The 72,089-nt window shown below is 32.0% G+C and overlaps 3 protein-coding genes across 5 annotated transcripts in view; 1 reads left to right on the top strand and 2 right to left on the bottom strand.

Annotated features, from left to right (window-relative positions):
* The first annotated feature begins 3,204 nt into the window (after positions 1 to 3,204).
* On the top strand, positions 3,205 to 40,304 carry LOC143079052 (glycerol kinase-like). Of its 2 annotated transcripts, none has more exons than XM_076254194.1 (18): positions 3,205 to 3,346; positions 11,173 to 11,246; positions 12,190 to 12,296; positions 14,281 to 14,358; positions 14,750 to 14,829; positions 17,887 to 18,024; positions 23,980 to 24,089; positions 24,580 to 24,682; positions 25,667 to 25,734; positions 26,319 to 26,361; positions 27,078 to 27,158; positions 31,876 to 31,954; positions 33,334 to 33,430; positions 34,887 to 34,971; positions 35,398 to 35,518; positions 35,902 to 36,033; positions 36,356 to 36,430; positions 40,066 to 40,304. In XM_076254194.1, the coding sequence occupies exons 1-18, from the start codon at positions 3,287 to 3,289 to the stop codon at positions 40,161 to 40,163; spliced, it is 1,629 nt and encodes a 542-aa protein (XP_076110309.1). In that variant the 5' UTR covers positions 3,205 to 3,286; the 3' UTR covers positions 40,164 to 40,304. The 2 variants fall into 2 exon arrangements, with proteins under 2 accessions (XP_076110309.1, XP_076110311.1); XM_076254196.1 differs by having other exon boundaries at positions 40,061 to 40,192.
* Positions 40,305 to 44,245: 3,941 nt separating this feature from the next.
* On the bottom strand, positions 44,246 to 56,580 carry LOC143079047 (uncharacterized). The gene is made up of 6 exons (XM_076254182.1): positions 56,362 to 56,580; positions 53,045 to 55,646; positions 51,823 to 52,015; positions 51,176 to 51,480; positions 50,421 to 50,651; positions 44,246 to 47,986 (listed from the first exon to the last, which is right to left on the bottom strand). The coding sequence occupies exons 1-6, from the start codon at positions 56,542 to 56,544 to the stop codon at positions 45,987 to 45,989; spliced, it is 5,514 nt and encodes a 1,837-aa protein (XP_076110297.1). The 5' UTR covers positions 56,545 to 56,580; the 3' UTR covers positions 44,246 to 45,986.
* Positions 56,581 to 62,606: 6,026 nt separating this feature from the next.
* LOC143079048 (uncharacterized) overlaps positions 62,607 to 72,089 on the bottom strand; it is a 10,253-nt gene continuing 770 nt past the window's right edge. For both annotated transcript variants that reach the window (XM_076254183.1, XM_076254184.1), the window contains exons 2-6: positions 69,704 to 72,013; positions 69,200 to 69,380; positions 68,403 to 68,716; positions 67,633 to 68,013; positions 62,607 to 67,016 (exon numbers count right to left, since the gene is read on the bottom strand). In XM_076254183.1, the coding sequence (XP_076110298.1) occupies positions 65,068 to 67,016; positions 67,633 to 68,013; positions 68,403 to 68,716; positions 69,200 to 69,380; positions 69,704 to 71,993 (5,115 nt within the window). In that variant the 5' untranslated portion in view covers positions 71,994 to 72,013 and the 3' untranslated portion in view covers positions 62,607 to 65,067. The remainder of the gene's footprint in view (positions 67,017 to 67,632; positions 68,014 to 68,402; positions 68,717 to 69,199; positions 69,381 to 69,703; positions 72,014 to 72,089) is intronic.

The following is a 72,089-nucleotide window of genomic DNA, read 5'->3' on the forward strand; positions in this document are numbered from 1 at the left end:
ATGTTAAACCGAGTTTTCTTCATACGTATCCGCCCCCCCCCCCCCCTTGATTTTGATTTCGATTAGAGGCCACTTTCATAAAACAACCTGAAAAATAGCAAAAGTCTAAATTTTTGGCTGAATTGGAACTCTGTAGACTCCCATACAATAAACTATTTCCTAGATTGATTAAAACCCACTGTACATGCAGTCTAAAGCAGTCGGCAATCCTTGGTCCTGCAGGTCAATAAATGAGACCAAAATCGTCAATATCCACTTTTTAAAATTATTTGGCACTTTGCTGAAAGTGGTAAATTGTGTTAAGATTTGGTTAAATCTTCAATTACTGAATTTAAAACTACTCTGATGTAACCAAAACTGTGGGTTTTTTTTGCCTTGTAAGCTTTGGTTTTAACAGCAAATATGTTCCAAGAAATGGAACAGCTTCATTAACATTTCAATTGCAATGTAACTAATACAAATCTTAAAAGATTTGAATTTAGACAACTCAGATTCTATTTTGAGTATAGTTTTAAAATATATATATGATTTGTTAATTTGTACTTTAATATATGCTATAAATTATTTTGTAATAAAATGTTTTTGTAAACTAATTATGGTGTTAGGCTCTTAAACTTCTTGATACCCCTGTCACATGCAATGACAGATACATAAAGATGTGGTGTGTAATGAAAAAGTGGAGACCAAGAGAATAGCAACTGTTACATTGCTAGTGGTTGGCGGGACTGCTTACTTTACAACAGTGTTCACTGCAGTGTTTTAGTCGTATCATAGTTTTAAAAAACTCTGCAAGTACAAGTACAATTTTACAGGAAGAAAACGAAATAAAAACTACGCAAGAAAAGGTGATATTTGGCTATTTCGGCTCTAATAAAAAAAAATCACCTTTAACCTAGTTAGTAAAACTTTGCAATCTGTTTGCCTAGGTCACGTTTTGTTTGCAATTGTGCATTTTTAAACAAATAATGAAAAAATGAGACATAACAAACCGTGCGTATAATTTCCATATTTCAAATTGCAACAAAATATCAAAATCTGATTATCATACAGGTACATGCAATACCCATTATGTCAGACCGTCCACATAAATAATGTCTTCTCAACTTTTTTTTTTATATGAACAAGATTTCAGATTTACATTTTGGGACTATGATGAGATGGTAAAGAACACCAACGGTATTAATTTAACAGCATCAGAACTCTCAATTTACTGCAGAAATTTATCCATAGAATAAACTGCAGTTACTGATAGCTAGTCAAATGCCAATAAGACTAAAACAAAACATGTATCTTAGAATAAAGTATCTATTAAAACACATCTTACTTCCAATGGATTAAGAGTAAAGACGTTATTAACAGTCTGACAAAAACATGGCCTTGTAAAAAGCCAAAGTATAAATGTCTTAGTTTAGGTTTAATTTATTTGAATTATTGATTTACATAAGAGATCACTAAATGTTATACTGACCAAAATGAAATCATCTACCGGATCATGAAAGACCCCCCCCCCCCCCCCCCCAATGAAATTTAGGAGTACCACACGTAAGTATTCTTGGTGTTATACATAAATGATTTACCACTTTTTAAATTAACTGTGGTTCTATATGAGGTGAACTAACTGATTATAACATTTAAAAAAAGTTATAATTACAAAAATGTGCAGCAAGAATTTCAATTTTTATGGTATACCGTTGTCTGTCCGTATATCTGTATGTCTGTCCGTCCGGCCATCTGTTCGTCCGTCCGTCGTCAACATGTCCGACAACAACTAAATACATTTTTACCAATTTGCATGAAACTTTGGGGAATTATTTATATCTAATGACATGAGCTCCCTTTCGACCTTTTTAAGTTTTGGATTTCACGTTTCCGAGTTACGGTGTTTTATTTATTAAAAATGTGGATTTTCCTAGTTTTCGGACAAGAACTCAAAAATGCTTGAGCAGTTTAAATGAAACATAGCTGACTTGTTTAAATCTATTAAATAATCCCCTTTTTGTTTCTCTATAAATTTCTAAAATGACATGATGAGTTATGGAACTTTGATAAAGCGACGGTTGTAGCATGCCCTTAGTGGACCAGCTCTTTATTCTTAATGATATGACGATGCTCTATCATTACAAATACTTCTAAAACTGGTTTGGTTATGTCTCGGCCACATAGTATAACAACTGTGGAAACTATTGAACATCAAACATTACGTTTAAGCAAACTGAATATTACTAAGTATAAGCAAGAAAAATCCTTGAAACATTTATTTCACAAAATTCATATTGTCTTTTGTTCACCCTATTTTCAGGGTCACTGCTAAATAAAAAAATAATAATTTAAAAATGCGTTATTAAAAGTTTTTGTTAAGTTTTATTTTTTTTAGTTCTAGTTATTTTTTTTTTATAGTAACAGCTAGAGTTAGAATATGACAAAATTAAAAAAAAAAAAACCCAAAAAAACAGGAACTTGTATTTACCCTATATACATACTCAGACTGACGTGAGTTTACAAAATTTTACATTTACTTTAAAATGGATAAAATAGTAGCTTATCAGTTGTTTGTAAAATTCTCTTAAAAAAAAGAAAGTGAATTATTTTTCAGTATTAATGAGGATTTGTGTAGTAAAACTACACAAATCCTTGATACTGGGTAAAATTATGCACTTGTGTGGCTTTATATATAGTTTTTATGTTCATAAAAAATTTAAAATGATAAAACACTCTCTGAAGAAAAGTTTTAAAAGGATGCGGTTTGATTGTCATGTTTTGGAATTTTTGTCAGATTTTCGAAATCCTCTGGTTTTATCCATTTGAATGCCTTAAAATAAATTGCCCATTGACCCTCATTTTTCTTTTTATAAATCTTTTACATGTATGATTATAAGCCATTTGTAAAAGTCTTATAAAATCTTATTTATTTTTTAATAGTTTTTGAGAACTTTAACTTGTCAATGATAAAGCTATGTAAAATCAAGAGAGAACAGTTTCCCCAAAAAATTTCAATGGCTAATATTCGAAAACAAGCACATGGACCTCTATATTTTTTTTTGCTTTTTTGCTTCCTTTATAAATGCCCTATCAATATATACTAATGTTATGGACAGTTATTTATTTTGAAACTGAGTAGCAAACTTCCTTCAGATGGACAATGTTATTTACAAGGGTCATTATTATGCGTTTTTTTTTCAGGTCTGCGTTCAGGTCTTTAGTGTTACCTTTCTTTTTTTTTGCGATTGCTCTAAGCGACATTTTGCATTGATAGAAGCGGTTTTGTTGTTTAGACAATTTTGGAACGATGCCGACAGAAAGTTATGTTGGTGCTGTTGATAATGGAACAAGTAGTTCCAGATTTCTGGTAATAACCTTATTTAACACCTCATCCAAAATCTATTGTTGCAAAGAATCCTTGTCATGTCTGTCCCTAGTCCAAATAATTATGACGTCTGGCAAGGCTATTTTAATTTTTTTTCTGGGACGCCTTCCTACTACGGAACTAATGTACGGAAGGTGTCCAGAAAAAAATTAAAATAGCCTTAACTACGAAAGGCGTCCCAGAAAAAAATTAAAAAAGCCTTGCCAGACGTCATAATTATTTGGAAATTTTGGATTAGTCTGTCCCTACTGACATGACTGACATAAATGGGAATACGGGTCCGTTCGCGCCCATTCACGTTCGCCCCCTTTCACCAGTTCACCTTGACACCCTACATGTTCGCACCCAAAGTCTGTTCGCACCCTACATGTTGGCGCCCTATTTGTTTGGTTTTATGTTTAATATGAGGCAGGCATTACCTGTAAATGGGGACGAAGTCTGTGTGAATTATTTTTTTGTAACTTAAATATTTGTTTAAAAAAAAAAGAAACGGAAATACCGTAACGTTTCCGATTTTGGTTCTGTTGTTAGGGATTTAGTTGTGACGTTATTTAAATTATGACGTCATATGCAATGTAAACAAAGAAACGCTATCTTCAGGTAACGTTTTTCATATCAAGGAATTATTAAAAATGAAATTGGTATTGTGCGTTCCTTCCTATTTTATACTAGACTGATAAATATATATTTTACTCAAAATTTCATACAAACAAGACCGGAAAAAGGAAGAACATGGTACATTTCTGCGCAGGTCCGGGATTTCAAAACACGACAAAAAAAATTTGAACGATTTTGAGTTCATTAGTACAATGAAAAATTCGGGAAATTTTCCCGTATTTTTTTTTATTGAATTTTCTACTGTAATAGGGGACTTCGTCCCCATAATATCTTTGTAATTAAGTTTTGGCAAGTGTATTCCTATAAGTATATATATGTGTTGTCATTGTCTCAAAATAAAGTGAGACAATGTTTTTTTTTTGTGTTGAGTAAATCTTTATCTGTCTATGATGTATTGTTAACATCAAATCATTGTCATTGTCTGTAACGTTGTTTTTTGTGTTGAATAAATCTTAATCATGTTTTGGTTTGTGTATTGCAATTTGCTATAACTTTATTTCATTGTTTCAAAATAAAGTGAGATTCAGACAACGTATTTTTGTTGTGTTGAATAAATTTTAATCATGTTTTAGTTAGGGGATTGCTATATTTTTTGGTTTCATTATTTCAGATCAAAGGGGACAAGCTGTTAAAAACCAATTATTTATCTTATGTGTTTTTCACTTAAAATCTTCAATGTTTTACTGATCTTTACTTATACCAAGCTAAATACATGCAGTATTTAAATCAAAGCTATTTAAAACAACAATCATGATTTTCTAATTTTCAACTTGAATTTGATTTAAAATTGGTTGCGAACGTGTAGGGTGCAAAAGTGTATTGGGCACGGACGGACCTGATACTCATAAACGGTGACCTAAACTAAAGCCTGAGTAAAGGCTATGCTTATCATTTGAGCTTTTCATGTTTTGTGAAGTGTTGTAGTGATCGGGAAAGTCGTGCGCCCTGCGCCTATAGCGCATATTGACAAGAAATGGCGCATAATGTGTAATGTTGGTGTTTCCCTATGATATTTTATTGTTGTTGTTACTTTTGTTTATGTCACAAGTATAATGTTACTTATATGACAAATAAAGAATTATATATGATAATAGAACCATGCGGTTTAACGTCTCGGGTGTTTTCCTATTGTAATAATAGAACCATGTGATCTAACTGATAACCCGAAAAACGTATTTAACCATCATTCATGATATATTTTTTTCATAAACAACTTTAAATTTGTGAAATTTGGCTAGTACAGACGAGATTTAACACTAATAATAATCTCATTTAGTTTAGCTTTCTATTATTTTGATTGAAGAACCCCAAAGACTTTTTAGGAATATAGTGTTTGTCTCCAAAAAAGACGCTTAACTGTCCTTGTTATTTTGTGGTCTTTGTCTCGTTTTGACATTTTTTAAACATGACTTCAGCGATTTGTTGTTTTGTTCTATGAATTAATGGTACTCTATACTGTTATTCTTGCCACACCGTGATGAAGTTATAATAATACAAGAAGTGCAGAGGAAATGCCTGAAATGTCCTCTGATACGGAACGTCTGGAATAAGTATGGTATCGACCAAGACCCAGGTTCTGCAAAAGGAAATCACGAATTCACCAACATTCCAACTGACTTCATTTTCAGAAAACGACATCTGTAACAAACATAAACTTTTAGCTACTTCTTTACAAGCAGAACCAAACACAATGAAAGTCCCAACTATGTACTGGCTTCCGAAGCTGCACAAAAAACCTTACAAATATAGATTTATTTCATCTTCCAGCCATTGTTCAACTACTAAATTGTCTGTTTTACTTACTAGTACACTTGGTACAATTAAAAACCTGATAATAAATTGTTCAAATAAGGCCTTTGAAAATAGTGGAATTAATTACTTTTGGAGTGTCAAAAACTCGTTGGAAGTACTTGATAAATTGCATGCATATATTGGTGATTTTGAATCTGTTCAAAGTTTTGATTTTTCTACCCTATATACCACTTTGCCTCATATTCTTATTAAGAAAAAATTCACATCCCTAATTAACTGGGCATTTAAAAAGTCGGAATGCGAGTACATATGTTCAAACTCTTTTAGATCATTTTTTAGTAGCAATAAACAAAAGAACTATGTCAATTGGACATGCTTTGATACTATTTATGCACTTGAATTTTTACTTGATAACATTTTTGTTCGTTTTGGAGATTCCGTATATCGTCAAGTTATTGGAATTCCAATGGGGACTAACTGTGCACCACTTATTGCGGACCTGTTTTTGTATTGTTATGAGTTACAATTTATGACTAAAATTAGCAAAGACCCATCAAAACAACATTTAATACAAAAATTTAACAATACTTTTAGATATTTGGATGATATATTGGCTCTAAATAATGACGACTTCAGTATGTATACTAAAGAAATTTATCCTGTAGAACTTACTTTAAATAAAGCTAATGATAACAATGACCACTGCCCTTTCCTCGATCTTGATATCTATATCATAAACGGGAAGCTTAATACAAAAATTTATGATAAAAGAGATGATTTTTCATTTCCTATTGTTAATTATCCATTTTTAGATGGTGACGTTCCCTTGTCACCATCTTATGGTGTTTATATATCTCAACTTGTACGATTCGCTCGTGTATGTAACAATGTATTAGATTTTAGCGAGAGAAATTTATGTATTACTGAAAAATTATTACACCAGGGTTTTCGATATCACAAACTGGTCAAAACATTTACTAAATTTTATCACCGGTATAAGGAAATAATTCGTAAATATAACTCAACATGCAGACATCTTATACGTTCAGGTATTTCACATCCAAAATTTTATGGAAATATTCTTTATAAAGCACAAAAATGTCAGTATTCTCCTCAGAAACTAACAAAACCTTTAAGTAGACTTATTAAAAGGGGATATAGTTACGATACTGTTGTCAGGTCATTAAAGATTGCATATTTTGGCTTTAACATTGATTCACTGATAGGGTCTTTGTATCGGAACTAAACACATTTATTTCTAAAAAAACAGTTGTTGGCATGACACGGGTTATGTTCTTCTCATATATTTTATGATAGTATGATACTAAACCCCTAACGGGAGGGATTGTACCTGATATTCATATGATGAAGACATAATCTTTCAATCAGTTTAATTGAGGTCTGGAGCTGGCATGTCAGTTAACTGCTAGTAGTCTGTTGTTATTTATGTATTATTGTCATTTTATTTATTTTCTTTTGTTTCATCTTTTGACATCAGACTCGGACTTCTCTTGAACTGAATTTTAATGTGCGTATTGTTATTCTTTTACTTTTCTACATTGGCTAGAGGTATAGGGGGAGGGTTGAGATCTCATAAACATGTTTAACCCCGCCGCAATTTTGCGCCTGTCCCAAGTCAGGAGCCTCTGGCCTTTGTTAGTCTTGTATGATTTTAAATTTTAGTTTCTTGTGTATAATTCGGAGTTTAGTATGACGTCCATTATCACTGTACTATTATGCATATTTTAGGGGCCAGCTGAAGGACACCTACGGGTGCGGGAATTCTCGCTACATTGAAGACCCATTGGTTGCCTTCGGCTGTTGTTTTCTCTATGGTCGGGTGGTTGTCGCTTTGACATATTCACCATTTCCTTTCTCAATTTTATTAATGTACAAAAAACAAAAAACATGAACATGAACACGGCAACAGTACCAGTTTAAACATTGTAAATACATTAAACGGTTAACTTAAATATTGTTCGGGTTGGAAGAAGTTATTGTATATTCATTGAAATTGAAATTACAAAATCACAGGAACAATACCCATGATTTTATTTAAAATCATAAAGGTACAAAATGTAAGTACAAACATCTCTTTGCCAAAATATACTGATACATTTTTTTTTACAGAAGTCAATTCAAATGGCCCACTCATTTGACAACATGGCCCATTATTTTTTAAAATGGCCCATTAAATTTATTTATGAGGGGCCCTGGGCCCATAGGAAAAAAAACCTTCCAGATCACTGGTGTTGTCTCATTGGCAACCATACAACATCTTCTTTTTATGTCCACGCCGCAGCAGGGAGGATCATTAAGTTTTACCTATGTTCGTCCATACCTCCCAAAATTGATTTTCATTAGCACTTCAAATTTAGTAAACTGTCTTTAGTCTGACTCAACCACATGTTATCAAACTTACAAAAAATGTATACGCAATGCTTATAAGCACAAAACACAGATCAAGTAAGTTTTCATGACGTTGCTTTTACCATTCTAGAGTTATGCCCTCTAGGAATGAAATAGTTGCTGAAATTTGTTTCCGTTCACTAACTTGCTAATGCCAGCCTCAGCCAAATGTTACAAAACATATGCTTATTACCGCAAAACAAAGATCAAGTTTGAATTACCTCAAAACACATCAGGTATGAGTTTTGGTGGCGTAACTTTTACCACTCTATAGATATGCCCCTTAACAAATGGAAAGAAGTTTCCATTCTCTACTTTAGTTTGCCTCAACTAAATTAAATGTTATGGCTTATGAATCTTATACACAATGTTTATTACCACAATACACAGATGAAGTTTGAATTAAGGTTGCATCAATTTTACCTTTCTTGAAACAGGCTATTATTTGAACTTGGAATTATTTTTAATTATGGAATTTGCATGATTTCTTGTGTTTAAAGGAGTAGGTTCAGTAAGACCCCTTTTTGGCCCCAAAATATAGCAGTTTTACAAAATTGTTAAAATGTAAACCTTTAGTTATTTATTGGACAGCAGAATGCTTCTGCTACATAAATATGTGCTGTTTTTGACAATACAATGCACATATATCCGGTACTAGCACCATTAAGTCATGCTAAATTACTGAAATCCTCATAATTCTAGCATTTTAGTTAAATTTTAGACAGTTTTCATGTAAAACGAAAGTGGCCGCATTCGTGTTCATCCTTAAATTGTAAGTTGTATTTGATGATAATACATACCATATATAAAGGTTGAGGATTAACACGGATGCGGCCACTTTCATTTTTACCAAAACCCATCTGAAAAGTGACATTTTTCGGCATATTAGGTAGATTTTTCATATTTGAGCTTGAATCGGATCGTTTTTAATGACTAAATCGGTTAAAATCTTTCACATAAACTAATTAATTCAAATAAAATAGACACTTAAGTGTTTAAAAAGTGGTCAAAATCTTTTGTCAGATGAACCTGAAATTTGAGGCCAAAATCGGTCCTTACCGGACCTACTCCTTTTTTTGATAAATTTCATGTTTATTTGGTATCATAATCTTTTGAGCGGTTAATAACACTTTCCATACAATGTATTTTGGTTAGATAGTGTTGTGCGCGGCGCAGTACATTCTATTGAAAATATACTATTTTCTTTGTAATAGAAAGTGTTGTGCGCAGCACAGAACATTTCAGTACAGAATAAACATGGAATTTATTAAAAGAATCATTAACAAGAAATCAAGCAAATTCCATAATTATATAATAATTCCAAGTACAAATAATATTATGTTTTGAGTTATTTACCTTTAAAATGTTGTATGGAAAAGAGGACCAGCCTGATATTCACATGTATACAAAACAATGAACGAAAATTAAAAAAAAACACATGATATACAAGAACGATGGAAAACCACTGAACTACAGGCTCCTCACTTGGAACAGGCTCAATCATACATAATATGACAGGGTTTAATATCACTGGGTTAAAATGTTAAACAACAAGCTTATTTATTTCAGCCAACTACATGTATACCTATACATGTATATAGTATACATACATTTTTGTACCTGATGACAATTTGATATTCAAATAGGATAATACATGTATGAAATCATAAAACAATTATTTAAAGACACCTTAATCCATTTAGCATGTTTAGTTTAAGATAAAAAAAAAATTTATAAAATTAATGAACATATCTCCATCTCCATCATGCAAAGCTCTGATTCTGTACTTTTTGTCCTGCTTTGTCATGTTTGTTTGGGGGTCCTTCTGTTTTTCCATTGAAAATATCAAAATGCTGTATGTGTATTAAAATGTAAAGAATGAAAAAATTCTGACCAATTACATGTACATGTACACTACATGTATGTTTATATATAAAACTTCACTATTTTGGTAAAAAAACAGAGAATTATCAAAGGCATGTTTTACAATCACTTTCCTGTGTAACTGACATTATACAGACAGGTCAGGTTGATTTTGTTCATAATGTTAAGTATTAAGTGATAGCTTGATTTAGCAGTTAACAGGTGATAGGATATTAACTGTTAGAAGTTGCTTTTGTTTATATATAATTATGCCACATGCAAAAGATGCTTGGATTAAAGGTAACTAAAGGCAATGGAATTTTATTCATAAAACATTGTAAAAAGTGATGATTTTCCAGTTTTTGGACAACAATTTAAAAAAATTTTGAGCAGTTTTCATTAAATTTTGGTGTAGATTTATATCTATTAAGACAACCTCCTTTAGGTTTTCATAAATTTATGATATGACATTGAAAAGTTATTGCACTTTATTCTTTGAAAACAAGATGGGCTTATCATGCGCTGACAGCGCAGCTGTTTACTTATCTATACATTATGTTGGTTTAGGTCTTTTTCGGTTTGATCACTTTGTTAATATTTGTTTTTGGTTTTGGATTATAAAACATTTTGACCTCAAGCATCATTATTGAAATGCACACCTGGTGAACTAAAATGTTTACCTTTTATATGTTATCATAAAATGTAGCATATTCTTTCTTATGTGTCAAGGCCAATGACCATGATGACATTAAGTATAAATGAAAAAAGTTGGAGAAAGGAATAAAACATTATGGTTTAGTTTTATTCTTTATACTCAAAAGAAAGATTAAACCATAGAACTTTATTCATGAACAGTGATCAATCAAGGATTAAAAACAAATCCAGTAACAAAATCTTCTCAATTAATCTTTAAAAGGATGTCATTCAAATACACATACTACAAGGGTACTATAAACACATTGGTAATTATATATTACATTAGGATGCAAGTTTGAAGAAGACAATCACAAAATAGACAATTTTGATAAGAACTACTTGTGATACAATGTATATCAATGATATTGTCTTTAAAGTTGCATTATTATTAGTACATATCAGTTTGATGACTAAGTTTAGACCTTTAACCCCCTAAGTCCTAAACCTTGAATTACAATCTTTTCTTTCAGATATTTTCCAGTACAACAGGAGAGCTTATTACATATCACCAGACAGAAATGAAACAGATTTGTCCAAAAGAGGGGTAAAATAGAAACTTTCTTTATGCCCCATTTATGGTCATTATGTTTTCTGGTCTGTGCGTCTGTCCCTTTGTTCGTCTGTCCATCTGTGCGTCCCGCTTCAGGTTAGAGCTTTGGTTAAAGATTTCGGTCAAGGTAGTTTTTGATGAAGTTGAAGTCCAATCAATTTGAAACTTAGTACACATGTTCTTGTTTAACATTTTTTAAATTTTATTACAATGTAGCAGGATACATCAAATTCCTATTCATTATTGATATGTGGTGTTATATAGCATGTATATTTGTACCTCAATTCATGTTATTGTCAATATTGACCCTTTTCATCAATAAAGGCTTTAAATGAAGCATACGAGTAAAGAATGCGTTCGTCGATATTCAACAGTAAACTGAATACTTTATGAAATTTTTAATTTATTTTCAATTCAATCTATTTAAAATTAAATCCTGTAATTGCTCCTGTTCTGATATGTCGTGCATCCTTGATGCGCGACATATCAAAACAGGAGCAATTAAAGGATTTAATTTTAATTAGATTGTTTTCTATTAATTAGTTGATATTTAATTTGCATAAACGTTACACAAGATATTTGATTTTGACAAGAAGAGTTCAATGATACAAGAACTACAAAAAAAGGCTCCTGGTTCTGTTAAAATACTTAATGAATTTTTGAAAAATTCACCACCTGTTTTTATATCATTGTACATGTATTGTAAATTATTTAATAATGTATTAGATACTGGAATTATTCCACACTCTTGTACAAATGGCATTATTAAACCTGTGTTCAAAAATAAATAGCATAATTAAAAGTAAATATGATCTCAGTTTTTATGTGACCAATCTGAAAGGCAAAATTGAGGGTAAGATTGTAGACTTTACATGTACATTGTGTTGTATAATTTTACTTATAAGTCATTATTTATAACATAGTGGATATTTTTTAGATGGGCAGAACAAGACCCTATGGATATATTGAATTCTGTTATTGTATGTATTGACAAAGCTGTAGAAAATCTGAAAGCTTTTGATAAAGACCCAGGGTGTATAAAAGGTAAATATAACATATACAAAGATTTAAAAAAGCAATCAATTTAAAAGTAAATAAAGGTGACATTTACAGTTTAAGTTCCTATACAATTGTTGATAAATGATCTTAACTGTTGCATTCTTGTTGTTGTACTGATTTCTGATAAGGTCGTTCTTGGTAAATTAAATAAATTGTTTTGGTAGTAGGCAGACTATCAAGTTACAAAAATGTACTAGGTCAACCTGTTTAAATTATGTCTTTGAACAACATTGATTTTATGTGGCTTAAAATAACACAATATTTACATAGATATTAATTTCTGACAAAACACCTTACAAATAAAGTTGATCGTAAGTCTAACACAATTCAGTATACTTACGATCAACTTTAGTCTTTAAGTTTTTTTGTGAAACTCATTCCAGGGAATTAGATGGTGTCTTTTGACAAAGGTTATAAGCAAGCAGTTCGATATAAGCAAGCATTTCAAGCTGATTGCTTAGTTGATTGCTTAGTTTTAATTGATAAATTTAAAGCCAGATGGTGACCTATAGCTGTTAATTTCTGAGTCATTTGATCTTTTGTAGAGAGTTGTCTTATTGGCAATCATACCACATCTTCTTTTTTATATTAAACTCTCAGGCATATATTTTATGGCTAAGCAATGCATTTAAACCCTTGTTAAGGCCAACTAAAATTAATTAGTAGATTTTCATCCAAATTTTTGAAAAAAAATGGGGCGGGTGGGAGGATTTTATTTTTTAAAATTTTATTTCAAATGAAACCCTCGTCACGAGTTCTTCATACTGCGGGGTATATGCTAGTGGAAAACAAGCTTGTATAATGTATATACATGCTGTATAAGGAATCCTACACTATTTTTTAAACTCTTTAAATAAAAATCCCTGATTGGCAACCACTGTTGTACATGTAATTGCTGTTTTAGAAACCTATTTACAGTATGTGCATCAAAAAGAAGAGAAATGCTCTCTTCAGTTGGACTATACCTACACCAAATTTATTTTGCTTTCTAAGCAATGGTTTGTAGTCCCCATAAAACCAATAAAATGTATTGGTGCAATTGTATGCAGCACAAGTATTATGAGTACAGAATAAAATTTAAACTCAGTGTTGAAAGTAATTATGATGTAAAACATGAACTTAACCAAAAAGTAGTTGGTGTTTAATGACTAAATTGAGGATATTGGGACAGTTCCTGTGTGTTGTTTGTCAACAAAAACAGCAGCCATGGGTAAATATAAGGGCTTGTTATAATTAAAATGCGTGTTTGTCGACTTTTCTTCTCAATATACGGTCATAAATCAAACAAGTTCGTTCTTGTGTCAATTTCTATAATCCAGTCATGTTTTTTGTACCTATTTGTTCTACAATTCTTGCGCTTTGGATATTATTCACAGTCCAAATTTCCTGACACAACTCATTGTATAAATAAAGTAAAAAACACGGTTTTGGATTCACTTAAATTTATTATGTGACTACCGCAATTTGCGTTCAAGGACAAAGCGTTTTACTCGTAACTCGAATTTTTCATGCCCTTCTCGTTATCAATCTCTATTCTCGGTAGATGATGTTGTCATCATAAAGCAGCAGAATATGTCGACTTAATCATTTTCGTTAGATTACTCGAAGAAATACAAAAACGAAATTGAAACAAGAAGTGTTGAATGAAACAAAATTATTGATGGTTCCCGGTAACAGACATGATCAAAATCCGGAAATCTTATTTTTGTTAAATAAAAAAAATCGGGGCGGGACGATTTCAGAGGAGCGGGCGGGGATGAAAATCTAGCAATTAATTTTAATTGGCCTAATAAGCTAGAGTATATCAATGAAGTGTATTTTGTAAATTTTCTTTTCATTGTGTTTGTTTTATTGTTAAAACCAAAGTAAATGAATTTGATTTGAAAAACGTTTAGACATATATAATTTCAAAACAACTTTCTTGCTCTCGTGTAAGCTCTAATGATATTAATTTTTTTGATCTTTGTAGCTATTGGCATAACTAACCAAAGAGAGACCATTGTGGCATGGGACAGAAAAACAGGGAAACCATTGTATAATGCTATACGTATGTGTTAGAGCTGTGGTATAGATATTGTTACTGGTATAAAAAAATGATTTAATTGATAAAGTTATAAATTTTACATACCTAGATAGGGATCTACATAAAAGAAATTACAGGTACTTTTACAATGCAATGAGATTGTGAATTTAGTTATATTTTTGGGGAATATAAACTGCCTTCAGATGTTTCGGTGACAAATATACTTTTATAACATACATTGCATAAATCTTACAAACTGTCTACAAGCCTAGAATATACAAACTAGATTTGCTGAGAAAAAAAAACCAATATGTGATTCAAGAAAAATCCATGTCAGGCAATTCACAAATAGCAAAGCATTTGATTTAAAATAAGTTCCTAAAACCTATTTGTTTTTTTTTGTCTATTATTTCAGTTTGGTTGGACGTAAGGACATCTTCAACAGTAGCAAAGTTAATAGCAAAAACACCACAGAAAAGTAAAGATTCTTTGAGGGTAAATATTTAGTCTCATATAACAGTATATAAAGTCCATAAAAGGCTGAGACTGGCTTTAAAATTTATTATACATTGGTAATTAAATTGTCTTTCTCAAATTAAAGAGCTTGAATCTGAAAAATTAGACTGTCTTTGATGTTCAACATTTTGTCTTTCTGAAATGAAAAAAAGCTTGAATTTGAAAAGTTGGACTATCTTTTATGTTAAAATTATGTCTTTCTAAAATTAAAACAGCTTAAATCTGAAAAATTGGACCATCTTTTATTTTAACATTATTATGTATCATAGACGATGTTTAAGTTCAATTCATTGTGTACATTTGCATGATTTCTCATGTTTATGCCTAACTACAACATTTGCCTTTTTGTTTTATTAGCTCACCTGGCCTAAAAGGCCAAGTAAGCTTTTCTCATCACTTGGCGTCCGTCGTCCGTCGTCGTCGTTAACTTTTACAAAAATCTTCTCCTCTGAAACTACTTGGCCAAATTAAACCAAACTTGGCCACAATCATCATTGGGGTATCTAGTTTAAAAAATGTGTCCGGTGACCCGGCCAACCATCCAAGATGGCCGCCATGGCTAAAAATAGAACATAGGGTAAAATACAGTTTTTGGCTTATAACTCAAAAACCAAAGCATTTAGAGCAAATCTGACATGGGGTAGAATTGTTCAACAGGTGAAGATCTATCTGCCCTGAAATTTTCAGATGAATCGGATTACCCGTTGTTGGGTTGCTGCCCCTGAATTAGTAATTTTAAGGAAATTTTGCTCTTTTTGGTTATTATCTTGAATATTATTATAGATAGAGATAAACTGTAAACAGCAATAATGTTCAGCAAAGTAAGATCTACAAATAAGTCAACATGACCAAAATGGTCAGTTGACCACTTTAGGAGTTATTGCCCTTTATAGTCAATTTTTAACCATTTTTCGTAAATCTTAGTAATCGTTTAGAAAAATCTTCTCCTCTGAAACTACTGGGCCAAATTTAACCAAACTTGGCCATAATCATCATTGGGGTATCTAGTTTTAAAAATGTGTCCGGTGACCCGCCCAACCAACCAAGATGGCTGCCATGGCTAAAAATAGAACATAGGGGTAAAATGCAGTTTTTGGCTTATAACTCAAAAACCAAAGCATTGAGAGCAAATCTGACATGGGTAGAACTGTTAAACAGGTGAAGATCTGTCTGCCCTGAAATTTTCACATGAATCGGATTACCCGTTGTTGGGTTGCTGCCCCTGAATTAGTAATTTTTAGGAAATTTTGCTGTTTTTGGTTATTATCTTGAATATTATTATAGATAGAGATAGTAAACAGCAATAATGTTCAACAAAGTAAGATTTACAAATAAGTCAACATGACTGAAATGGTCAATTGACCCCTTTAGGAGTAATTGCCCTTTATAGTCAATTTTTAACCATTTTTCTTAAATCTTAGTAATATTTTACAAAAATCTTCTCCTCTGAAACTACTGGGCCAAATTAATCCAAACTTGGCCACAATCATCTTTTGGGCTAGTAGTTTGAAAAATGTGTCTGGTGACCCGGCCATCAAACCAAGATGGCCGCCATGGCTAAAAATAGAACATGGGGTAAAATGCAGTTTTTGGCTTATAACTCAAAAACCAAAGCATTTAGAGCAAATCTGACAATAGTAAAATTGTTTATCAGTTCAAGATCTATCGGCCCTGAAATTTTCAGATGAATCGGACAACCCGTTGTTGGGTTGATGGCCCTGAATTAGTAATTTTAAGGAAATTTTGCTCTTTTTGGTTATTATCTTGGATATTATTATAGATAGAGATAAACTATAAACAGCAATAATGTTCACCAAAGTAAGATTTACAAATAAGTCAACATGACTGAAATGGTCAGTTGACCCATTTAGGAGTTATTGCCCTTTATAGTCAATTTTTAACCATTTTTCGTAAATCTTAGTAATCTTTTACAAAATTCTTCTCCTCTGAAACTACTTGGCCAAATTAATCCAAACTTGGCCACAATCATCTTTTGGGTTAGTAGTTTGAAAAATATGTTCGGTGACCTGGCCATCCAACCAAGATGGCCGCCATGGCTAAAAATAGAACATGGGGTAAAATGCAGTTTTTGGCTTATAACTCAAAACCCAAAGCATTTAGAGCAAATCTGACATGGGTTAAAATTGTTTATCAGGTCAACATTTATCTGCTCTGAAATTTTTAGATGAATCGGACAACCCTTTGTTGGGTTGCTGACCCTGAATTGTTAGTTTTAAGGAAATTTTGCTGTTTTTGGTTATTATCTTGAATATTATTATTGATAAAGATAAACTGTAAACAACAATAATGTTCAGCAAAGTAAAATTAACAAATAATTCAACATGACCGAAATGGTCAGTTGACCCCCTTAGGAGTTATTGTTCTTTATAGTCAATTTTTAACAATTTTCATAAAATTTGTGAATTTTTACTAACATTTTCCTATGAAACTAATGGGCCAAGTTCATTATAGATAGAGATAATTTTAAGCAGCAAGAATGTTCAGTAAAGTAAGATGTACAAACACATCACCATCACCAAAACACAATTTTGTCATGAATCCATGTGCTTCCTTTAATATTCACATAGACCAAGGTGAGTGACACAGGCTCTTTAGAGCCTCTAGTATTGCAATGGCCTTGTCTGTCAGCTTTTAAATAGATATTTTGTCAGAAACTACAACACAGAATTGCTGTATATTTGGTCAATGATTGTAAAGTGTCATGTGTGAGCATTTTTTCGGATCTGTCAGAAGTTGGAAGTAGCATAAGCATGGCACAAGAATAAATAAATAAACCACTTAAATACACACTTCTGAATACACCACCTGTAAAACTTCATTTGCTGACATTACATCGTAAATTTACATTGGCAACTCTCAAAATATAGTATTGTTATTTCTCAATAATGTGTATATGTATTTTATAAATTCATATTTTTATATTCATGAATACATAATTTCAAGCATACATTTGTAAATCCACAGTATATATGTGTTACCTAATTTTTAAGATTAAACTTAGTTTGGTAATTTCAGAAATACTGTGGTTTGCCAATAACAACATATTTTAGTGCTGTAAAACTGAGATGGCTACTGGACACTAGTGAAGAAGTGAGGAAGGCTGTCAAAGATGGCAGATGTCTTTTTGGAACAGTTGATTCTTGGTTATTGTGGGTAGGTTTTAAAGATATGTACCAGTAGTTATTTTGGTATATATGTTACAGTGAATTTGTAAAATCAGGGATTTTGTAAAATCCCTGGAATAATTAGTGATTTTGTAAAATCACTTACAGTTTAAGTTATTTTGTAAGATCCCTGAAATTTCAGGGATTTTACAAAATCACTGAAAATTTTGCTAGGAATTTTACAAAATCTCTGATTAGAAGTTTAAACTTGATATTTGAAATGTGTTTTTCTTAATCTATACTAAACAAACCAATGATTTTGAAATAATTTTGTTTGATAAATACAAGTTAGCTAAGTCGTTAAAACGACTTAAAAATAAAACTCCAACCCGACTCTAATCGGCTTCCGTACAGTGGAGATATACTCCAATGGCAGTCTTTCTTGCTAAAATGTCATGTGTAAAACGTGATAAACCATTTTTAGGACTATATACTGTCCTTTATATTTAGGTCTATGGGAAATGCATACAAATGACTTCTTTTAGAGAACCAGGGAATGGAATGAAACCAAACATAGCATGAATGTTCCTTATGAGGTGCTGACCAATTTCCATCTCTTAAAATTTAAATGTTCAGCTAAATACAAATTTCTATCAGGTTGTATGTATGCAGACTTTGGCGGTACCATGAAAAGGAAAGTTTTCCTCAAGGGGGTCAAGATCAAGGATCCGGAAATTTTTTCACCTAATTTCGGTCATTTTGGGATAACTTAAAAGTTGGTGCCCTTTTTCAAACAAAGATTGTGTGTATGCTCATACAGTCATACTCGTAGCATTAACGAACTTGTTTAACTGTTGCATCGCATTTACTTCAGAAATTTCCCTACCATTTTCCTTAAAATCGATCTTGAGCAATAAAAGGAAGACAACAGTTTAAAAATGAAATGATTTTAATGACTCAAAACGATAAATTTCTCAAACTTCGCATACATTTCTTTTGATTTTGAAGCCAAAATTATCACCGGATGTTTTACGACAATAGTAAAACGACCAATTCTGGACTCATTTCCGGGATTAGTTTTGTTTATCAAATTCACAGGAAATCGTCGGCTTTTTAACTGTTTTACCTTAAATAGTGTTTGAATATTAATTATAATAGTTGGACTTGTTTAATTTAGCATGAAATCATTTTGAATTTATGATTTTGTGTCTAATTTACGGAATAGAATTTCAAGCATGCGTATTAGTAAACAAAGCATGTGTGTTTGTAGTGAAACAATATTTTGTTCTACGTAAATTAATTTAATTTTAATTTAATTTTAAATCAGAATTGACAATTGTCTAAGCTGAGAAAAGTAATAAAAAAAATGCAGACAGTTGTTATGAACTTTTAATTTCTTTAAAATATTAGTTCTGAGCTCGTGATCAATAAAAAAGTTAATTAAAAACACAGGTAAAGAGATTAGCGATCATTAGCCAATATTTCCCAGTGGCATTAATTACTATAGTTATTAGGAGGGCCCTCAGGATTATAACACTTTACTGGAGTGGCAGTTTTATTACAGGAAAAGGATAACAAACAAAAAATAAGTTAAAAATGGCGATTTAGACAATGTTAGAAACTCGATCTCAACGAAATGACATTGAATGACCATTATTATTTCTGTAAAAAAAAAATTTGTCCTAAATCCCAATTACTCATTTAGGACAAAATACTTTCAGTTTAGGTCAAGACTGGCATATATGACCGTTTCCGGACCCTTGGTCAAGATTAAGCTGTGAAATGTAGGTTACCTGTACATAAATTATAGATTCGTTGATGCTTCCTGAATTTACTCGTAAATTTTTTAGCTCACCTGGCCTAAAAGGCAGACTTGGGGTAATTGTAATTGTAATCATTAATCAGCTGTAATTGATTACAATTTTTCAAGTAATCAGTGTAATCATTAATCAGCCAAAAATCTGATTACATGTAATTTAATTTAATCAATTACTTTTCAAAATACCCTGTAATCATGATTACTTTTTGATTACATTCTGATTACAATGAAGAAAAATATTTTGTGTTTTTGGTCATTAAATGAACTTCTTTGTTATTCATATTTGATAAATTTTGAACATATTGAAATGGTTTGGTTACTTTAAGCATGTCTACTTCATTAAAAAAAAAACTGTTACAGTATTGAAAAGTCATCATTAGCCTAAGCAGAGACATATAATACAACTATATACCTTTTATCTTATTAAAAGATATTGTACATACATGTACATGTATATTCATCGTTTTATAATGATCTTCATATTAATATTTGATAACTGTTATTTATTCAAGTAATACTTTTCTTTAACCCTGAATTATAATCTTTTGTTAATTTTTGTAATTTTTGTCAACTTTGAATTGACAGGTAGGAGATTAATTAAGGTTTGTTTTTATTGCAATTACCAATTGAGTATAGCTGTAGGGAAATATATATGATAAAAGATATATCAGACATGAGAATTTATCTAATTAGCACAAACTAAATTAAAAGTTGGACAAATATATTGTTTAAAATTTTAAAAAATGTATTTGGACTGGACATGTAAAATGCAATGATTTTTAGTACTTACATATTGTTTACAATTTGATTAAACATTTCTTTTAAAATTTAACATAGTTTTAACTGGTAACTTTATTTCATCCATATTTAAACTTCCATAAACTGCAACTTGGAATACATATAAATTATGAAAGAGGTCAGAAGACAAACAAAAAAACTCTTGATTATGATATATCTTTATTATATTTAATTCAAAATAATTCAGAGATCATTGGTGATAAAGTGTAATGTAGTGAAATTTGGTGTTATTTAAATAGATGAATTTTAATTTGAAGTTATCATTTTATAATTGAACCAAATAAAATACTTTCTCAAAAATGCTATGGTTATATTGAACGTTTATTCATTCACATCATTCAAAATGTTTTGTTTTTAAATTCATTGTAATCAGATGTAATCATGATTACTTTGCCAATGTAATCATTAATTTAATCAGATACTTTCAGAAATGATGTAATCATTAATTTAATTTAATCGTACAAATGACAAAGTAATTGTAATTTAATCAATTACATTGAAAGTAATCGGACCCATCTCTGCTAAAAGGCCAAGTGAGCTTTTCTCATCACTTGGCGTCCAGCGTGGTCCGTCGTCGTCGTTAACTTTTACAAAAATTTCTTCTCCTCTGAAACTACTGGGCCAAATTAAACCAAACTTGTCCACAATCATCATTGGTGTATCTAGTTTAAAAAAATGTGTCCCGTGACCCGGCCAACCATCCAAGATGGCCGCCATGGCTAAAAATAGAACATAGGGGTAAAATGCAGTTTTTGGCTTATTTCTCAAAAACCAAAGCATTTAGAGCAAATCTGACATGGGGTAGAATTGTTAAACAGGTGAAGATCTATCTGCCCTGAAATTTTCAGATGAATCGGATAACCTGTTGTTGGGTTGCTGCCCCTGAATTAGTAATTTTAAGGAAATTTTGCTGTTTTTGGTTATTATAGATCTATAATAGATAGAGATAAACAGTAAACAGCAATAATGTTCAGCAAAGTAAGATTTACAAATAAGTCAACATGACTGAAATGGTCAGTTGACCCCTTTAGGAGTTATTGCCCTTTATAGTCAATTTTTAACCATTTTTCGTAAATCTTAGTAATCTTTTACAAAAATCTTCTCCTCTGAAACTACTTGGCCAAATTAATCCAAACTTGGCCACAATCATCTTTTAGGCTAGTAGTTTGAAAAATGTGTCCGGTGACCCGGCCATTAAACCAAGATGGCCACCATGGCTAAAAATAGAACATGGGGTAAAATGCAGTTTTTGGCTTATAACTCAAAACCCAAAGCATTTAGAGCAAATCTGACATGGGGTAAAATTGTTTATTAGTTCAAGATTTATCTGCCCTGAAATTTTCAGATGAATCGGACAACCCGTTGTTGGGTTGCTGGCCCTGAATTAGTAATTTTAAGGAAATTTTGCTCTTTTTGGTTATTATCTTGAATATTATTATAGTTAGAGACAAGGGTCCGGAAACGGTCATATATGCCAGACATGACCGATTTGGAAACTCAAAAGTCCTAAATCATTTATTGGGATTTAGGTCAAATTTTATTTTTCAACAGAAATAATTTCGGTCATTTCGTTGAGATTGAGTTTCAAATCGCCATTTTAAACATATTTTTGTTTTGTTATCGATTTTATGTAATTAAACTGCCACTCCAGTAAAGTGTTATAATCCTGAGGGCCCTCCTAATGCCTCGGGGAGCTATTGGCTAATGATCGCTAATCTCTTTACCTGTGTTTTTAATTCACACCTGGCTATTAATCACAAGCTCCGAACTAATATTATAAAGAAATTAAAATTCAATACCAACTGTCTTCATTATTTAATTACTTTTCAGCTAGGACAATTGTCAATTATGATTTAAAATTAAATTAAAACTTGATTTAATTTACGTAGAAAAAAGATTTTTTTTCACTACTTACACACGTGCTTTGTTTACTATGATACGCATGCCTAAAATTCTCTTCCGCAGATTTGACATTAAATCGTAAATTTAAAATGATTTCTTGCTAAATAAAGCAAGTGCAACTATTTTCATTAATATTCTTACACTATTAAAGGTAAAATATTAAAAACAAGATGTTTTCCTGTGAATTTGATAAACAAAACTAATCCGGGAATAAGTCCGAATTGTTCGTTTTAGTATTGTCGCATTACATCCGGTTTGAATTTCGACTTCAGAATCGAAAGAAACGCACGTAAGCGATCGGATGACTGAGAAAATTACGATTTTGAGTCATTAAAATCATTTTATTCTTAAACTGTTGCCTTCCCTTAATTGCTCTTGATCGATTTTAGGAAAATGGTAGGATAAATCATGAAGTAAACGCGTTGCAACAGTTAAACAAGTTCGTTGATGCTTCGAGTAGGAGCATACTCATGCAGTAATGAGATTTTGACAATCTGTTTTTGAAAAGGGGCACCAACTTTTAAGTTATATGAAAATGACCGAAATTAGGTGAAAAAATTTCCGGATCCTTGGTTAGAGATAAACTATAAACAGCAATAATGTTCAGCAAAGTAAGATTTACAAATAAGTCAACATGACTGAAATGGTCAGTTGACCCCTTTAGGAGTTATTGCCCTTTATAGTCAATTTTTAACCATTTTTCGTAAATCTTAGTAACCTTTTACAAAAATCTTCTCCTCTGAAACTACTTGGCCAAATTAATCCAAACTTGGCCACAATCATCTTTTAGGTTAGTAGTTTGAAAAATGTGTCCTGTGACCCGGCCATCCAACCAAGATGGCCGCCATGGCTAAAAATAGAACATGGGGTAAAATGCAGTTTTTGGCTTATAACTCAAAACCTAAAGCATTTAGAGCAAATCTGACATGGGGTAAAATTGTTTATCAGGTCAACATTTATCTGCTCTGAAATTTTAAGATGAATCGGACAACCCGTTGTTGGGTTGCTGACCCTGAATTGTTAGTTTTAAGGAAATTTTGCTGTTTTTGGTCATTATCTTGAATATTATTATTGATAGAAGTAAACTGTAAACAACAATAATGTTCAGCAAAGTAAGATTTACAAATAAGTCAACATGACCGAAATGGTCAATTGACCCCCTTAGGAGTTATTGTTCTTTATAGTCAATTTTTAACAATTTTCATAAAATTTGTAAATTTTTACTAACATTTTCCACTGAAACTAATGGGCCAAGTTCATTATAGATAGAGATAATTTTAAGCAGCAAGAATGTTCAGTTAAGTAAGATGTATAAACACATCACCATCACCAAAACACAATTTTGTCATGAATCCATCTGCTTCCTTTAATATTCACATAGACCAAGGTGAGCGACACAGGCTCTTTAGCGCCTCTAGTTTTAGATATCAGTTCCTTTTCCTTCAATCATACTTATATTATACTATATAAACCTTGTCATTTCAGAATTTCACTGGTGGTATAAATGGAGGGAAACACATAACAGACGTTACAAATGCTAGTCGCACAATGTTAATGAATATTCATAATCTACAGTGGGATGATTATCTCTGTCAGTAAGTGGCCATAAAAAGAATAGTTTCATAGAGATCAGTTGTATTACATTTATGATATATGGTGATTGTTTGTGCTTTTAAGACTGCCCTGATCTACCAAAATTTTAAGTTTGAACATGACTTGTATACAATGATTTTGTGACCAGCTGTTATAGAAATTGAGATTAAAGGAATATTAACAATTTTCTTAAACTGCTTGTTCAGGCTTTATAAATCAAATATAATGACCATATGGTGCTTGGATCATCCCTTGCTAAGAATACCAATGGAAGACAAACACTATAAACAAATAAGCAGGGTTTGTTTACCTAATCATTGTTAATAGAAGCTCATGGTTCAAAACAATAAGAAAAGAATGAAAGATGTTTATATTTATGCAAATTATTATCTCCATATTATTAGGGTTAGACTCAATATAGAAGAAAGTATGATTTATTGTGATATTTCTTATATTTATAATGTATAATTGAAGAAATGTTTCATTTTAAAGATTTTTTGACATACCAAAGGAAGTATTACCAGAAATTAGAAGTTCTTCAGAAATATATGGGAACATGGAAGTTAGTGTACTTAAAGGGCTTCCAATATCAGGGGTATGTAAGGCTGATATAGTAGCAAGTATAGATATATATATATTTACTTCTGTTACCTGCTTAATTCTAATTTAATTTTTTTATTAACAACAAGATAAAATTAAAAGAAGTGTTAAGCTGGGTTGGTGCATTCCTCCATCTTGGATTTTGAAGTCCATATAACAATTGGTCTAGATCTTCTATGATGTGTGCAAATTTTGAGAGTAGTATGTAATTCATGTGTAAGACTTTTAATATAAAAATATATAATGAAGTGTTTATATATGACTGTATTTTCTAAAAGAAAAAAACACAAATCTTTGTTTGATAATTTTTTTTTTCAACTTTGCCACATAAGGGGAGGTGACTTAGATAAAGTAATTTTATAAAGAATAAATCTGACGATTTTTCACAACTGGTAGCATTAAAAAATGTTCTGTGATCCATACTTTTTATTTATTTTTTTTAAAAACTTTTTAAAAGCATGATAAAATTTCATTTTAACAAATATAAAAATTTTAAAAAACTGCTTTTAATTAAGACGCCCCAGCAACCTTAATGGGTACCATAATGAAAATAAGAATTGATATTAACTTAGCAAATGAGTCATATGACATTTAACAGAATGCAAAAGATCCAAGTCTTAATAGTTGACTTCTTGGACTTCTAATGTAGGCAACTTGAAAGTGAGCTGGTCTAAGGATTTTAAAAGTCAATATATGCCTGCTGAAAAAAATATTTGAAACAATGAATTGATATGTTATTAAATTTTGTTGTGTTCTCAGAAAAGATAAACAAACAAATACAATTCTGGTTTTATTTAACAGAAAAAAATTGTAAAATTAAACAGTGGTATTTAATGGTAAAGAAGCCTTTTTTTAGATAGTTTCATCTTCATTATAATAATAGTAACCATAAGAACATCCATATTAGACAATCGAGCTATGGCAGGCAGGGTTTGGCTGGAATAATGTGATAATTACTGGTAACTTATTTTTCTTGCAGATATTAGGGGACCAGCAAGCTGCCCTAGTGGGACAGCTGTGTTTTAAACCTGGTCAAGCTAAAAACACGTAAGTGAAATGCAAAAGAGAAAATCTGTAATCCCACGGTAAAATATTGATATATATTAAAAATTATTTAGTTTATTAATTAATAATTTAAATTTAGAATGGAAATGGGCCAGGGAACATGTCTAAGAGAAACATCCCGATCAAAGAGCAAATAACAGCCAAAGGCCAATTAGGCATCAATACAAGATGAAGTTATTTCACTACTACAGAATACACGAAAGTGATGAAATCTTATCTTTTATTTAATATTGCCAAGTTGGTTCCTTGAAAAAAAACTATCACTCAAACACACATGTCAGATTACTGTAAATTCAGACATTATTGCGCGCATTTATTATTGCAATTTTGTCATTGTAGCCAAAATGCATTTTAAATTTTTGCGATATTGAGAATAATCCTGTTTTTTTTATATAAAAATTTCAAAATGCGATTATGATCCTGTTGCATTTTTTGCAATAATAAAAACATCGCAATAATTTCTGAATTTACAGTAATTCATTCAATTCCAACACACAACCCTTTGTACTGAAATACTGAAATGATGAATTGTTAGTTGTAACAGCCATATTTTGATTTCTTTATAGATATGGTACTGGATGTTTTATGTTGATGAACACAGGTACTGAGGTGAGGGGATCTAGTTTATTACTTGTAGTTTTGATATTTTTACATAAAGAATTATAACCAAAAATTTGCCTAATCTTTCCATACTGTAGAAAAATTGTGATAAATAATACTTTTTGTCATAACAAACCATCCATTTTCTATCTTTTCTTCAATCATATAAAATAAAGAGATATGGTATGATTGCCAGTAAGACAACTATCTAACAAAGTTCAAATGAGGTGAATTTGATAAGCTATAGATTTTCTACCACCTTCAACAAAGAGCAAAATCCATACAATATAGTCTGCTACAAAAGGTCATAAGATGAAAAAATGGGAAACAATTTAAACAAAAAATCAAACAGACTGATTTATAACAAATTAATAAACGTAAAAACCCAAATATAACAGACAGCAACCAACAACAACCTCTGGATTACAGGATACTGACTTAGGAAAGGCAAATAAAGAATGAAGCAGGGTTAATCATGATTGTGAGAGCTAAATCCTCCCCTAACTGGAAAAAGTGGTAAAACAGCACTATAATGTCTGTATGATATTAAACCAGAAATATATCGGGCATAATGAAAGTGTATATTAAGAATTGTTTTCACTGAACAATTTATTTTTGGGAAACACTTTTGCAATCCCTAAAAGTGATAGAGGATGGGAAAAAGATCTTAAATATTTCTTAATAATACATAATAAATACATTTTGAAAGAAGATATTTTTTGTAGGTTGTACAATCAGAGCAAGGACTCCTCACAACAGTGGGGTACCAGTTTGGAAAGGGGAAACCAGCTGTTTATGCATTAGAGGTACCTTTATTTATTTAAGACACATCAAAACAATCAGACAAATTCCTTAACCCCTTCAACGCTATACATGACATATGCTGCGATAACATATGCTGTCCACCACTGCTATACACAGCATATGCCGTGATGACAATGGATTTTTCATCATGACTCTTAAAGGGGCACTAGCTACGAGATATATGAAAAACCTAATATTTTTTTTTTTTTACTCAATCAGTAATGAAATACAAATAGTGAAATAATAATTCCTTTTTAGTAGCCAATAAGGTTCAATTTTGTCAAAATAAGCAAAAAAATATTGATTATGACTTATTCACTTGCAAGTGAATAATTCGACCTCATTGAATCCATATTCATGTGAACTTTAATTTAACCTCTTAGCTTGAGATGGATAACACGTGAATTGTATGTGTAAAGTTATTTAAAGGAAGAGAATGGCAACTTTGAAAGTGAAACAAAGGTTAATCATTTGATTGACTGATTCGATCCAAAAATAAACGTTCTAATACAGGTAAAAACGATGATAAACATTTATTTTGTTATCTGTAATATGAAATTAAATAGACCTAGAATAATTCAACAGCACATGGTTGCTTAATCTATTTATATTTATGTTTACATCACTTATATGGTCATCGGATGACTATAGGTTGCATTTCTGTAAATATTGACAATGCAATTTCCCATAGGAACTCCTTTTACGGCTAAAACTGTACCACTTTTACTATGAAGTTTTGAAAAAAATCTTATCCTAGAATTGAAAGTTCATATGCACCACAATTTTTTTCAAAGGTCAAAATATAGGGCTGTGCGGCATATTTTCAACGTTTATATGCCCTGAACTTCTCAGAGTTTAAACTTACACTAATTTTCTTAACTACCCCTACCTCGAATGAAAGGTTACCACAGATTTCAATGTAAACAATATGCACATGTTTATTTACTGGTAACATTCCCAAGTTCTGTCTCTGCGATATGGAACACAGAGAGCATAACTGGGAACCAGTATGTAAACAAAATGAATTTTCTATGAATATTCAATTACTCCCCAAAAGAGGCGTGTTTTGAGAAACAGCTGTATTTACAAAGTGCAACCTATACAGACATTTATTCAAATAGAAAACTCTCTAAAATCAGTTTTTCTCATATTAAGACTCATTTATCAGAATTAAAGTCTTAAAGAAATCACTGTGTATACTCTAAGTTTTTTTTACTATACATTTTATACCCCCTCCCCTGTTTCAATTTTTTAAAGAATTTGAAAATAAGACTTTAATTATTGCCAGCTTACCCTATTTGCATATTTTCTGATAAAAAAATGCCTAGAACCTGTTAAAAACTGTTTTGATAACATATTGAAAGCATATCAGAATATCATAAATGTAATGTTTAGCAGTCAATCATTACAGCATTCAAGATTATATAAATTATCCAATCCAGCCTCTATCTCCAGTCCACATCTTACTGTATGCCTATTTGTCAATTAAAGAACACATTTTCTGCCTCAAATGGTCAATTTAGAATTCTTGTCACAACAGTATCATCTTTAACCATATATCTGACACAATTTAGCTACTATATATACTAGAAGTGTTCAAACAAAGCCATATTTGCAATAGTTGTATGTATGCAGATACCAGTTTGAGATATAAATTCACTTAAAATGTTGTAGAGATGACTGCTAACATTTGATTTTTGCATAACTTCCAATCATAGTTATTGTTTTCTATATCAAGAACTTTAAAATCATAAAATCATAGCATTTACAAGTAAAAATTTTTTCAAAGGTCAAAATATAGGGCTGTGCGGCATATTTTCAACGTTTATATGCCCTGAACTTCTCAGAGTTTAAACTTACACTAATTTTCTTAACTACCCCTACCTCGAATGAAAGGTTACCACAGATTTCAATGTAAACAATATGCACGTGTTTATTTACTGGTAACATTCCCAAGTTCTGTCTCTGCGATATGGAACACAGAGAGCATAACTGGGAACCAGTATGTAAACAAAATGAATTTTTTATGAATATTCAATTACTCCCCAAAAGAGGCGTGTTTTGAGAAACAGCTGTATTTACAAAGTGCAACCTATAGGGGTCAACTCGATAAATAATAAGATGGCGTCTAGACTCAAATACACACGAAACGAAGCTACGTATTTTCATGCCTGTGTCTTGTTTATTATTTTATTTAGACTTTTAATAGTTTGGATAAATGTTGTACATTGTTATAAATTAAATATGAGAATTTGATTAGAATCGGTGAACATAAATATGACAGCTAGTGCCCCTTTAAACCATTCAATTTTCATTCGGGTCCTCTCCCTTATTTTTCCTTGTATGAATTGAAGATATACAAGGTCTTATTTACACTTGAAATCCTGACAATTTTTGGGGAAAGACGGCTTGAAGCCGTCAATTCCCTAATGGGGTTGGCCAGAGTATCATTCCCTCACGTCAATCATTTTGTTTTGATAGTTTGGAAACCCCCTCAAAATGTCATACTGAAATTGATGACAAGGAGAACAGATTGACTTTAAATACATTGTTTACACATTTCCCTTCTGTTTCTCATGAAATTATCGTATATTGAGCTTTCCCTTACACTATATACGTTTCTTTTACAGTCCGGAAAAATCAGTATTACGAAATATTCTAAATATATCTAACCTAGTGACATCATTGTAGGAATGCCACACTACACAGGGATATCCTTTATTCATTATAAAAATCATTCACAGTATTTGTATACTAATTTAAAATCCATATTTGTTAAAGGTAAACCTAATGATGTTTACTGTAGTGTAGATGATTCACACACCAACATGCAATGCTTTAATCTGAGGCTATAATCAGATAATTTGTAGGTCAACTTTCACGGTAAACAATGTCAATGGGGATACATGAGATTGGGGAGAGAAACGGCAGTTTTCATTGTTTCTGTAAAGTTCTGTTTTTAGAATCTTCCTCCAATTCAGGAGCACCTCAATTGATGAGTAATTATACACTAAAATCAAAGTAAATGTTTCTGAACACTTAAAATGTGACATTTAGTATATGATAAGAAGTCTTCTATATAAAAAAAAAATTTGTGTACCAACATAATTATTGAAATGGTTAAAAAAAAAAAAAAAAAAAAAAAAAGTTGCTTTTTGTAGTTTTTACCTATTGAGATTGTGGAGAGAATCTGCAGTTTTCATTCTTTCTGTAAAGTTATGTTTTTAGAATCTTTCTCCAATTAAGGAGCACCTCAATTGATGAGTAATTACCCACTAAAATGAAAGTTAATGTATCTGAACACTTAAAATGTCACATTAAGTATATATATGATAAGTAGTCATCAATTAAAAAATAATTTTGCGTACCAACATAATTATTGTAGTGGTCATTTTTTTCTCTCATTTCTTTTTTAAATATTGCTTTTTGTAGTATAAAGCTATTTATTCATGAATTTTACAGATATATCAAAATGTGGGATCTGGAAACAAACTTCACACAGCTTATATCAATCATATTTGATTTTATAAGTACATGTATCCCTGAGATGAGAGTTGTAACTGGGAACTTTATCAATGGAAAATTAAAACTTTTCAGTCCTCACTTTCTTGAGAATACTGTCACAAAAAATTGAGAATGGTCTTAGCCTGCCGTTCAGTTGTACATAATTAAAATTCTAAAATATATTGTAGTAGTTCAATTCAATTGAATTTTAGATAATTAACTCCCAACTTTAATCAAATGTTTTGATTTAGAAGGTGCAGATCTCATTGGTCCAAATTGTCTCTATGATGAATTCTTGACTAAGGAAATGAAATAACAATAAACAGCAATTAGTTTCATTATTGTCAGCCTTTCTATATGTTCTAGCTGTTCTTTTGCTCAATCTTTGTTTGTAGACTATCAAAAGATACCCCCCTAAAAATTGAAACAATGGCTGTCTTTTCCCTCAGAGCTCTTCAGCTCTTTGATTATAGTAAAATCATGCAGCAGAAGGAAAATAAAAACAAAAATTTTGACAAATGCAAATGGAGGAAATCGGAAACGAAGCTGTAGATATGGAAATATTTCAGCATTTCTATGGCGAACTGACAACAAGAGTTAAAAGAATTCTTGTTATCTCAATGTGTTTATTACATTTAATTTGTATGGGAAATATGATTTGATTGATCATTTCGAGACGTAGAAAAAGTTGTCTGAAAATTTTGAGGACGGAGCCACTTATTTGTGCCACGATTACATAATATGTTGTGTATGGTGCAATACGCTACGGAATTGAGGAACTCGTGTCTTCTATATTATATGGCAGATAAAACAACAAAATAAATGAAGACTATAAGTAGTTTTTATTCAAAATTCAACACAAATGTAATAAATTACACCTTTTACCTTTAAATTACCTGAAAATGCAGGTTACCTGATAAAAAATTTACTGAAATAATTGTCTTACATTACAGTTCATGCTGTGCTGGGCATTTTTCATGAATTACTTTCTCTGTATCTCTTATAATAAAAAAGATACAGCAGTCTGAAAAGGAATATACTGTTCTAATGAATGAACACAAAAAATGCAGCAGCAGCAGCCATTTTTCTATTTTTTGTGTAGTGTTGAAAGGGCTAATAGATTTAGTATTTTTAATGGGTCAGATACATTTTAAATTGAATTTTATAACCACGATTTGAAGGAGGGGTTAACTGATTTGGTATGTTCATTTTTAGGGAGCCATAGCTATTACTGGTGCTAGTATCAAATGGTTAAGAGACAATCTTGGCATCATCAAAACTGCTTCAGAAGTAGGTAAGAGCTGTTCCACTTAATCATACATTTTAGTTGTATGCACTTTTGATTCATCCACCAATATAAAAGGCCATCACAAGATAGCTTATAGTGTTGAAAGAGGTGTTAAACACCAAAAGATCAATCAATGTATGCTCCTATATTATTTTCTGTTTTTTGAGTTCACATTCATAAAATAAAACAAATGATAAGGTAGTGTCTAAAATTTATTCACAACATTTTTTAAAACTGGGTGATTTAGAGCTTATATTATAAGCTTGCTGTTTCATGCGTTTAGTATGGTCAGATAAATAGTTTGTTTTGTTATTGATTTGTTGTTGAGCCTTTGACTTTAGTAGAAAAAGAGAGACATAGCGATCCTACACTCCGGCAGCAGCGGCGACAAATATTCACTCTGTGGTTTAAGTTTTTGAAATTTTAATACCTTTCTTAAACTACCCTGGATTTCTACCAAACTTTAACAGAAGATTGTTTATTATCATAAGATATAGTATCCAGAGGTAAACTTTGTAAACATAAAATTCCTGTTTTTCCATATTTTACTTGTAAATGGACTTAGTTTATCTGCCGGGTAACATCACATTCATTCTGTGGTTAAAGTTTTAAAAATTTTAATAACTTTTTGAAACTAATTTGTACCAAACTTGGACAGAAGCTTGTTTATGATCATAAGATAGTATCCAGAAGTAAATTTTGTAAAAAAAATCTATTTTTTTCTGTATTTTACTTATAAATGGACTAAGTTTTCTGCCAGGAAACAGTGCATTTACTCTGTGGCTAAAGTTTTTAAATTTCAATAACTTTCTTAAATAATCCTGGATTTGTACCAAACTTGGACAGAAGCTTGTTTATGATCAAAAGCTAGTATCTAGAAGGAAATTTTGTTAAATTTTGTACCTGTTTATCCGTATTTTACTTATAAATGGACTAAGTTTTTCTTCCAGTTAACATTACATACAGTCTGCAGTTAAAGTTTTTAAAACATTTATTAGATTTATAAACTATCCTAAATTTTTACCAAACTTGGGCAGAAGCTTCTTACATAAAAAAATAGTATCGAGAGGAATATTTTTATTGATTTATTTTCCTCATTTTTGTTGAGCCTGTGATTAACAGCAAAAGTAGCTGAGACACTGGGTTCCGCAGAACCCTTACAAAATTTTAGATATGTGTACATTCAAAGAAAATTAATTAATATTTAATATAAAAAAGTATCTACTGCCTGTTTGTATTTCGTGTCATGAACATTAAAACATTTAACTTTACGTGAAGTAATACAAACAGGCAGTTAGATACTTGTTTGAAAGTTTATCTTTCCTCTTATTGATTTCTTATGATGAGCAATAGATTAAATAACAATTTACATATACTTTTAACAGAAACATTAGCACAGAAAGTAGACAGTACACATGGCTGTTATTTTGTACCAGCTTTCTCAGGATTGTTTTGTCCTTATTGGCAGGATGATGCAAGAGGGTAAGTATTTTGTAACTATGGAACTTCAGCATCTTAGATATGGAATTTAAATACTAAATTTCCTCGACTTCATGGATTTAGTTGGTATATATTAAGTATGAATTTAAGGTGGTACCTAACACTACGGGGAGATAACTCTGTAAAGTCAGCTAAACGTTTTAATTACGTTGTGTTGTAAAGGATTATTAAGCTTCTCAATGATCAAAATTGGTGTTTGTCAAACTGCTATATAACCAGTGTAAATTTTCTGACAAAACGGTTGGTTCAAAATTTTTGAAATTTTTATATTTTTGTTAAAGGGTCAAAGTAAGTACTTTGACAAAATTTTATGAAAATTAAACGAGCCAAATTAATTTAAGTGCAAGTGTTGGGTACCACCTTAAATGTTCAGCAAAGGAAATAAAAAATTATAAGCTTGTATGCAGACTTTTCAAAACCACAAAAGTGCAATATGTTCTCAATTAAGGAAAATATCATTTCGAAACTATACAATATTTTCTCAATCCCAGAAATTCTGTTTTAAATTAGTACCATGGACAGAGCAAAATAATATAATATAGAAGGATCAAAATATGTGTTCTTCTTTTTCAGGGTGTACTTATTATTCAGGTTCTAGAAATTTAATTTTTCTCAATATAGCCATTTATAGTTTTCAAAAAAAAAAGTGTAGTTGATAATATCAGATCATAACATGTCATTTTTCATATCGCATGTATTAACAGCCCTAGGTTCAATATATTGACCAGGGCTGATAATACATGCGATATGAAAAATGACATGTTATGATCTTTTTATCATATGCTTCAACAATGGAGAAAAATAACAGATTAATTTATTGATCCTTTTACATGGTTCTTAAATAGAAGTTCAAAGAGTGAAATGTTCATGGACGTGAATGTAACTTACATTAGATATGAAACCTTTCTATCATATGCCTCAACAGAGAAGAAAAACAGCAGTTTGATCAATTTTAAAAGGGACGATAAAAAAAATAATTAAAGAATATACATGATGAACACTGTTTGGAAAAGTCAACATTTTTAAAGTAAATTTCTAAATTATGTTTGAAACTTTTAAAAATGCATTTATTTTATCATTTGTTTGTTGTTGTTTTTTTTTCATTTTTCACAATATACTTTCCAGTATCCAAATAATTGTTTTGTACCCTACTTTGTAATGTTTTTCACTGAAAACGTACCATTGAGGCGTATTCTCCGGAATTTACAGAGTATCACCAGAATGCCATGCGATAACGTTACGTTACTTTTCATATCAGCCTGCTAAGCACAATTCGAAAATATAGAATTTACGTAATTTTAATGCTATTATCATACGGTAAAAATTATATGTTATTTAGTCTAAGTATATGATAAATAAATATATTATGCACCTTCCATTGAAGATAAGCTAATCAACAGTCAATTTGAAAGTAATTTGATCTTGTTTTATATTTCAGAATTATATGTGGCCTTACACAGTTTACTTCCAAAGAACACATTGCTAGAGCAGCTTTAGAAGCTGTTTGTTTTCAGACAAGAGAGGTAACGATAGGTCAAAATTAAGTGATATTCAATAGTTCAATTATTGTAATCTATTAGTTTGTTAAGTATAAATTATGGCAATCGGTATATGTAATAATTAATCAGACTTGATGCATTTGGCAATTTAAAATGATAAAAAAAATGCACAAAGAGTTGGAATGCACACCCATTATATCAAAAATTGACTTTTTATGTTTTGAATAAAAAACGGATTCTAAAGAAATGAAATTTTTGTTGGTGATTAGCAAAAGTATATGGGTAAAAAATTAAAACACTCATGATGATAAACCCCTAATTTAAAATTTATTGTCATGGAAGATGTTTTTAATCAAACCACAAATTGTAATTCCAAATTGAATAAGTAAAACAGCAGAAGAGATTCATATCAATGTCTCATTATTTAGTGTATTATGTTTAATATTGCAGTTGCTGGAAGCAATGGTAAAAGACAGTAAAATCCCATTAGAGTCGTTACAAGTTGATGGTGGAATGACAATTAACAATCTTCTGATGCAGCTACAAGCAGATTTAATGGGCATTGGTGTTGGTAGGTATAACCTATTGATCTTGTCTTATTAGCCTTGTATTAGGTTTCTTGTATTGCAAGAAGGTATATTCAAATTACTGTGAACCAATTAATTTTCATAGATATTTTACTGTTTCTAATTCACTTTTAATTTTGTGATTTTCTAGTTTACTTGATGTAGTTTGATAAGGAATGATCCAAGTTTTACTTATTCATTTTTTTCATTTTTGAAATGCCAAAGCCTATCTATATCTGATTATTGAGTAAAAATTTGCTTTCACTTTCATTTCATCCATAACCTTTTGCAACTATCTATTTCTGTGAACATATAGAGCCAAATCTGATTATAGATAGATATCAAACTAGTCTATAGATATGGTTTACCATATCATCTATTCTTTCAGTTAGGCCATCAATGCCAGAAACAACAGCATTAGGAGCAGCTATGGCCGCTGGGTCAGCCATTGGTGTCTGGGATATAAATAACTCAGCAGCAATTACAACAGACTTATTTACTCCGTCCATATCTCAAAGTGGTAAGTATATCTATATATGTAGGTCATGAGTACATTCACACCTCAAAGTTGTGAATACATCTATATATTAAGGTAGTGAATACATCAATAGCTCAGACTTATATTGTGGATCTTCCATTTATAACAATGGTTGATGGATAGGGTAAACCATACATATCTGGGGGTTACTCATATTGTCAGCATTGTTCTTTATTAGTAATTCAAGCTTGGGATAATACTACACAAATAGTTATAAACAATAAAGGTATAAATTATAAACAAACAGCTTGAATTTCAAACAGACTATATGGTTAATAATGAACTTCTTATTTTACCATTGTAGATCGTGATGTAAGATTTGCTAGATGGAAAATGGCTGTAGAAAGATCTATGCACTGGGACGTTAAACCAGATACAGGTAATACTTTAACAAATTGCATTCTTATTTAAAAATTCAAAATTTCAAAAATAATTGGAAATATAGTAAAAAAACATGTGTTTTGTTCCTTGAATTATTCTTGTTTAAAACCTAGCTATAAAGATTGTACTTTCAATACTGGGTTTAAAAGAAAGATTTGAAAGAAAAATTAGATGTGTCAATGCGACACGAATGGCCCTGTCTCAAAATGTTGAAAAATCTGTAATTTCAATAATAAATGTGGACACAAACATGATGGTAGTCTGACATATCAAAAATCAGCTCAAATCTGGAGGAATATAGAAAAATGTCCATATAACTGTGATTTTCAAAAACTCCAGAGTCCAAAATTACAGCAAAAATTAGCTAAGGGGAACGAAACTTAAATTTGATCTGTAACCTATCATGAGTAAATCACATACCAAAAATCGTCCCAATATCTGAAAGCGTTTAGAAAAAAAGTCCATATAACTGTGATTTTCAACAATTTATCAAAGTCCAAAGCCCGTAATTTCGGCAAAAATTAGTGGAGCAGAACAAAACTTAAACTTGAACTGTAACTCATCATGGTTAACTCATATACCAAAAATCAGCCCAATATCTGAAGGCGTTTAGAAAAAAACTCTATATAATGGTTTGTTACAGAATGACAGAATTACAAGAAAAAATTACAGAAAAACAATATGGCACCCACAATTTCGTTGGGAGCCATAAAAATGCAATACTTTATAAAATGTAGTAAATTTTATGATAAAAATGGATTCACATTCAGTAATTTTTGCTGTTCTGAATAAGGTATACAAATGCAAAATTAATTACTATGATTTTAGTAAAAACTGCATACATTAAATTCTTACAAAATTTAACAGTGACTTAATTTTGTGATACCTATTAGATTCCAATTTTCACCTAAATAAAAACTCAACATGCATTTCTGAAATTACAATAACTAACTTTAAGATGACATCACTAGTATTTTCATAGGAAAACTGACATGTATACCAAATCAAATTTGTGTTTACTTTTGCCATTAAAAGGGATGAAGTTTTGTTGAGAAAAAAAACTCATGCTAAACCAATATTTTTTGTTGTGAAAAATGTACACCAAACAAAGATAAAATAACAACGGTTTGGATATGTTAATAGATTCAAGTGAAATAATCTGATAGAGTGATAGCAGTGGCATAGCCAGGGTTGAAGGGATGTGGATGTTTCGCCGAGCGGAGCGAGGCGAAAAAAATTTTGGAGCTTTTTTTGCAGAAAATTATTTTTTATTTAAGCACATGTACTCCCCCAGAATCCGACACTAGTTAGATTTTTGTTTAAATTCAAAATACCCACCAATTCATATGTTAATATTTTTAACCAAATTTTATTGTTTCCTCGAAACTACCATCATTCAATTTATAAATATTTGATGTAAAGTTTCCCACCCAATCTTATATTTGACATATCAAAAACGGACCCCATTACAGCAGCACTTCTGTATAATTTAGGATCTTCGGAATATAGGAACTGAAGTGATTTCTCTTACCAGGAATTTGAGTCTACAACCTTGAGTTGTTGATTTTTGATTACTGAGCTAAACGTGTTGCAGGAGACATAAAAATTCCGGGCGTCCAATCGTCCGGTCTTGTTAGCACTCTCATGTGTACAATTCTTGTCAGATTAAGTGAAACTCCTATCATAAGCAATCTTTTGACAATTTGGAAAATAAGTCGTTATCAAATATTTTTAACCAGTTATGACCCTTTGAAATATTAATTGTAATGGCAATCCCATTTCATTTGCTCTGAAGCTTTTATTTCTCTTAAGATATTGAAAATAAAAAAGAAAAAGAACAAAAAAGTGCTTTTTTAGTTATTTCCTTGTTCCTTGCCCTTTGATAGATAAAATATGACACCTGATGTGCATGGCGGGGAACATTGGATCTTTGTTCTTTACTGATTGAAAATATAATTAGTATTTGAACCTAGATAGAAAAGGGAATTCATAAGCCTAGGACTTATCACGATCTATTACAAATTGATTTTTTTTATCACGTCGTTTACCATGTCGCAAGAAACAATATCAGGATATGGTGTTTTAGTTGTTAGTTGCTATAGTCAAATGAGAAGCCATCACTCCACTAGGTTCAATTTCAGATGAAACATGTCTACGGGTCTACGTATCAGTCCACTCGGCTTGTCTTAGCCGATGACGTAGACTTTTTTTTACGAACAAAAGTTAACTTGAAACACTATTCTGCGGCTATCTTGTTTACATAAACTAAATTATCAAATGAAAGACCAAGCATACTGCTTCGTAAATGACTGGACGTTATCCTCATATCCTCAGCCTTGTGAAATTTGGATACTTCCGAGTTCAATTGCTGCTATTATTTTTTTTTGGTCAAAATGATGTGGATGCTTGAGCATCTGAGCATACATGCAAGCTACGCCACTGGATAGTGTTATTTAAAATGTCCTTTTACTGGCTCTTACAATTTTAAATGTCAAATACATATGAAAATAAGTAATGCACTATTCAGCATAATTGTCTTGTAATAATTTCATCATAGATACTAGGATTAAAATTTTGTATTAGCTCCATATGAGCATTTGATTACAAAATACTCATCATTCTAACACAACACTGACTGTTTATTAATTTGCAACTGTTTAATTTTATACTGCAACTAGTTGAGTTTATTACCTAAATATAGTAGCATAGCTATATTTTGTATCATCATGGAACTCTTTCTCCTTAATCGGAGGTCCATAAAGGGATGACAATAAGTTTGACATTTGTGTTACATTTAAAAAGCTATCAATGTCTTAATTTAAGTTGCAATATAAAAACAATATTAGGTCAATGTCATAAGGATATAAACTTTTTTGAACTCTGTGCAAAACTGGGGAAGGGCTCGGTAGAACCTCCCCCTTCCTCAGTTTCTGAGTCTCTTACAAACAAAAATGTGTCCATAGTACACAAATGCCCCACTCGCACTATCATTTTCTGTGTTAATGGACTGTGAAATTGGAGTAACAAAAACCCTTATTTGGTATTTAGATTAGAAAAATCATATCACAGGGAACATGTATACTAAGTTTCAAGTTGATTGGACTTCAACTTCATTAAAAAATACCTTGACCAAAAACTTTAACCTGAAATTTGCACTATCATTTTCTATGTTCAGTGAACCGTGAAATTGGGATCAAAACACTAATTTGGCATTAAAATTAGAAAGAACATATCATAGGGCACATGTGTACTGAGTTTCAAGTTGATTGGACTTCAACTTCATCAAAAACTACCTTGACCAAAAACTTTGACCTGAAGCTGGACGAACGGACGAAAGGACAGAGGGACGAACGAACGAACTGACGCACAGACCAGAAAACATAATGCCCCTCTACTATTGTAGGTGGGGCATAAAAAGTTCAAATTTTTCCTGACATTGACCATATATTGTATATGGCTTGATATGCCAAAATTTTTAAAACACAATACCTTATCTCAAAATGCTTATTTTGCACAGCATTTTAGGAAACTACTATTTAGAATTGATTAATATTATCAATATAAATGACTTATTAACAGCAAACTATTTAAGCATGTTATTTATTTCTATTTTTTTATTTTTTGCAAGCATAGTGATAAAAAGAAGTTTTTGGGATGTGCTTGGACCAGGACTATACTTATGGACAAGTTTAGGGGTGCTTATAATTGCTAGTCGTCTACACAATAGGTGATATCACCTGCCATAGTTTTTATATATCACAATTTTAGAGATTTATACATTTGTTATTGTTTTGTTTTATATACATAGATTTTATATCAAAAAACATAATGCTGTGAACAATCCTAATAAAGTTTTTTGATAAAATGTTTAATTGAGTTATTATATGAGTGTCAATAGCAATAAAAGTTATTGTTATGGGTCGACTACAAATACTTTGTTAATATGATTGTTCCATCCTACTTTTCCCAAAATGAACATACCAAATAAAACAACAGGTTTGTACTTTTACAATGAGCAACATGACAGGTGCCACATGTGGAGCAGAATCTGTTTACCCTTCCAGAGCACATTATATCACCCCCTTGAGATAGGGGTTTAAAAGCCTTGATCTTGTGCATATATAAGTATGAAGCACTTTCACTTCTATACTAAGATTTTCAAGATATAAACTGTAAATTCAAAAATTTATGCGAGGTTTTTATTGTTTCCAAAAATGTGACAGAGTTGTAAACCCAATAATTTAAACTCGCATTTTGAAATATTCGATAAGAATTAAACAGGAATTTTTTCAAAATCATAAAAATTAAAATCGCATTTAAGTCTAAAATGATAAAATCGCAATAATAAATGCACGCAATAATTTCTGAATTTACAGTCGATGTACATTGCTTGCCAGGGCAATCATTGGTTTGTATATTTGATCATCCCACACATTAGTTTAATATAATAAAATTGAGAATGGAAATGGGGAATGTGTCAAAGAGACAACAACCCGACCAAATAAAAAACAACAGCAGAAGGTCACCAACAGGTCTTCAATGTAGCGAGAAATTCCCGCACCCGGAGGCGTCCTTCAGCTGACCCCTAAACAAATATATACTAGTTCAGTGATAATGAACGCCATACTAATTTCCAAATTGTACACAAGAAACTAAAATTAAAATAATACATGACTAACAAAGGCCAGAGGCTCCTGACTTGGGACAGGCGCAAAAATGCGGCGGGGTTAAACATGTTTGTGAGATCTCAACCCTCCCCCTATACCTCTAACCAATGTAGAAAAGTAAACGCATAACAATACGTACATTAAAATTCAGTTCAAGAGAAGTCTGAGTCTGATGTCAGAAGATGTAACCAAAGAAAATAAACAAAATGACAATAATACATAAATAACAACAGACTACTAGCAGTTAACTGACATGCCAGCTCCAGACTTCAATTAAACTGACTGAAAGATTATGATTTCATCATATGTACATCAGGCACAATCCTTCCCGTTAGGGGTTTAGTATCATACCATCATAACATATATGAGAAGAACATAACCCGTGTCATGCCAACAACTGTTTTTAGAATAAATGTGTTTAGTTCCGACGCAAAGACCTTATCAGTGACTCAATATTAACGCCAAAATATGCAATCTTTAATGACTTGACAACAGTATCGTAATTATATCCCTTCTTAATAAGTCTATTCAAAGGTTTTTTAAGTTTCTGAGGTGAATACATACACCTTTGTGCTTTATAAAGAATATTTCCATAAAAAATTGGATGTGAAATACCTGAACGTATAAGAAGTCTGCATGTTGAGCTATATTTACGAATGATGTCTTTATACCGATGATAAAATTTAGTAAATGTTTTGACTAGTTTGTGATATCGAAAACCCTGGTGTAATAATTTTTCAGTAATACATAAATTTCTCTCGTTAAAATCTAAAACATTGTTACATACACGAGCGAATCGTACAAGTTGAGATATATAAACACCGTAAGATGGTGACAAGGGAACGTCACCATCTAAAAACGGGTAATTAACGATAGGAAATGAAAAATCATCCCTTTTATCATAAATTTTAGTATTCAGCTTTCGGTTAGTGATATAGATATCAAGATCGAGGAAAGGGCAGTGGTCATTGTTAGTATTAGCTTTATTTAAAGTAAGTTCAGCAGGATAAATTACATTGATGATTTTGGATTAGTTTCGTTCAATTTGCTAAGTAGTTACAAAGAAAAAAGAGTTTTATGATACTTATGTTACTGTATGGCAGATTAAATGTCTGGCACCAGTTCAAACTGGCCCCTTGATAAAAAAAGAGGATTTTGTACGATTGCCAATGAGACAACTCTCCACAATAGACCGAATGACTTAGTCAAGAACTATAGAATACAGTGAGGATTTCAACAATGAGCAAAACCCAAACCACATAGCAAGCTTTAAAAAGGCCCTAAAATGTAAAACAATTCATGTGAGAAAACTTAAGTCTGAATTATGTAAAAAAAGTAATGAAAAAGCAAATATGAAAATATATTATACAGCAACAAACAACCACCTCTGCAATATATGCTCCTGACTGGGAACAGAATGTGGCTCGGTTAAACATTGTTTTTGGGTGTCCAACCTTCCCCAAACAAATGAAAGTTAAAGGTCAAAGTCGGATGAACATACCATACAGACGTGTACACCTTACAATCATACCCTATGCCAAATATAGTTCATCTATGGCTTATGATAACTGAGGAACGAACCTAATTACAAAAATTGTACATTGACCAATGAATCACAAAAATAAGGTCACGGTCAGAAGAACCATACCAGACAACATGTTCACTGTGCAATCATTCCATACACATAATATAGTTGTCATTTTGCTTACTGTATCTGTTCTACAAACATAACCATAAAAACTTTACTTTGACTAATGAACCAGGAAATGAGGTCAGAGCCAAAGGATACCAGCCAGACAGACATGTACACCTTATAAATATTCCATGCATCCAATATAGTTGACAATTTCCTTTTAGTATTTGACAAACAGACAAACCCATGTTAAGTTGACATATAATAACTGACAAATGGCCAATTGAAAGTTGATACTGACCACTTAACCATGAAAATGAGATTAAGGTCAAATAAACTAGTCAGTCATACATCAGTGGCGGATCCAGAGGGGGGGTTCCGGGGGTCCGCACCCCCCCCTTTATTTTGGCCGATCAATGCATTTGAATCGGGACATATGTTTTGCACCCCCCCTGCACCCCCCCTTTGCCCTGGGCTAGCACCCCCCCCTTTCGAAAATTCCTGCATCCGCCACTGTACATGTACACTCCAAACTAATTGTATACACAAAAATGTACATGACCTATTACTTATAATATCTTAGACCCGGACTTTGACCACAGATAATTAAAACTATGATCACTGATCCATGAAATGAGATCGAGGTCAGGTGAGTGAGCCCTGTCTGATGGACATGTACACCTTGCAAGCAACCTAGAGTTACTAGTTTCCTATCACTCCTGATAAGTGAGAAATTCACATGACAAAACAAATTCTAGAAGTCGCTGAACCATGAACATGAGATCAAGGAAAATGGACATATGACAGACGGAAACTTTGTAAAATAAGACATATGCATGCAATGTATCAATTATGCTGCATGTCTTTTGCCTTTTGAAATGTAAAGCTATAAACAAATAGTTTACGCCTTTTCCATGGCCGGATTGTAATCCCTTTGTCTCGTATTCTGTGAATTTAAAATAAAAATACAAATCATTTGATTTATTGATTGTTGGTTGCTTATTAAACGTCTATTTCTTGCATGCTCAGTACAAATTAACAAAAAATACATTATGTAGATCCTGTAATAGAGGCTGTTCGGGATGACGATCGGGTAAATTTACACTACCGTTGCAAAATGGGGGTATACTGTATTGGGACAGAAATTTGTAACAAGCCACCTACGTACCCCTTGATGCGTTGTTGCAAGGGTTCTTACTGTGAAGAGAGCATGGTGCTCTCTGTACACGAGGCATCGGACTGCAAGCTTTTATGATGATGCCTTTTATTCGGCATCTTCGACGCTGAGTTCATACAGACACCAAAAATTCACTTATCATTATTGCCTTGATTTTCAACTATTTTTTTTTAAGAAAATGAATTTCTAAATCTGGGTTCTAGAGTTTTAAATCAAGAGTATTTTCCAGTGAGTGCGAACGATCGATACTATAAGAAAAATACACGTGCCATGTGCAAAATATCGTCCCATTTCTGCAGTGTGACAATTAATAGACAAACTCAAAATTATCACAGGAATTTTATTCATAAAAAATACTGATTATTATATTTAACATCTTTACCAATATATACAATTTACCATATTTTGATTACAATATTACAAAACAGAAAAAATAATCTTGCAAATTTCTATGATATGTGTTACAAAAAAATCATACAAAAGTATAGACAATACCTAACAAAATAACTTATGAATAAAGTACGTTCTTGCATTATTATTTGGATTAAAGACTGAAAATCAAGGCACTTTAGCACCTGTCCCAAGTCTGAAGCATCTGGCCTTTGTTAGTCTTGTATGGTTTTTAATTGTAGTTCATTTATATATTTTGGAGTTCAGAATGAACTAGTACACATTTTTGTTTAGGGGCCAGTTGAAGCTTGCCTCCGGGTGCGGGATCCTCTCGTTGTATTGAAGACCCATTGGTGGCCTTCGGCTGTTTTCTGTTGTTTGGGTGGGTTGTTGTGTCCTTGACACATTCTCCATTTCCATTCTTAATTTTATTCTCAAGGATTTCAATTTTTAAAAGTATTGATATTCTGATATTCACATTCAAATAATTAATTCCGATAAACAAACATTTACTAGTAGGGATTACAGTTTTATAGAATGAAATTCAAAACAGTGTGGCTGTGGCCATTGATTGACACATTAAATTCATCCATTGACTGGGACAATTTAGGTGAACGTTTGTATGTAACGACCACTGCTCACTATGTAATTTTTAAAGACACTTAAACTATGGGGTCACCAAAGGTTCTCAACACCTTAATAAAGTAGTTCGAAAAATTAATCAGAAATAACACGATGTTTTGATTTATACCAATTATATAAATCAAAACTTAAAGGTTATTCCTGATTAATTTTTCGAATTATTTTATAATTAAAGGCGTTAAGAAACCTTTGGTGACCACACAGTTTAAATGTCTATCGTAGGTTCGTCGTTAACAGTGGTCATTACAGACAAATGTTCACGTAAATTGTCCCAATCAATGGATGAATTTAATGTGTCAATCAATGGCCACAGCCACACTGTTTTGAATTTCTTTCTATATTTCGTCAGCAGGAATAATCAGGATATGTCTGAAGTAAATACCCAATTTCATAAAATCTAAGCTGACTGACTTTTTTTTATATATACTGCAGCTATTAAAAAATGGTGGTCAAAGAACAATACTTGACAGGAAATCGATCTTGTTCCTGTATATAGGTTTTCATTAAACTCCTCTCAAAAAAGATATTTCTTAAAACTTGCATGTGATTTTAAACTTCGAATTTCACACTAGGTTTCGTCTTAATATGCAATTGTCAAGTCAGATTATGACATTCTGAATAATATCGTTTGCGATGGCCCTTACTTCAAGAAATCAATCAAATATTTTTTTTTATATAGGGACATATTTCTATATGATTATTTTTATTACTATACAGGCGAAGAAATGGAGTTTAATATATCATCAGAGTAAATGTAGTTTTCTGTCAAAATAAAAAAAAAAAAATAGCACAGACTGTATGAATATAGCTGGGGGCCGGAAATATGGCAAGTTTAACTACTTTTAATGAATGAAAGTAATGATGACCAGGAAACTTGAATTTATATATACGTTCATATATTTCGTTACTGTACAATAAACTTTCATACTTTGGAACGTAAAATTTCTTCTGTATTACTTCTACGTAGGCTGACAACAATCTGGGTGATCGTATCATTAGTCAGTATACTTCTACGCAGACGACGAAACTTTTTTTGCTTTGAATATCACGTTCTGATTAGAATCATAAGTCTCGTCCCACCTTGATCTTCATCACTTTTAATCGATTTCATTTTTACTTCCAATTCCTTTGCCTTTTCTTGGTTACCCAACTGTCGATATAATTTCGCCACATGTTCATAGTGTATGCGGCTATCTATGCGGCCTACGATTTCTTCATAGTCATAGATATGTTCTTGGAATAATTCTATCTTGTCCATTTCGTCATAGCATTTTGACAAGTGTTTGTAAAATGTAACTAAGTACCGCAAAGAATAGTAAACTTGCTTATATCTAGACCGTTTTATCTGCTTTATAGAGTCATCATCCGTGATCTCATCATGGTTGGCTTCGTCACTTTGCAAATCTTTCTGAAGGACGGAAATTGAACAACGGAGAATTTCGGCGCATTCTTCAAATTCTCCTCCTATCGCTAGTTGACCAGTAAGGTCATATATAGAATTCCACTTGTCGTCGGTGATGTCAACGTATACTCGACCCCAATCACCTGTATATTCCTCACCTAGAATGGCGGAAATAGGCATGGAAGCCTTATTTGCCAGTAAAACCCGACATATATTCGTCTTCCTTACTTTATCCACTACTTGTGCGAATGGTAATATACTGTCTGTGTCACTGAATGAAGTCAGAAACGTTTGTATGAAATCTTCAAACGTTGTACAGGACTCGTTATCAGCAACATCGACTGTCTCTTCAAAACCTGCTTCAAGGTATTGCAAAGCTTGGTTGTAAAAAATGAGAACTTTGGTCCTCATGCTATTTGTAGCTAATTTAAAACAAATTGGAACGAACACGGCTTCAACTAATTTGTGTTTGTCCTTTGACCTTTTATAATCTTCTATCGATGATTCCAACTGATCTATTACCGGCAAAGTTATAAACGAATGACTTTCTAGTAAGAAGTAAACGGATGCAAATGGAAACCACCGTAAAGGCTGTAAACGGTATTGTAGGTTCCGCAGGTCTTCATCTTCTACGTGCTCTATCATGTTATTTTCTGGAATAAAGTAATTTGGAAGATTTTGCTCCGCAATCCTCTGTGACAACCAAGCAACTTTATACATAATACAACCTCCTGGATTGGAAGACCATGCATGCTGTGGAATTACTTCACTACAATAAAACATGGTTGTCAAAAGACTATATGTTTTCAGCCTTACGTTAAGAATTCTTGTGTGATGGTCTACGAGTGCCTTAAATACACGAAAACAATGCATCATCGAATCACTAAAAGACCCAACTAAAACGTGTTCTGCTTCATTGAATATAAACTGAAATTCTATGTCTGGATTTTCACTGAATTCATGTGCACGTTTTATGACTGTACACCCTTTTTCAGCGGCCTCTTTTATTCTTTCTGCAGAAGGCCAACCTGAAACTGGATTCTGTTTTGTCCAATTGCGTGCTTGGTGTGGCCAAAAATCACAATCAAGTCCTTCAAAAGTTTTAAAAATGACTCTTCCAGTCTTTTCTGGAAGTATTGGTTTACCTTTGTTTCGCAACGTACGTAAAAACGCTTGTTGACCATTTAACCACTCTATGCACCCAGTCCAGGCAGTGGTGTTTGTCGGTCGTAAACGTGTGTATCCCGGAAGTGTATCTCTATCATCAAACATTACACTTGTTCCTAAAAGATCGAATTCTTGATCTCCACTTCTTTCCAGTATAGGACAAAAGCTTTTTGGCATTTTCATAACAAATGTAAGCGATGCTAGATTTTTATCTTTAGGTGTCCTATTTTCAAGTATTTCAAAATGTTGCATAGCTGCTGTAAAATCCATCATATTACTGTCTAAACCCAACGAACCGCTTCCTATTCTAGTAATAAATTCCTTATCACTTTCAAATATACTTTCGAAATGTTCTTGCAAACTAGTAAAAAATTTCGGTTTAACCAGGAGTTTTAGCAGATATGAAAGATGAACCATTGGGATGCCACTTATTGTGTCCACTTCAAATTTCTGTTTGACCAAGGCGTTCATCGTTTCTAAAGGAATAAAAAAGAACAATAAGACTTTATTAAAAAAACAGGATTGAATCATCCACTGGCAGATAAAACATGATTATTAAATGGAATAAAATAAACAACTGAATCACAATGAACGCAGAAAAAAAGGCAAAACAATAGTTCACAAACACTATACAGAAACAGAAGAATGATCATTACGAACCTTATTAATTCGTGGAGATCTCGCACACTATAAAATTCTTCAACAGTTGCAACCTTCGAGATACTCACGACAACAGTCTTGCTCCGACAGTGCCACCCTTTGTGATGTTATTAAAACATTCAAGGGACCAGAAATGGATAACAAAAGGGGGATTGAATTATAACTGCAAGCCATTTTCATCTGTGACACATATATCGTTGAAGACTGGATAAAGTGGTAATGACGCTTAGTTTATGGAATTATTTCTGACAACTTTTAAGTCTTCAGATAAAATGCGAATACACATTGGGTATCCTCAAGATAACGGGGGGGGGGGGGGGGGTGCTAATTGAAACCACCATAATATACTTTTTTATAATTGGATATTTGCTTTTACCTTGTCGGTGTTTGTCCTTTTTTACGAAACCAATTGCAAGTGTAAGTAATAATTTTTATGTTAGATTTTTGAAGGAAAGGTAAATTACAAAAGCTCGACACCTAAAATGCCATTAGTCAACTGCATAAATAGAGACATTAATGATTTTGATTTAATGAATATGAAAAAAAGTATTTGACATTTTTAATCGTGAAGTTTTTCAGTTTCAAATAAGTAAATTATAATTTATGATACTGTTTTAACGAAAGACCCTGTAACAATTACTTTAATAAAAAACCAAGTATGTGAGCGTAACGAAAAGGGAATCAGAGGAATTGCATTCAAAAGGTGTAATTGTAACAATAATTCAAAGTCCAATTTCTCCCATAAAAGTGATCGAATCAAAATGGTGTCGCAATGTCGTCAACTACACATGATGATTAATAATCCTACCAAGTATCAGAGATTTTTGTAAAATGGTTGCAGAGTTTTGTCAACAAGATTTCATTGTTACAATACTAAAAAAAATCCTGTTACTTAAATAAATAAACAGCTGCGCCATGAGCGCACGATACGCCCGACGTCTTGTGTGGAAGTTTTATGCAATAATCATAAATAGTTTCTGAGAAATTTTTAAGCAATAACCATATATTGTTTTTGAGACACGGCGGGACATGTGAAATCCCCAACCCTGTTTTTTTTTTACAAAAAACTAAATTTCACTAAAATAAAATTTTGAATCAAAACCAAAAAGTATACAGATCTTTAGATTAATATAACAAAGAAGTGTGTAAATTTTTAAGCAATAATCAAAAATTATTTTTGAGATACGGCGTGACATGTAAAAAAAACCTCCCCTGTTTAACAAAATACTCAATAACTCCAAAATAAAGTTTTGAATCATCACCAAAAAGTATACAGATCTTTTGATTAATATAACAAAAAAGTGTGTAAAGTTTTAAGCAATAATCATAAACTGTTTTTGAGATACGGCACAACATGTAAAAAAACCCTCCCTCTTTTTACAAAATACTCAATAACTCAAAAATGAAATTTTGAATCATCACCAAAAAGTATACAGATCTTCAGATTAATATAACAAAGACATGTGTAAAGTTTTAAGCAATAATCATAAATCGTTTTTGAGATATGGTGTGACATGTAAAAAAAACCTCCCCATTTTTTACAAAATACTCAATAACTCAAAAATAAAATTTTGAATCATCACCAAAAAGTATACAGATATTAAGATTAATATAACTAAGAAGTGTTTAAAGTTTTAAGCCATAATCAAGAATCGTTTTTGAGATACGGTGCGACATGTGAAAAAAAAACACACCCCTGTTTTAGTTACAAAGTGCCGTAACTCAAAAAAGTTTTAATCTTATTTTCACCAAAAAGTATACAGATCATTTGACCATCATAAGAAACAACTATGTTAAGTTTCATGAAATTTGGATAAGTCGTTCTCAAGTTACGGTGCGACATGTTTACGCCGGACAGACGGACGGACGGACAGACGGACGGACGGACACCGGACATTTGTATACCATAATACGTCCCGTCAAAATTTTGACGAGCGTATAAAAACGTCAAATCAAAATGAAGATATATTGAGATCAAGGTACAAAACCTTTATATCAAACGGTCTCTCATAATTGATGTGTATCGGCCAAACAGAAACCGTAGTTATGTCCACGTGTGTTAGACAGACGGAGACCGTAACCACATTCCCAGTTGGGCTACAAACGGGGGACAAAAATACATAACATGAAAAAGTTTACTGATTCTAAAAACTGTATTTTCAAATTATATAAACTTTAATTGCTACCTCATGTAAAAATATCACCTATAGATGAAATGCTTAGAAAGTTCAGCAGTTAAACACTATTTACCTAATGTATCTTTGAAATATGTATCTGCTCCTGTTTGTCTTGGTGTTCTACAAATACGTAAAATCTCATCTATTTCCTCTTTTTCTTTCTGAAAATGCTCAAATTTACCAGCGTTCATATATTCTCTCAAGTTGGCAATTTTCTTAGTACCTTCCTCAGCCACAGAAGCAGCAATGGTTAAATCCAGATTTCCGTTATTGATAATCTGTGTACCTCGTCGAATTTGTGCTCCTATTGAACGGACGAAAAGACACAAGTAACAATTGCATAACAAGTGTACAAAGAACTCCAATTTAAAAAAAAAAAGAAACATTGAATATTTTAAGTATCTATACATATAATGACCTATAAGGGTCTATTTTATGGGTTGTTACTTTGATGGAGAGTTGTCTCATTGGTATTCATACCACACCTTCCTATATCTATATAGTTATTGTCTACATAAGAAAATGCCTGTACCAAGTCAGGAATATGACAGTTATAATCTAAACTGTGTCATGAAATATTGCTGTAGAAAAAATTCTTTAACACAATAAAGCATTAGAAAATATCCGCACTATGTTTTTACAAGATTGATACAATGTATCTGTGCTTTTATAAACACGTGTAAACTTTAGCATTTAGAAATCAATACAGGATCTTTTGTTGATCTGTAGAAGTCTTTTCTGTTTTCCTTATGTCTTAGTTGCTGTCTCATTGACGTTAACATATATTTCTTGTCATTCTTTTGCCAACCTGGTAAAAGTTTTACTTACGTAAAGGCCAGCAATATTCCCAAGATCTTGGTCTCAGACTGACGAAATGCATCATAGTTCTTATGTGCCCAATATATAACTTTTCTTCCTCAAAAAGATTCGTTGGTGTCAATTCAGTCATAGACATGAAAGAACTATACACCACTATTTTCCTGCCAGTCATTTCTGAAATGCCTCTCAGTATAATATCATCTCCCCACTGACCATCAATCTCCATCTTTAAAAGATATTCTTCCCACGTTTCATTTGTCAGAAATGCTTCCATGTGTGTTTCATCATCAACATGAGGTTTTTCTCGAAGAAATCTGAAGACAATAATGTATGACATTTAAAGCTGACGCTCAACTCCATCCTGTTATAAATGTATGGTAAGATATATCTATATAATCAGAATTGATTTACTTATTGCTAAATTAATTAAAACAAACAAAAACAAAAAAATAAACCTTTGAAATGTTGGTTTATGAAACATTTTAAATTAAAACTGTATAAACTTTTCTTGATAAGCAAATATACATTCACTTGAAGTTTTTGAGCCTTTTATTTTGCCATTTGATTAGGAACTTTCCTTTTTGAATTTTCCTCCGAGTTTAGTATTTTTGTGATTTCACTTTTTTTATAAACATATTACGCTTCCACATACTTACTGCACTGCTTTTTTTCGAAGTCGATCAGCTGTATAGGAGAAGTCACCATTAATTCTAAGTTGATCAACAATTGCAGCAAACAGACAATTTCCATCTCCTGAAACATTTTTAACTTCATATCCCATTTTTTCCATAAATTCGGTCAAACCTGAAAGGTGTTGTTTTATCATACAACGAGAACACTGGCAGTCGCCTGCAAGTCAATAAAAACAAAAATGTAAAAATATTATTATTATTAATAAATCATTCGAATGAAACCGAATAATTTTTATATAGAATCAACACAGGATGTTTCCGAAAATGTTGATAACATATGAGAACAAATCAGGTCATATTGTATGTGAATAAAATTGATTTTGTTTTCAATGTTAAACTGATAATGTTATAATTCTTAGGTCTGAAAATACCGTGCAACTATAGTATATCTATTTGGCCTTCTCAACATTTTTTTATTCGAGCGTCACTGACGAGTCTTTTGTAGACGAAACGCGCGTCTGGCGCAAATAAAAAAAATTCAATCATGGTATCTATGATGAGTTTATATATAATGCACTTTAGTAAAAGATTTTTCAACATAAACGGTCATTTTCATCTTAACATCTTCTGAAGAATTTGAAAAAAAATATTGTGCATTCATGTTCAGTTTTACAGTCAACTTTCTAACTTTTACACTGCTCTCAGTTCAGTACTGTTCAGAAAATATGCTTGAAGTCAATTCAGTACTGGTCAATATGGACGTTTTCAGATCAAAATAGTGATCTTTACACCAACTTATGGTAATCAACCAAACGTTTCGAACGCTAAATGTTTTGAAAGTTTGATACGTGTTAAGAAAATAATAAAACAAAAATTCAATATTAAATATTATTACTCCTTTTTTAAAAGTGAACCAAATGTTTTACAAAATTTCGACTAAATCTGGATGAACAGTTTAAAAACTCCAAAGATTCAAAATAAACCAACAGATGATTATTTTGCAACAGGACGCTATGTTGAGTTTACTTTTTCAGTCTCAACTTAAATGCATATCTTATATTCATAGTACGGAAACCATAATTTAGTAAAAGCAAAAATAAAATTCAATTTCAACATCTTTATATATAATTCAAATTTCTTTTATTCTTCTGTTTATGAATTATACGTTTAAAGAATTTAACAGAGCATGTAATCAGACTATCTCGAAAATTTATCGACGAAAAAAACTTTGGAAAAAAAGTATTACCTTCTGACGAATGCTCAGTGGTATACCAAGACCGTCGTCCTTGACTTCTGTGCCCTCTAACTAGAGGTTCATTTGAAATAGGATTATTGGAAAAATTGTCCTTTGATTTCCAAAGTTGTTCATTACCAGACTTCATGAGTTGGTTATTTTGCATGCTGTGGGTGAAATCCTCGTCTTGTTCGGTAGAACCGCTTTGCCATTCTGTCAAATGACCACTGCTTTCTGGATATTTAGAATAACCATGATCATACATTTTATTTTCTTGGGAATTAGAATACTCTGGATTGTGAAAAGAACGTCTTGCTTCGTTGTGCTTTGGTTGTATTGACTCTTGAGAAGAATTTGATTCATTATGTGAAAAATTCGTTGTATGCGGATGTTGGGGATGAGGATAATGCATCGAGGACATCTGGTTGTATTCTGGATGCCATGGGTCATATCCATCTAGATTCATGGACTGATTTGATCCCGGGCTCCAAAGCTGATTTGCTTGCATCTCAAATGAATGTTCCGCTGTCACATTTTGAAATCCCCGACGTTCCCATGCACCATACTGTGATGATCCGTCTTCGCTTTCATAATGATTGGATAAAGACTTATTTGTTTTGGAAACATGCCTTTGAGTTTTAGACAGCTCTATTTCCCTGCATCGAGTTTTATACTTCAATTCGATGCTTTCTTTTCCTCCAAACGAACTTGATTTTAATTGTCCTAATTTGTCAAATGCACTTCTACGATGACCTTCGTTCAATTCGTCTTTATTTCCAAAATGTCTTATCATAAATGATTGCTTACATGTATTCTCCTCTGACTCATCGCGTTGCTTAGTTTCTTCAGTAGCTTCCAAAATGTCATATGCATCCCCAACTGAGACGCTTTCAATGTTTTCATTGTTGTACAATAGTTCCGTTGACTTTTTATCTTTGGGAGAATGTCTGTGATTTGATATGGTATTTCCATAGGTAGGCATAACGTTTTCTAATTCGATGTCTTTTTCAATCGATGGAGACATTTTCGACTCTGAAGCTTTGTTTAAATTCTGTTTATCAACTTGTGGGCTTTTGCTTTTTTGTAAGTTCATTGATCCGATAAGACACAAATCTTTCATAAAGTTTACAGAATTATCGAATTCTTTTTTCACTACTGGTGTCTTGTATTTCTTACCTAATTGCGCATGCTCTTGAAAGGAATGGCTAACGTTAACAGAAGAAGGATTTATATTACAGTGAAACATATTGTTTCCTTTTCTAATATGATCATCTTTTCCTTTCCTTTGACCGAATTTCTCAGCAGTACCACGTGTTAAACGATTTTCCTGTAAGTTCTCATTATCCGAAATCGTCTGTGTAGATGACTTGGTGAAGTTTAGATTGTTCTTTCCATCTATAAGACTTGCATTCTTTTTCATGTCTGCTGAAAAGCTAAGCGATAATTCCGATTTGATATCATGTTCTGTTTTATTAAATGGTTCATCATTTAAAGAACATAATTTCTCTTCAAATACTAACATTTTGTTTTCGGATTTTGATTCATTTCCGTTCTCATTTAATGTTTGCTTTAACTTATTTTCAGTGTGGGATAATGCCAACATTTCTACATCATGCTCAGTTTTCAGAGAGGAAAATTCAATTGAATTCGAGTACTGCTCTTGTCTCTGCATTTCAGTAGGCGCCTCCATAACCTCGTCTTCACTAAATGCTCTTGTAGCTGCATTTATTTGCTGTTGATCATTTATCTCGTCTTTATTTTCCAGTGTCTGGTTGATAAGATTCTTGTTGGTATCTGTTCCCATTTCTGATTGAGTTGTTGTTTCCAAAACATAATTTTCCATAGTGTTTTCGCTCATATCACTATCTTTTACACGAGACGACCTTTGAAGGTGATCATATTCTGTTCGGTTTTCAAATTCAGTTATCAATACTTCTTCACTTTCTTCTTCACTTGAAGCGACATCTAATTGTTTCGTTTGTAATCCTTCGTTGTATGATTGTGTTGATGAAGGATCGTTCCCAACATTGTTTATCGTCTTTAGTTCATGTTCTTCCATATTGGATTGCTCTTTCAAGGATGTTGTTTTTACAGGATATGTAATTTCATGGGAGCATTTGTCATCATTTGTCTTACATGTCTTATTATCGTTTATTCCCTGACTATATTTGTAGTGACTTAATTCATTGCTGGAATTCATTTTCATGGTGTTATTCTGCTGTTCGTCCAGTTCGACGCTCGTATTTTCGTCCTCTGTGGTCGATATAAAATTTGTTGAATTCGTCACCGGACAGTTATCTTGTGTTTGAGGGGTGCGTTCAGTATGATCCTCATCACGCTCTGCTGTTGCACCCGGATGCACATATGCTGGAATAACATTTACTTTGTCAAGCAACCAGTTACGGTCTTTGTGATTTCTTTGGTTTTCCCTTTGAAACTTAGTGTTGGGTTTATCTGGTTTCATTTCACTGGTCTCTTCGTCAGAAGTATCTAGATCCCCAAGGTTATCGTATCCAAATAAAGCAAAAGTGTTCTGTGAATTTTCAGAGTCGGAATGGTATTTTGATTCTTCTTCAGAGTTTATAAGGTTAGGCGTAAATTTGGTTTTCTGGTTCTGTATAACAATATAATCAAATTAGAAGATAGCATTCAGCCATTATTAGTTTTGACACTTGTCATTTTTATTGCAATATCTTTTCGAAGGAGAAATGTTAAAATATTTTTCTTGAAAATTAAGTTATCATGTGTAGATTTTTATTGCTGTTTTTTTTTTACTGGAAAACAATGGTATACAGGTTTTCGTTTACATCATTGTTTTCAATAAATACTAGAGAATGCGTTGGTAAAATTTTTAATATGTTGAAGTCTTTGACCATAAACAAATACTAAGATACCTTTGAAACCAAACCAGTTGGTCATACCATTGTTCTGATGATATTTGACTAAATGGGAGAATATTAATAGCATAGTACCCAGTATATAAAACAGTGCATTTTAAATAGGGACTTATATTTTTTGTTTATTTTTATATTTCTTGTACTCTTCATAACAATTGAAATAAGCATCTACCATGGAGTTAATAGAAGCATGTGTAAAAATTAAAATAAATTGCAACTGAAAGCAGTTGGTAATCATTGCATTAATTTTCATGATTAAATATGAAATATTACACATGTAACCATGGTAACCATACAAATGAACTCTTTATTTGATTTTTATATCTTTTGTGTTGATGATACTTTATTTCAATTGCACTTATTTTTGGGTTTTAAATGGATCAATTTTTACCTGTAATTTTATTGCAAGTAATTATTAATTTGCATACTAACGTCACTGGCTGATTTCGAATTAGTATCGTCCAGATCAATAGTATCATATGGATCGGTTTCGTGGACATCTGTCATCCTGTGTAAAGGAGATCCCCATATGAAAGAAATTTTGGAGTGTTTGATCTTCCGTCCATTGCACATCATCCCTGTCGCAAGATTGTCTTCTTCTTCGTCTTCATCCATTTCATACAGAGGGTTGGTTGTTTTTTAAAAAGTCTGTGATTCTGAAAGATTGTGTGTGTTTATATAGCATTCAGCACTGTTTGTACCATCCGAAAACCCTCTCAACAAACAGATATATGAACACATGAGTTTGATGGTAACTGTCCAAACTTTTCACTCGTAAGAGCCTTAAAGAGGGTACAAACATTTAACGATGAGAAGGAAAAGAAAAACAGATAGAAATCATTATAGCTTTCTGCTTTACATGTTTAATCCAAAATTAAATCCACCGTTTCTTTTAATCGCTTTCACGGTAATAATGCACATTTGAAAAGACATGGAGATGTGGGGTACCGTATGGCAATGCGATAGCAATCTGTTAACACATAAATAAACAATAAACTTTAAAGATCGTCTTGAAACTATGTAAGCCAATTTAGTGAGAAGTGAGAAAAATGATGGCATTGTATTTAAATGATAGTGATAATTGTCATTGGTTTTAAAATAAATCATTTTGTAATTTTTAGAGAATTCTAATAACTAATATATATAAAGCAGCTTACCAACTAAATACTTCCTTTTTCAGAATCGAAAGTAGAAAATTCCCAACTTCATAAAGGGAAATAATCATAATGAAATGTATAAAATTTTAAAATGTTAAACACAAGGAAGGTGATTACATAGTAATATAACCTTAATTTAAATGCTAAATATAAACTAAATTTAATTTAAAAATAGATGAAAATCCCCAAACGGAGTAAGAAAGAATGAACTGTCAAAATCCGTTATTCAAATCAAGGAAATTCTTTCGAATCTGCAATAGTTTTAATGCATTTCTGGATTAAGGAAGGCTTAATTTTGTTATCACTACTAAATATGTTCATTGTAAAATATGCCGCCGAAAGTAGTGGTTTTATCAATATTGTTCATCAAAACAAAAACAAAAATAAATAAAAGAATAAATGATGGTGATTTCCTTGCGTACGACTTAACCCGATAAGTCCAGTAAACTATGTTATAGACTTCATATCAGAATATTTTTTTTATATGTAACATATTAACACATAACATTGATTAAATAACATCAACACACTCCGTATTATTCTAATTTCACATTTTATAAACATTGTTCTTTTTTGTCACATAGCTATAATTCAACGGTTTCGGTTATTCTACATCCTTGGAACTCAAAAATTCGGCTGTGAGCATTCCTAATAAAAGTTAATTTTACAGCACCTGCCCAGGTCTATACCGGTGCTGGTGGACTACCAAGCCCCGAGGGTATCATAAGCTCAACAGTCAGTACTTTGGCCCTCACATGATTTTATACATACCTTTCTTAATGTGTCCATTTATAAATTACAAATTTTAATAAAAAAAATTAACGACCTCAGGCAAAGTTGACCTGAGATAAAGTTTATTATTTTTTGGAGTATTTTTTGGTCATATAGGTCTTGAACTGTTTCGGTTCGTATTCTTCATAGGCTTTCAAAGATTTATAAATCAAGGAAAACGCTTCGGACGAGTCACATTTTCGTTTTTCAATAAATACTGAATGCTATATATCTGGTTCCGATCGTGGACATAACTTGTACACAATGCTCACTTCTGATTTTTATCTAACTTGCAAGAAAATATATTTACTTGTATACTATTCCACTGGCATCTAATTCCCTGGTTTTATTTCCCACGTAGTCTTTGAATACAGTAGATGATAGTAAGAAACTTTTAAAGCATTTAAAGGTGGTATAGTCATTATTCTGAACAATACAAAAAGTGTATATTCTATTCTTCAAAATAAATTTGATTTAAACTTCCTGTTGTCAGTAGATCTTTATTACTTACAATATCTTTTGATCCAATAATAGATTTATTATCTAAGCGTTACATGAGTTCTAAAAAAACTACTTTCGTTCTAATCAGAGCTCGACATACAATCCTTGAGATAACAAACTATAACTATCATTTCGGTCTTCAAAATATTTTATAAGGTGTAAACATATTCATTTTTTCCGAACAACATACACATTTAAAGAATGGTGTGTTTTAATCTTTAAACAAAAATGGTTTGATTAATATAATATTATCATCCATTCTAGTAGTGGAATACTAGCAAAAGTGGATAGTCCGTTTGACTCTGCAGGTAATGATGTATGAATACTAATACAAAGTCACGAATGGTGACGTTAACTCGAGGACTCGATTGTAGAGAGTGCACGAAAGAATAAACCATTGCAATCACTCTTTAAGGGGTCCTTGTGTAGCTTGCTGCAAAATATCGACCTCTATCCAATATATTTCACACTTTCCAGTTGTAATTGAAATTCTAATCCTTTATCATAATCGACCCATGTTACAGAACATATGCCTGCTGCATCTTTTATAAGTGTATTCCAGTCATGAATATGTACAAAACATTTGCCACTAGACGTTAGGCATACAATAATCCATCTGTTTAACAACTGTGTAAAAATATGCAGGTTGACGATGAATTTTCAATTCTCAATGGTGTCACATCATTGTTCTTTTTGATGCTCTTTCATGCTGGGTAAATATGCTCTCTATATATATTTTTTATTTGACTTCATGATCCTGTTTTATAGCCCGTAACTAAGTACACCTCCGATGCCCTCGTTTGTCCATTTTTTATTGGAATTGTCATTCTCAATGCTACAAGTGTAAGAATTGCTATCTTCACTGTCCATGGAATTTGACTTTTCTCTGGTATTTCATAGGAAACATTGAAATTGCTCAGTTTCACATCAGTTTCGATTTCGTCTGACATTTCTAGCTGTTTCATGCTGGGTAAATATGCTCTCCATATATATTTTTTATTTGAATTCATGATCCTGTTTTATAGCCCGTAACTAAGTACACCTCCGATGCCCTCGTTTGTCCATTTTTCATTGGAATTGTCAGTCTCAATGCTACAAGTGTAAGAATTAGTATCTTCATTGTCCATGGAATTTGACTTTTCTCTGGTATTTCATAGGAAACATTGAAATTGCTCAGTTTCACATCAGTTTCGATTTCGTCTGACATTTCTAGCTGTTTCATGCTGGGTAAATATGCTCTCCATATATATTTTTTATTTGAATTCATGATCCTGTTTTATTCCACCGTTTATCTTATTTTTGTTTACAACAACTAGCCCGTAACTAAGTACACCTCCTATGCCCTCGTTTGTCCATTTTTCATTGGAATTGTCAGTCTCTATGCTACAAGTGTAAGAATTGTTATCTTCACTGTCCATGGAATTTGACTTTTCTCTGGTATTTCATAGGAAACATTGAAATTGCTCAGTTTCACATCAGTTTCGATTTCGTCTGACATTTCTAGCTGTTTTAGTGTAAATTCATAATATTACATCAAATAATACTTCGTTTCGTAGGTTTTTGGTAATATCCATTTGACGTGGCTCTGTAATTAAACATCCCGTCATTGTGTTTTTGTATTATGGTGAAACATTTGTATTTGTGTCTTTCCTTTTTGCTATTGTGCTTTGTCTATATACCTTTTGTGTTTCTTTGTTACATGACGTGACTTTGTACGTCACGTCATTGTGTTATTGTGCTATGTTATCTTTTTTTATATTCTTGTCTTTTATTTTTGCTTATGCGCTGTCTTTATGCCTTTTGTGCTTCTTTGTTACATATTTGTTTGTTTTCATAGTGAATAAGATTATAACAGAATGCTGCCTGCTGTACCTCTATTTTTTACATTTTAACCTATTATGTCTGGGTTTTTTGTTTTTGTTCACACATCGTTGTCATTATAATGGAATTGTATGCGACTGTCATACAAGTGAGAGGTTAAGCTATCTATAAAACCTGATTGAATCCACCATTTTCAACCTAAGAAAACACCTATATTAAGTCATGAATTTTACAGTTGTTATCCATTCGTTCGATGTGTTTTAACTTTTGATTTTGCCATTTTTTTAGGGACTTTCCGTTTTGAACTTTCCGCGAAATTCAGTATATTTTTGATTTTACTTTTTGATTTATAAGATTGTTTTATTATCTATTGCCTAGTGAAGTATCTAAAGGATCCTTTGACCGAGATAATACCGAATCCCTACTTGGAAAGTCGATCATGTCGTTCGCTGTTTGTTCATTTGTAAGGTAACAAATTTTATTTTATATCTAAAAATCAGAAATCTGCTCCAACCATCGATTGTATGATGAAATGATTATTATTCAAGCAATGATCAAACGTAATATTCGTACTATCGCTCTTTTTCGAAAAGATGTATTTAAATTGAATAGCTTATGCTTCTTTTCTGGATATAGATATTCGATATCTCGATGTTCCTAAAACCTATTTTATATTAATTGTAAGGAACAGTTCAACCATTTTGAGCAATCGTAATTCAATCTCAAGTTTACCACCCAGTATTTCTACTGTTTTTGTTAGAGCGACACTGACGAGTCTATACCACATTTACCAATTTAATTTAATTCGATATTTTATTTGCATCTAAGCTTATGCATAAAATTACAAAACACAAGTAAAATAAAGGGCTGCGCTTTAGCGCATGATACGCCTGTTGTTTGAAAGACAACGGGCGTATAAAAATGGCAAAAAAGACTACAATGACAATGAGGAGCAGCAAGAAGATAACAGGAAAAGTGAAGATGGTGAAAGTGACTCTACTGAAAGTTATGATCTAAATGTGGAAGTAGGTGATGAAAGTAAGGATTTCATTGATGATGAAGATAAAGATTTCATTGATGATGAGGAGGCCTCTTCTGAGAATGAAAATGAGGATATTTCTGATGATGAGGACAGTGATTACAGTGAAGAAGACAATGATGATTAAACCTAGTTCAGCTTTTCAATATTTAGCATAGAAAACAAATATCATTAACATTGGCATATAACATAGAAGTCTTCAATGCAATATAAGGAAAGTGATATATGATTATGGGTTTTAGTAATTCTATGGCTGATTTCCAAATTTTATAGTAGTTTGAAAGAAGGTAATTTTCTTGGGGTATATTGCTCATAGTTAGATTCTGTTGAACACAGTAAGGAATCCATACTAAATTATACAAAGATGTATGCAAAAGTTGTTCAAATGGTACTTAATATGGTGGATAATGATTATTACCTTTTTATTGTTTAGAATATTCACAAGATGATCATATTGATAAATGTTTAGGAGACTTGATTTCCTTATTTTTTTTCATAAAATGACACCCTTTAACATTTAAGGAATATTTAGTCACATGTTAGGATTTTCATGTTGTCACTTGTTCACTTATTATGTGCTATTGTAGACTAGTTATATTTTATAACATTTTTTATTGCGCTCAACCCTGCCACCGAAACCGAACTCTATAAAAAAAAAAGCTGCAATGCTAAGGTATCATTTGTGATTTCAATTGCAACCAATTTTAACAAGAGTAAAACATCCTATAATGATATATGCCTCAGGGAACAGTTAGTATCTCAGGGACTGCTAATGTGCTTTCATCCTTGCAACCATTTAATAATAGTACAAACGTATGACATTCATGGAACCTATTTTTTACAAGAAAGTTAATGTTTTAAATTGAACTAAAAATTTTACAAATTTTATGTTTTCATCAGATTTTATTAAGTATTATTTGTTACATCAATAGATATAAACAATTCACCAAAGTTTCATGGACATTGATGAAAGCCTTTTTGAGTTATTGTCCGAAGTGTTAAAAATCACCCTTTTTTTATGAATAAAGCCCCATAAATCCAAAACTTAAAATCTGAAATTTATAAAAATTGAAAGGGAGCTTACATCAATAGATATAAACAATTCACCAAAGTTTCATGGACATTGGTGAAAGCCTTTTTGAGTTATTGTCCGAAGTGTTGAAAATCCCCCCCTTTTTTTTATGAATAAAGCCCCATAAATCCAAAACTTAAAATCTGAAATTTAAAAAAAAACGAAAGGGAGCTTACGTCAATAGATATAAACAATTCACTTAAGTTTCATGGAAATTGATGAAAGTGTTTTTGAGTAATTGTCCGAAGTGTGGATGACGGACAAACAGACGGGCGTATAAAAAGATACAATTTTTTTTTATACATAAGCCAATCTACAGATTTATTCGAGACGATATCAAATATAACAACATGTTTATACACAATAAAAAATAAATATGAAATATAAATGGTTAAAATATTCAGCATAATTTTGATATTATTGAGGATATCAACATTTTCGGCATCTTTCCAGAATTAAATTACAGGTTTTGGCACATAGTAAACAAATATCTTGATTCGAAAATAAAATAAAACATATAATTGAAAGAGATGAACCCTACCTTGAGTAATTCTTAGTAAGCTTAGTCTCTTTCAAGAAAGCCTTCATTAAAACCAATAGTGTTGAAATACTGTATCAACAGAGAGCTGTATAGGGCCTTCATGAAAACCAATAGTTCTGAAATACTGTATCAACAGAGAGCTGTATAGGGCCATCGTGAAAACCAATAGTGCTGAAATACTGTATCAACAGAGAGCTGTATAGGGCCTTCATGAAAACCAATAGTGCTGAAATACTGTATCAACAGAGAGCTGTATAGGGCCATCGTGAAAACCAATAGTGCTGAAATGCTGTATCAACAGAGAGCTGTATAGGGCCTTCATGAAAACCAATAGTGCTGAATACTGTATCAACAGAGAGCTGTATAGGGCCTTCATGAAAACCAATAAAGCAAATACTGTATCAACAGAGAGCTGTATAGGGCCTTCATGAAAACCAATAGTGCTGATCAAATCAATCAAATGCAACCAGATGCTTCGCAGGGCGCAGCTTTATACGACCGCAGAGTTCGAATCCTGAACAGTTTGGCAAGTATGGACACACCATTCAAGCTTGATACAGCTCTGAATTTGGATTGTGATTAATTAGTTGACACAACATAGGTTTCTGACACAGAATGAATGTGGTCAAAGAACTTAAAGTTAAAACTTAAATTTTTTTAAATTGGACATTTACCTCTTATGGTCCAATATCCAAAATCAAAATACATGGTTAGAATCAGCATATCAAAGAACCCCAAGGATTAAATTTTTGATGAAATCAAATAAAGTTCAATTTTGGACCCTTTAGACCTCAATGTGGACCAATTTGATAACCGGGCCCAAATAACAATTATATAAATACATGGTTAGATTCAGCATATATCAAAGAACCCTATATATTTAATTTTTGTTGAAATCAAACAAAGTTTAATTTTGGACCCCGATGTGGACCAACTTGAAAACTGGGCCTATAATAAAAAGATCTAAATACATGTTTAGATTCAGCATATCAAAGAACCCCAAGGATTCAATTTTTGTTGATATCAAACAAAGTTTAATTTTGGACCACGATTTGGACCAACTTGAAAACTGGCCCCATAATCAGAAATATTAATACATGTTTAGATTCAGCATATCAAAGAACCCAAAGAATTAAATTTTTTGTTGAAATCAAACAAAATTTAATTTTGGACCCCGATTTGGACCAACTTGAAAACTGGGCCCATAATCAAAAATCTAACTACATGTTTAGATTTAGCATATCAAAGTACCCCAAGAATTCATTTTTTGTTAAAATCAAACTAAGTTTAATTTTGCACCCTTTGAACCTTAATGTAGACCAATTTGAAAACGGGACAAAAAAACTAAGAATCTACATACACAGTTACATTCGGCATATCAAAGAACCCAAATTAATCAATGTTTGATGAAATCAAACCAAGTTTAATTTAGGACCCTAATTCCTAAACTTTTGGGACCAAAACACCCAAAATCAATCCCAACCTTCCTTTTATGGTCATAAACCTTGTGTTTACATTTCATAGATTTCTATTTACTTATAATAAAGTTATGTTGCGAAAACCAAGAAAAATGCTTATTTGGGCCCTTTTTGGCCCCTAATTCCTAAACTGTTGGGACCAAAACTCCCAAAATTATTTAATATAATTAATTCGTATAATAATAGAATGGAAATGTGTGAACCAAATTTTGCTAAATTATTGCATTTTTTTCTTATTCTTATACTGTTTCACACAAATGAGTAGATACTCGACTCAAAGATACATAATCGTTTGAAAGGGAATTATGTTACATTTTGAGTGTTGGAAAATGATTAATCTCTTAATAATGGAATGTCTTATTTCTTGAAAGCAGAAACGAAAAGATGGAGATTCGAAGATTTTTAAATTCAATACGGGAGAAGTAGGTAATGGAACCAAAAACATTATCAGAGCTATCTAAAGTAAACTAATTGTATATTCAAAGTTTCACCTTTATTCGTCTGATGAAAATGTTATTATATCCATGCAATTATTTAAATGAGTAATGTTCATGTCTTCTCTAGTCAGCATTCGTGTTTGTATAATTGATCAAACTTAAAATGAATAACCAGAGAATTAGGTACGTTTAACAGAATTTGTTTTGTCTAAAAACTTGTATACATTAGAGACTGTAGTTCGTCTTAAAACTCTTTGCACTCACGTTCATAATTTAATAACGTTATTTATATGTACAAGTACCATGTATAAAACTGCAAATCTAAACGCGTGTGCTGTGCTTATTATGCTGATGTTGATCAGCTTTGCCATGATACAGGTCAGCTTTCTCCACGTTCCCAAGAGCGTCCCATGTTTCTGCTAATTTTTTAAAGTAACATGGATATGATAAAGTGTCAACTAGTTCTTCGAAATCGTGAATGAATTCTTGAAACAAAATTGTTTGCTTCATGTGATTATAACAATCGATTAAATTATTGTACAAACTATACAGTGTATAGTGAAAGTTCTGGGTTGTTTTCATATTCTTTTCTGTAATTTGTTTTTTTACTTCCTCGTCAGTTATTTCGCTCACATCAATTATTTCTTCCTTTAGAGCACATCTACCAAGAGTAATTCCACATCTGAAAAAATGGGCTGCCGATTCTTTTTTGTCAATCGTCATTAAATAGTTAGCAAGACTTTGCAAATATTCAACATCATCCAGTTTGCTCCCATCAGGTATAGGAAATTCATTATATTTCCCGCCAGCTTCTCTATCTCCAACATCACCCACAATACGCACATGGTCCGAGTCCACCATTTTACTTAAGATATTCGTTCTTAATTTACTGTCAACAAAGTCGGTGAAAAAATATCGAGTGATTGGGTCCTCGACAGCATAAGCGAAAGGTTCAATAAACTGCTCAAATGTTTGTGGATTTTCAACTTTTCTTTGTTTTTCAAGGTCATATATACTGTCATATGCCCGCTCTATCATATTAAACCCTTTCTCGAAATCGTGCACTCCAAACATAACTAGCCGCTTAGCAAGTTCTATGAGAGTGGGACAGAAAGCTTGTTCTATCGATTTTAAATTATCTCTGTCATTTCGGAATCGATGCAAATCGTTGACGATTGGATCGATTATCCATTGGTTTCTTAAGTGGTTGGTTTCGGCAAAAACATTGAGGGCCATAAGTGGAAATAAACGGATTTGTTCTAAGCACATGAGTAAATTGTCTAATTCAAAATTTGAATATTCCTCTAATAAATTGACTGAAGCCATTATATAGTGAGGAAGACAACGACGATGTAAATATAACATGAGTGATGATATCAAAAACAAAACTCCACCACCAATGTTGTTTGACCAGACAGAGATTGGGACATTTTCACAACTATACAACATAACTGTTTTCAGATGGTTTGTTCGAAGTCCCCGTTGGACGGTCTCAGTTTGAAAGTTGGTTATCATTTTAAACAATCTCAAGGCATATTTCATATTTGGATTCATCATATCTCGCAAAAGGTCGGTTTCGACGGTTGGAAATACAAACTGCCATTCAATATCAGAGTTCTGATTAGAGCTATTACTGTATTTGCGAACGTAGCATGCTCTACTGGCAAGTTCTTTCATCATTTCTGAGTCTGGGAATCCACTCGGTCTTTCTCTTGTGTGCCATTCGGATGTTAACGATTCTGGCCACTGTGAACATTCTATCCCTTGTGTTATCTTTGGGTGAATATGTTGATTACAGAAAGTTACTGTGAATTCAGAATTAAGCGCACAAAGGTAAACAGTTTCTTTGATTTTTTCTGTTTTACATGATTCAAAATACTCTATGTATGGAACTTGAAGTGTTAGATTTCCAGGAGCGCAGGAATTTGTGTCAGCCAGAAGCGAATGTGGACCAATAGCGCTTTCGGCTTCATATACAATGTTGGCAACGTCTGACTGGTAAAACAGTATTTGAGGCTGAATTGTATTGTGGTGGCAACACATATGTAGAGAGACTACCATTCTCTCGCCGACCGACCCATACACTACGACATCAACATTTTGGTCTCTAGCAGAGGTTTTCACGTGACGATTCAAAGTGTTCAATTTATTATCAACATAAATTTCCGATGGTTCAAGTAGTTGTCTTAAATAGAAGGAGAGATGTTGCGTTGGAACTCCACTCAGTGGGTCGATGAAATTAGCTTCCATTACTAGTCTATTGAGATCTTCTACAAAGAAATTAAAGCTATTGTAAATTGTAAATCACAGGCGCTATATGTTATTTTAGTTAAAGCAATATTGATTAATTTTTCCGCCATACGTTTTTTTTTCACCTAATAATCTAGTGTATCTTTAAGATAACTCAACATATAGAAACATTTGTTGTTTAATACTGCTCTATATAAAAATCAAGCTGAAGATGTATGTAATCGTAAATGATTTTAAGAAGTCGTATATGGCCATGAATAATATCTTTTTTCTCACAATACAATCTCAAGATATAAGTGAGAATGACAGTTTATTTTAGACTTATGAAATTGAATGTCCTTAAGGAATCTTTCGCCCCTTTTTTGGATTGATTTCATCCCCAACTTGTACAAAGACGACAAGTGTTGTATTTTAGTATTTGTGCATATAATGGGTTTTCGGTTCTCATATGATTATAATAAGGGTGGTTTAAATGTCACGTTTTCATATATCTATTAAGGTTAAAATGCCTGAAGTTTTGATTTTTAACCTTATGTGGATGCAAATTAAATTAAATATGTTATGTAACAATAGACATTTTCAGATAAATCTACTGATTTCTGCAATGGTTTAGTCATAAAAAATTTATAAATGTACCTTGTGTATCAAAATGTATTTCTGTTGCTTTGAAATTATGCGATTTTTGTAGCAGCTCTGTATTTTGAAATGCTATGTAAGACAAATCTAGTTCATTATTTGCAGCATTGCTTTCATTACTGCATGCTGACATTTTATCAGTTTCTTGCGCATCATATACTCCAGTCTCTTTATTTCCTTGTTCCAAATTTTCATCGTCAATTTTCAGCTGTGTTCTATCATGATTATCCTCAGTTTGATCTTGGTCTATAGGTATGATTTTTTTGTCTGCCACGTCAGTTCTTGTTTCTCTTGTATGCAAAACACTCAGCTGGTCATCATCAAGGTCTTGGTTAGAACTGTGTGGATTCTGTAATTCGTGCATTAATTTCATTTTGGCACCTTAAAAACATAATGCATTAACATGATCGTTAGCTATATTGCAATGTGCAAATACGAATGTCCCTTGTTATCTTCTCTGTCCCTTAAATTATCATTTTTCCTATTGACTTCAAAATTCATTTCTGATTAAAATAGTTATTAGTGTTCTGTTATATTTACAGTTGTTTTCCATTCGTTTGATGTGTTTTGAATTTTCCTTGAGGTTCAGTATTTTTGTGATTTTACTTTTTCAAGTGTTATAAAACCTTTGCATGATTTATATCTGTTTTGTATCTTGAAACCAGAGACAAATGCATGACTTGTAAACATTTAAAGATACTGATTCTAAATGTAATAATTAACGAGTTTTCAGGGAATTAGTGAATACAAAAGCTTTATTGATGACTTACGTATTGCCCATGTTTCTTTCCAGTTACTTGGTCTAAGACTAACATAGTGATATTCTCCCATATGTCCAAGTAAAACTATATCTATCTGTGTTTCATCATGAGTAGAGTGCCAAGGGTTGAGCTCTGTTTTCACAAGATCAGAGTTTATGACTAGAATTCTACAATGTGTGACTTCTGAAACACCTTGCAAAACCATATGGTCGCCCCACTCTCCCTTTCTTTCCATTCTACGTAAATATTCGTCCCACGATTCAGTATCTAAAAATGAGTCGAGATGGGTTCCGTCTCTATGGGTCGGGCACTTCCTTAGAAACCTTAAAGATATAAAATACATGAAGAAAATCAACGCATGAATTATCAATTGCTTATATTACAATATATTACAATATAAATCGACATTGTATCTCCTAAAACTTATAATACACATTTAATTAAGTTGTCATCTAAGTGTCTTTAAGCACATATTTTTTTTGCACAACAGCCTGTTTGGAGACATGCATATTAAATATACAAATACATGTATACTAAATATTTTGATAGTCACAACATATAACTATAGATTAATTATGTCACATCATAAACAACCCGAACCACAAATATGTGATTTTTATGTTTTTTCACTTGTAAAACTTGAGTCGTTGTTTGTTATTTTTATTTCTACTAAAATGACTGTGCTTCACATGCGACTGCATGGATGCTGTTACATATTTGGTCTGAGAAAGGTATAATTTCATAATTTGGTGAATCTTAAAAACGGGAAAAAATATAATACGATGAATAAGGAGTAAAATACTGACTCTACAGCTTCTTTTCGAAGAGAATCTGGTGTAAATATAAAGTTTCCATTTATCCACAGCTGGTCAACGACTGCACTGAACATACAGTTTCCATCTGCACTAACATTATGGACATCTAAGGAATTTTCATCAGCAAATATAGAAAGTTTGTCCATCATATCAGCTTTACATCTATGTTTATCTGTAAAAGAAAAATCGGGAATTTAAATGATCCTTACGTAAAATAAACAGCTACAATATAAGTGTATTATTTGGCTCTTTTAATAACTTATGTGTGTTGTCTTTATAAAAAAAAAATCAAGACATTGTACACACCACAAAAAGTATGGAAATTTGAAGGCCATCTTTTTCAATTTAGAACTATCATTTCATTTAGTATTATTTATAAAACTTGTTTCTATGTTTGATGTTGAAGTCCTTATATTAGCTTTTTAGAAACACAATTATAAGATTTATTAATTCAAATGTAATACTATACAAGACCAAGTAGAAATATTGACTTACATTTCGTCTTGTATCCATGTTTCATTTTTGGGTATGATATTTTATTATACGACAGTCCTTTCTTGTTAGTGTGATTTTGAATATATAATGGGTTATTATATGACTTGGTTTGATGCACAGTCTGACATGATCCTTTAAGAACATGGTTTCCGTTGTTATGTTCTTCTTGTCTAGGCGGAAGCATCTTGCTTTGGTTATGTGTATCATTGCATTGATACTCCTCCTTGGCGTCCTCCATGTCGTCAAATGGCTTGTTAGCTTCTGCTACAACTTCTATAACTGATTTTCCTACCTCCATACCAGCTGAATACAACTCATTCCTGGATGATAGATCTTGCTCCTGGTTATATCCTTCTCCTTCCTTAATTGCAGGCGGAAATGACGTGTAGACATCCTGAAATCCTTCAACAGCTTGTTCAAACTCTTCACTGGCTCGTTGCACCTTAAGTACAGCATATAAGCTCGATGGTTCACTTACATCTGAAGCGGCTTTTTCTTGTATTTTGTTTTCTTTAACTATTTCTTTTGATGTTTTGTTGTTTGTAATTTTGGATGAAATACTATTTTTTAAGATCAAATCTTGTTTTTCACTGTGTTGAATAGGTGGTCTCGTGGTGGGTTGACAAGTTTCTATATTTACTTCCTGGCACGGCATTCCGGATAGATTCAAACTCATCACATTATACTGCTGTGGATTTTTATTCAATAAACCATTTCCTTGGTTCGAAGTTTTGTTATTGTCCAAACTCGTTTTTGCCATTTGCAATGTCGACATGTTTTCATTATTTGTCACTGCTCTCTCGTTATTTTCTTCAACTAAACCTGACTCGTCGGATTCAGTACACTTATGACTGCTTTTCAATGCCAATGGGTATTTCAGAATATGTAATAATACTTCTTTCATATCTATTATATTTCCACATTTTTCACATAAAATATTGTATATTTCATTAACTGATGAATACACAAAATCAGTTTGTGTTCCACAGTCTTTTGTTCGACCCGTTTTTTGACTTTCCAACGATTGCTTTTGAATCCTAAGATTACTCTTTTTTGAGTTCATGGTGTCATCTAATTTCCGGTTTTCAGGCTGACCATATATTTCTTTTTTGTCTTTTTGATTCTGTTTTATTTCATCGTTTATCTCATTTTTTGTGACAACATGCCCGTGACAAATTTCACCTCCGATGCCATCATTTTTCTTTTGTTCATTGGAGCTGTCACTATCAAGGCTACTTATGGAACTACTTTCATCCTCACTTTTCAAGGAATTCGTATTTTTCTCTGGCCTTTCATATGAAACATTTGCATTTCTCAGTTTCTCCTCAGTTTCGACTTCGTCGGATATTTCTAGTTGTTTTGGTACAACTTCATTCTTTAGATATCTGACTCCTAGTGAGTGTTCTACTGGATCCTTTGGTCGTGGAAATACTGAGTTCCTACTTAGGACATTCAACAGGTCTTTCGAAGTTTGTTTCACTGAAAGGTAACAAATTTCATTTTCATCAATTGTTTTGTTACACAATTGCATATCAGTGGTAATATTGGTAGATTGTGAGTTTTCACTGTTAAATTTACTACTCTCATCAAATGGTGCTAATACTTCCATTGCTTTGTTCCCCATGCCAGAGTTGTCAGTGCTATACATTCTGTGTTCTTCTCCCTCATTCATATTTACTAATGTATCTTCTGTCTCTACGATGTCAAATATTTCTTCAGTGTTTTGACCGGAAACCTGGTCTGATATAGGGTTGTAAGTTTTTATAATTTCACGTTCTTGACCTATATGTTTTGAGAGGTCATTAACAGACTGTCCTGTTATAGTTTTTCCCTGATGAGTCGAGGACTTTGTTTCGTTTGTGTCCTTCCAAAGAATGTCACAATAGCCATCTGTGTGTTCGGTGCTGTGTAGTATAGTTCCTAGATTTTCTTCTTTTGAATAAGTTGGGTTTAAATCTACCCCTTGAACCTCAGGTCTGTTTTTGAGTATGTTTTCATGACTAGCATGGGCGAGATTTTCCTCATCTGTATACCTTTCAGGAAACTGTGAATCATTTAATATGGGATGACTAGCTTCATCCAGAGATTCATTATTTCTTCCTTTATCGTCATCTTCCTTTGAGGAATTTGATACTAGCGATGAACAAGTATGATTGTCAAAATTACTGTTTAAAGATCTACCAAGGTTAACGTTCTTCTCTATCACTTTCGTTTTCCCCGTCTGGAAATTGTTAACATACTGAACTTTTTTCTTTCTATCAATGGGACTATTTTCCCCTGATGTATCCATTATTGCTCTTTAATATAGATCTACAAAATGAAATCTTACTTATTCATGTTATTCTACTGTCTATGAAGAATCTGGAAACAATGAATAGCCAACATA

Source organism: Mytilus galloprovincialis, chromosome 6 (assembly GCF_965363235.1).
Source record: "Mytilus galloprovincialis chromosome 6, xbMytGall1.hap1.1, whole genome shotgun sequence".
In the NCBI taxonomy this organism is placed as follows: Eukaryota; Metazoa; Mollusca; class Bivalvia; order Mytilida; family Mytilidae; genus Mytilus; species Mytilus galloprovincialis.

Bases quoted from the DNA above. Each gene is read 5' to 3' on its own strand.
- LOC143079052 (XM_076254194.1), top strand. From the start codon at position 3,287: ATGCCGACAGAAAGTTATGTTGGTGCTGTTGATAATGGAACAAGTAGT. The intron at 14,830-17,886 runs GTAAATATTTAG...TGGTAATTTCAG, and splicing joins AAAGTAAAGATTCTTTGAGG to AAATACTGTGGTTTGCCAAT. The intron at 25,735-26,318 runs GTAAGTGAAATG...ATTTCTTTATAG, and splicing joins CCTGGTCAAGCTAAAAACAC to ATATGGTACTGGATGTTTTA.
- LOC143079047 (XM_076254182.1), bottom strand. From the start codon at position 56,544: ATGGATGAAGACGAAGAAGAAGACAATCTTGCGACAGGGATGATGTGC. The intron at 52,016-53,044 runs GTAATACTTTTT...ATTGACTTGCAG, and splicing joins CACTGAGCATTCGTCAGAAG to GCGACTGCCAGTGTTCTCGT. The intron at 51,481-51,822 runs GTAAGTATGTGG...TATTGTCTTCAG, and splicing joins CTTCGAAAAAAAGCAGTGCA to ATTTCTTCGAGAAAAACCTC.